General features: G+C 34.3%; 8 protein-coding genes across 14 annotated transcripts; 5 read left to right on the top strand and 3 right to left on the bottom strand.

The window, feature by feature from the left end:
- Positions 1 to 1827: 1827 nt before the first annotated feature.
- Positions 1828 to 10689, top strand: LOC108980328 (MADS-box protein JOINTLESS). Of its 2 annotated transcripts, none has more exons than XM_018951206.2 (9): positions 1828 to 1955; positions 2395 to 2656; positions 7692 to 7770; positions 9059 to 9123; positions 9217 to 9316; positions 9424 to 9465; positions 9686 to 9727; positions 9819 to 9976; positions 10454 to 10689. In XM_018951206.2, exons 2-9 carry the CDS (start codon positions 2475 to 2477, stop codon positions 10470 to 10472), a joined length of 687 nt encoding a protein of 228 aa, XP_018806751.1. In that variant the 5' UTR covers positions 1828 to 1955; positions 2395 to 2474; the 3' UTR covers positions 10473 to 10689. The 2 variants fall into 2 exon arrangements, with proteins under 2 accessions (XP_018806751.1, XP_035538670.1); XM_035682777.1 differs by lacking the exon at positions 1828 to 1955 and adding an exon at positions 2053 to 2254.
- A 10093-nt stretch (positions 10690 to 20782) lies between these two features.
- On the bottom strand, positions 20783 to 23744 carry LOC108980321 (very-long-chain (3R)-3-hydroxyacyl-CoA dehydratase PASTICCINO 2A-like). The gene is made up of 9 exons (XM_035682778.1): positions 23599 to 23744; positions 23392 to 23503; positions 23210 to 23228; positions 23028 to 23116; positions 22875 to 22928; positions 22252 to 22322; positions 22091 to 22172; positions 21308 to 21404; positions 20783 to 21203 (listed from the first exon to the last, which is right to left on the bottom strand). Exons 1-9 carry the CDS (start codon positions 23670 to 23672, stop codon positions 21133 to 21135), a joined length of 669 nt encoding a protein of 222 aa, XP_035538671.1. The 5' UTR covers positions 23673 to 23744; the 3' UTR covers positions 20783 to 21132.
- Positions 23745 to 26694: 2950 nt separating this feature from the next.
- On the top strand, positions 26695 to 32309 carry LOC108980320 (O-fucosyltransferase 31-like). Of its 2 annotated transcripts, none has more exons than XM_018951186.2 (10): positions 26695 to 27114; positions 27797 to 27859; positions 27944 to 28025; positions 28161 to 28234; positions 28511 to 28599; positions 28697 to 28900; positions 29804 to 30059; positions 30642 to 30869; positions 30966 to 31163; positions 31800 to 32309. In XM_018951186.2, the coding sequence occupies exons 1-10, from the start codon at positions 26971 to 26973 to the stop codon at positions 32007 to 32009; spliced, it is 1548 nt and encodes a 515-aa protein (XP_018806731.1). In that variant the 5' UTR covers positions 26695 to 26970; the 3' UTR covers positions 32010 to 32309. The 2 variants fall into 2 exon arrangements, with proteins under 2 accessions (XP_018806731.1, XP_018806732.1); XM_018951187.2 differs by having other exon boundaries at positions 26713 to 27114; positions 28164 to 28234.
- Positions 32310 to 34239: 1930 nt separating this feature from the next.
- LOC108980318 lies at positions 34240 to 38140 on the top strand. Its single transcript, XM_035695805.1, has 5 exons — positions 34240 to 34431; positions 34519 to 34677; positions 35090 to 36208; positions 36884 to 37309; positions 37673 to 38140. Exons 1-5 carry the CDS (start codon positions 34240 to 34242, stop codon positions 38138 to 38140), a joined length of 2364 nt encoding a protein of 787 aa, XP_035551698.1.
- A 3763-nt stretch (positions 38141 to 41903) lies between these two features.
- LOC108980329 lies at positions 41904 to 43615 on the bottom strand. The gene has a single exon (XM_035695358.1). It carries the CDS (start codon positions 43447 to 43449, stop codon positions 42076 to 42078), a length of 1374 nt encoding a protein of 457 aa, XP_035551251.1. The 5' UTR covers positions 43450 to 43615; the 3' UTR covers positions 41904 to 42075.
- A 2311-nt stretch (positions 43616 to 45926) lies between these two features.
- LOC108980322 (mechanosensitive ion channel protein 2, chloroplastic) lies at positions 45927 to 56225 on the bottom strand. Of its 4 annotated transcripts, none has more exons than XM_018951190.2 (14): positions 56099 to 56225; positions 55165 to 55447; positions 55021 to 55080; positions 54124 to 54287; positions 53659 to 53782; positions 53434 to 53531; positions 53204 to 53317; positions 52406 to 52466; positions 50987 to 51136; positions 50733 to 50843; positions 50348 to 50515; positions 50120 to 50233; positions 48963 to 49019; positions 45927 to 47216 (listed from the first exon to the last, which is right to left on the bottom strand). In XM_018951190.2, the coding sequence occupies exons 2-14, from the start codon at positions 55240 to 55242 to the stop codon at positions 46275 to 46277; spliced, it is 2241 nt and encodes a 746-aa protein (XP_018806735.1). In that variant the 5' UTR covers positions 55243 to 55447; positions 56099 to 56225; the 3' UTR covers positions 45927 to 46274. The 4 variants fall into 4 exon arrangements, with proteins under 4 accessions (XP_018806735.1, XP_018806736.1, XP_018806737.1 ...); XM_018951191.2 differs by having other exon boundaries at positions 55165 to 55468; positions 56099 to 56201; XM_018951192.2 differs by lacking the exon at positions 56099 to 56225 and adding an exon at positions 55784 to 56035.
- A 2262-nt stretch (positions 56226 to 58487) lies between these two features.
- Positions 58488 to 61029, top strand: LOC108980317 (magnesium-dependent phosphatase 1-like). The gene is made up of 4 exons (XM_018951182.2): positions 58488 to 58830; positions 60045 to 60216; positions 60332 to 60448; positions 60645 to 61029. The coding sequence occupies exons 1-4, from the start codon at positions 58718 to 58720 to the stop codon at positions 60819 to 60821; spliced, it is 579 nt and encodes a 192-aa protein (XP_018806727.1). The 5' UTR covers positions 58488 to 58717; the 3' UTR covers positions 60822 to 61029.
- A 5028-nt stretch (positions 61030 to 66057) lies between these two features.
- On the top strand, positions 66058 to 69537 carry LOC108980323. Of its 2 annotated transcripts, XM_018951194.2 has the most exons (3): positions 66058 to 66308; positions 67329 to 67911; positions 69057 to 69537. In XM_018951194.2, the coding sequence occupies exons 2-3, from the start codon at positions 67458 to 67460 to the stop codon at positions 69101 to 69103; spliced, it is 501 nt and encodes a 166-aa protein (XP_018806739.1). In that variant the 5' UTR covers positions 66058 to 66308; positions 67329 to 67457; the 3' UTR covers positions 69104 to 69537. The 2 variants fall into 2 exon arrangements, with proteins under 2 accessions (XP_018806739.1, XP_018806738.1); XM_018951193.2 differs by having other exon boundaries at positions 66058 to 67911.
- The last annotated feature ends 486 nt before the right edge of the window (positions 69538 to 70023 follow it).

Raw genomic sequence — 70023 nt, 5'->3', positions numbered from 1 at the left:
ATTTTTTATTCACTTTTAATCTCTAAATATCTTTTTTATTCACATTTAATCTCCAACCGTCTTGTAATAATAATGTAAGAATAAAATTAAATTATTAATCAACATATAATTATGATTAGTGTAATTATAAAATATGAAAAAAATAATATTATATTATTAGTTTGATGAATTCAATGGCTAATTCAATATGGAGTTATGGTTAGAAAAGTTTTAGATTTATAAAAATTATGTATTTTTCATCAAACTTTATAGATAACTAATACTAATACTATTAATGCCGAACACTGTTTGCACAGTCTACCTCCCCCGTTCCCGCTGCTGCTTCTCTTTCAAATTCGCCATTAATAAGAAAGAGAATAATTATGGTTTTAGAACGAAAAATGCTTTGTTCATAACAAGGGTTTGCCTCCATTTTTGACGATTAGAGTCATTAGAATCACCATTTTGAAAACATATTTTTCTACAAATAATGTGTTAGTGGGATTGTCGAGCTCTAAATAAATAAAAAAATATCACCAATTACCATAAAAAAAAGTTCTTTAACAAATAATATTATGAAGTTAGAAAAAATTTATTTATTATCATCATTTCAATATTTTTTTGTGACATTAAATAATAAATTTATAAGTAAAATATAATAAATAATTTTTAATATAAATTTAATACCACATTATAGGATGATAAAAATATGATAATAAAAAATTGATGAGTAACATCATCTAGTTAGGAAAAAGTTACAAAGTTAACATCTCTAAAAAAATAGTATTCTATTCTCAATTTGGTATGTAAAGCATAGAGCATACAATCCATATCATTGAATAATAATATTTAATTTAAAAGATTTATATTTTAAAACTTATTTTATAAATTAAATAATGATTTATAAAATGTGCTATACACACAAGCTCGATAATATAATTTCTCAACAAAACTTATAAGCTCAAAAATATAATTATCAAATTTGCATCTTAATAGGGTGCCGACCAGCAGTGATCGTGGGCGTTCCTTTTAGATAAAATTTATTTATTTTTAATTTTTTTAAAAAATTATCAATACATTTCTTTAATTAATTTTTTTTAAATTAAATATATAAACAGCCAATATAAAAGGCAAAATGAGGAGATATTACCAAATACGTCGTGGAGTTCACTATTGCTTTAATTGAGTAATTGAAGTCATTGCATCGGTCCCATCGCTTAAAGCAGTTTATGATTACACCTATTTCATTCAAATAATTAACCTATCATACAAATTAGCAGCTTCTTACCCTATTTATTTGTTATTATCCATGAAAGACGACAGAGATGGAAGGTACAAAATATGTCGAATGATAATGATAAGGTTAATATCTTTTTTATTATTTTTAATTTATATTTATTTTTTTATTTTACTTAATAATTAAGAAAATAATTATTAATAAAATTAAATATTTTTTTAATTTTTTCTTAATAATTAAGGATATTAAAAAATATTTAAAATAAAATAATAAGAAAATTAAAAATTTCAAATATATTATAAATAATAAATAAATAATAAAAAAGTAGTAACACTATACTATCCTTTGTTGAAGTTAGCTTTAATAATAATAATAATAATAATAATAAATAATAATTTTTATACTATTTTAGTATTTGGTCGACTGAGTTGGAGAGACGTTTGATACAACACACTACACATGATAGAGTGGGAAGTAATTGTTCTACAATTAATGATTTTTAAATGGTTCCCCTTGCATTATGACATTTATTAGAAAATTCCTTCCTAAATCTTAACCTTTTACAGCAACCAAAGCCAGAGCGGTGAATAAAAGCAAAGAGCTTGCTTCACCAGAAAAGGTACATTGTCTCCCTCCCTCTCTCCCTCTCTCTCTCTCTCTCTCAACCTTTCATTGGTGACTTTTCACAGCTTAGAACTCCTCCAAACCCAACAGCACCAATACCGACAACCCCAAACTGGTAAGTATAAGCGATAAAATTAACACACAAGAAATTCCAATACCATTCCACCTTATTCAGCACGTTCCATGTTCTGTTATTGGTTGGATTTTCTAGAAGTTCTGGCCTGTCTGGATCTGAGATGGGTCTCTGTCTCTTTTTTCATTTTTTTTTTTCTAACTAGGGTTTGTTCTAACTTTCTTGGGTAGATTTGGCAAAATGCCGCCATTTTTAACAGCGAACTAGTCCCTCTCTTAGCCTTTGCTTTTCCCTCACCCAAGCTCCATATATATATATAGCAACCGCCCTTGCCGTTTGTGGTGGGTTCTGCTGATTATATTCTGGTTTATTCGATGCCCTGGAACTAAAAGGACGATTATTGTTACATCTCTCTCTGTTTTTTCGCATATGTTTAAAAGATGAAGATTCTTACCGTAAGGCTCTCTTCTTGTCGATGTAGGTGAAACGAGGAGGGAGAGAGGAAGAAGAAGAAGAGCGAGACGAAGAAGAAGAAGAAGAAGAAGAAGAAGAAGATCAAAGATGGTGAGGGAGAAGATTCAGATCAAGAAGATTGATAACGCCACGGCTAGGCAAGTCACTTTCTCGAAGCGGCGAAGAGGGCTTTTCAAGAAAGCTGAGGAGCTATCTGTGCTTTGTGATGCTGATGTTGCTCTTATTATCTTTTCTTCTACTGGAAAGCTCTTCGAGTACTCCAGCTCAAGGTCTGTTTCTCTTCGTTATAGACACCCTTTCTATTTTATTTCCACTGTAAACTCAAGATATTCAGATCAGTTTGACACTTTAAGCTTGAACACGAATAATAGTTTTAGCTCCATCTGTCCGCTTTAAAGACTTCTTTTTTTTTGCTGAAATTCCTGAAGAAAAAAAAAAGAAGTAAGAAGAGCAGAAGACCCACGTAGATGTAAGTAATAAATCTGCAGAAAAATGGAAAGATATTAAAATATGGGGGTTGTGAACAGCCTGCAACTTGGATGTTGCAGTTGTTGGAATTCTCAATGGCGCGTCGACGTGTGAGAATGCGTAGAATCCAACAATACTTTTGTGATGGAGTGTTTGGACAGACTTTGAAACTATGTATTACAGCAGATATACTGAGTAGACTGCGTGCATATCAGAGTCGTGCTTGATCTTGTGAGATCATATTGCTTTTGCATCGTAATTTTTGCTTGAAACAGTCTAACTTATAAGTTGCGACTTACATGATGGGAATGTTGAGAGGGTTTCGTGAGATGTTTAGCATAGGAAAAAGGGCTTGCTCTTGTTAGCTGCAACTGATATATATGGGAAGTTTTGCGAGGCTTTCACAAAATATTTAGTCTAAAAAAAGAAGTCCAACTATATATATAGCATCCCCCCCACTACTCAAATATAGGGGACTTTCATGATTTTTGTGCCGTCAGGTACATGGCATTTTATACATGCGTGCTGCTTAGTTTAGTTGTTTTCTTTCATGAATTATTGTGTAGCCAGTTTGAATATTAATTAATGTTGTAATTATTATTTGTTTTTGATACGTTTTCATTGAGTCTTGGTTGCAAGTTGGTGGAGAGTATATCTTTCACATCGTTGGCATGATATGATTTGATTTGTAAAAAAAGTTAAATTAAATGGAAATTTTTATGTTGCCCTCCCAAATGTACCACTCAAAATTACCGCTAGTGCATGTGTCTTTTTATAATATTAAAAAATACGCACAAATGCATTAGCGGTAACTTTGAATGGTGCGTTTGGAAGGTCGACATAATAGGAGTGCCCAAATTAAATTCTCTTGCAAATCAAATCTTGTAATGCTAACATTGTGGAAGGTTTCACATTGGCTTATGAACGTAAATTTTCTTGCATCCCTCCTTGAGAAGGGCATGGATGCATATCTTGTTTGACAACGGGATAGAAGGATTTGAGAACTAGAGGAGTAATGTTGTTATGTCACGAAGATATAATGAAACAGGAAAGGCTAAGGCCTTGCTTCTTTTCACAGATGAGATATGATGAGTTGAGATTAAAATTAAAAGTTTAATAAAATATTATTATAATATTTTTTTTAATATTATTTTTGTTTTGAGATTTGAAAAATTTGAATTGTTTATTTTATTTTGTGTGAGAGTTTGAGAAAATTGTAATAATTAGATAAGATGAGTTGAGAGAAGTTGTCAAAACAAACGATGCCTAAATTATCCGTGAGAATATCAATAAATAAGTAAATGCAGGTGATGACTTGAAAAATAATTAGAAGACAGATAGTTAGGGTTGTTTGGATACAAGAAGCCTCTCAATTCATCTCATCTCATTATTATAACTTTTTCAAACGTGGCCACACAAAATACAATAAAATATAATTCAATTTTCTCAAATTTTAAAACAAAAATAATATTAAAAAATAACATTCTAACAATATTTTATTTAACTTTCATCTCATATCATCTCAACTCACTATCCAAGACTCCCCTTAGATCCAGTTTTTTCAAGTAAAAGATTAGTTAGGATCGTATGACTAATCTTATCTAAAATCATCTTCAAATTTGCCAAATGTACTTCAAAGAAATTCTATAGACTGCTAAAATCCTCATCTATGTATGGTCATGGTGAAATTTTTCCTATTACTCCGTGGGGGGTAATTCTAGCAACAAGTGATGATTTAACAGTATAACAATATTTTGCCAAAATGCCGACGGATAATAGATTAAATAAAAATCTGTCCATCAACACTCGCCTGTAATTAACATAAATTGTGATTTATAGATTTATGAAGAAGTAAAATCTTAAAAAAAAACCTAGTGTTTCATATTTCGTGTGTTCTTATAACCCTATCCTCAGACTCTCTTCCTTGTTGCAACGGTGTTGTTGCTGCTGTCAACACCACCCTCCCTTGTCATAGAACCCAAACACGACTATATTATCTGCGACTAGTTTGTAGCTACCTCAATTCTCGCTCTAAACCCTAGAAAATGTGGCCCAAGCATAGATGCTGTGCTATGAAAAACCAAAAACCCTAAGCTTCTCGCCCTACGTCTTCACCCTCACCAAGAACTCAAATCACTAATTCATCACTTGTGACTTCAATGTTGAAATCAACCAACCCTCCAGCCCTAGCTTTTGCAACATGGTTGTTCTTGAACAAGCGCTCTCCACCTCTACACTAAGCCAGAAAGGATTTGAGTAACAAGGTCATGCAATTGAGAGATGTATTGGTTTAGAATTTTAATGGCATTGATATGATTGTTAGATTTTCTAAGGAAAATGGGGATTTGTTTTACATTTGGTTGGATGTGTTTGCTTCCTTTCTTTTTATAAGTTAGTATGGTGGATATTTGGATTATTAGTAATTTGGTGGAGAAAAAACGTAGAATTATCTTGCCAAATCTTATGTTGTTGCATGGTTTGATGTATTGTTTGGTGTCCGAATCTTGTTTTAAGTTTTGTTTAATTCGATAGGAAATGATTAGAAGAAAAGAAAAATGATCGAGTTTTAACCCTCCGCCCGTGGGTTAAATATACTTGATATGCCATCCTTGGTTTGGTGTATTGTTTGGCATACAAATCTTGTTTAATTCCTTAGGAAATGATAACAAGAAAAGAAAATTGATCAACATATAACCCCTCCACCCATGGGTTAAATATACTTGATATGCCCTCCTTCAACGGGTAGATGGGGGCGTAACGTGACATATGACTTGTCCATATATAAGGCGAGTATTAAGGGTGTAAATTCAAATCGGAAAACCGGTTCGGAACCGGTTCTTGGAATGTGAAAACCGGCCGGTTCCGGTTTTTATATTTTTCGGCCCTGACCGGACCGGTTGATAAAAATATATATAAAAAAAATAATAATATTTGTATTATTGTATATATAAGTTTTATACAAAATATCATATATAAATATATATAAGTTTTATATATTATATATAATTATAAATTTTTATGTGAAATTTTTATCTATAATATATATAATTATATATATTCATATATGAAATAATCTTTGATTATAATTTATAAATTATTACATAAAATGTTAATACTAAATCACTAAAAGTTTATATCTAATGCTAATAGTCTAATATAGACTAATGACTATAGTTATACTTATAATTAATACTACAAGTTTTTATTAAAAGTTTATGACTAATACTAATATTAAATATATAGTTTATAACTAACACTAATATATAACTTATAACTATACCAATAGTCTAATATTAATACTATTATATAGTCTAATAGACTTTTTTAGTAAAAGTTAAAACGGATTTTTTTAATAAAAGTATAAAATAGATTTTTTTAAATCAGTTTTTTTTTTAATAAACATTTGTAATGACAAATTGTGAAACTTATATTTAAAAAAAATCGAAAAACCGGATTGGAAACCGGTAAAACCGGAAGTACCGGTTTATGAGGGTAACCGGTGCGTAATTGGTTTTGGAAAATACAAAACCGGTACATACCGGTTCGGTCTTAGATTTTATCTAAAATCGAACCGGTTACACCCCTAGCAATTCTAGATCAAAATTGAAAATTACAAAGGGGCTTCAAATGGCATGAGACATGAAAGAGGTGATAGTTATCTTTGTGGATATCTCTATATAGGAGTCATGAACTTTAAAAGACTGGTGGAATGGCTGGATATTGATAAAGGAAAGGTTGGTTTGTAGGAGTTCAGTGGTTAATATACTAAAGCAGCTTATCATACATATATCTCGATCATTGGTAATTAGAGCTAGCTAGGAGCTACGAATCTTGAACTATTCAGTGGCATGCTATCGTTCAAAGATTGTTGCTGCGCATCTTTCCCTTTTCCTCTTGGCCTTATAAATTTGTTTGTGGTCCAAAGAGCACTCGTGGCATTTCCTCATAGTTCATCCGTACATCCCCATGTTTAGCTAGGTCGATAGTCTGTTGTAGGGCATGGAATGGTTGGTCGTTCACATTTCCTAGACAAACGATACCCAAGTACTATGTGTGTATATATATTATATATATGTATATATATATATATATATGACAGACTTGTTTGCAACGACCTAATTGGACGTGGTGTCACAACTCACCACACTTAGTATATTATAATGCCTTGCTTTTTGGGTAATTAACTATATATTATGGTTCTTGTTTTAGTAATTAAGAGATGTATCCATAATATTATATGTGAAGTATATTATGGATGTTTTAGTGGAACTTATAACCAGTGTACGTAAGAGGATAACTTAACCAATACTATGATTCTTCTCATTCTATTGTGCCGATGTGATATTGTCTATTAACTGATTTATTGACTTTTATTTTTTAAAAGAGTACAGTTATATTCACAAAAGAATTACACAAAAATAATTTTACAAACTGATATGACTTCATCTGATTCGTTAGATCTATTTTATAATAAGTAATTATATAATCTAATGAATCACATCAAGTCACATCAATTTGTGGGATTATTTTTGTGTAATTTCTTTGTGGTTAGAATATTTCCTTTTTTAAAATAACACGTTCAAGGATTGATGGATAACGTCACATTATCATTTTATTATATGAGTTAGATAAGGGTATATAGCATAATGTATAATGTAGTATATATAGCATCATCACATTACATTATATTATATGCTATATAATGTAACTTTTATTGATGTATCCAACCTTTAATTAATTAATCAATTAATATGTGTGTGTAGAGAGAGAGAGAGAGAGAGAGAGAGAGTGTATTCTAACAATTAAGTGACTTTATAATTCTTTACCCTTTTGAAGCATTAAAGAAATACTCGAAAGACATCATTTGCACTCCAAGAACCTGGGGAAACTGGATCAACCATCTCTTGAGTTGCAGGTAAATAGTTGTTTTATTTCTATTTTATGCAAAAAAAAATTTCTTATCATACAAAATAGTTGAGAAAAATAACATTTCTCCAACTATTTTTTTTTCAGATTCCACCCAAATTATCGAATCGTCAAATTGCAATCCAAACTATCAAATTCCCCATTTTGCATCTCAAATTACATTTTCTAGAATATTGTGTAGCTGAGATTTTATAGAATGATAAAAGATAAAACGAAAAAAAAATTTACACCAAAATTTTCCATTAGGTTACACTGGTCACCATGAGGTAGCTTGTATCTTGGTAACCTGGTCTAGCCCACCATAGGTCGATGACCCGTAAGGGCCATGGGTTTCCACTGTCGGTCACCTTTTCTTTTTTTTTTTCATTTCTCTCATTTATTATTCTATTTTTACTTTTTACTCGTAATTAATCTTATATTTGTTAGTTTTGTTGTCTTTATTTTTATGATTGCTTCCTTTTTTATTATTTATTAACTAATTATTAATCTTGCTATGTTCTTTTGTTTTTTAATTATTTTATCCTAACTTAAGGTTACTTATCCGCTACTGGTTTATTTTAGTTTCCGTTTGGATAGTGAGTTGAGATAAAAGTTGAAAGTTGAATAAAATATTATTAGAATATTATTATTGTTTTGAGATTTGAAAATATTTAATTGTTTATTATATTTTGTGTAAGAATTTGATAAAATTGTAATGATGAGATGAGATGAGATGAGATAAACACCTTCACTATTCAAACGTGGCCTTAGTGAACTTGCTTGGGAAAATATATATAAGGTAACCTTATTTGTGAAGGATGCAAATTTAAAAAATGTTGTATTTTGGGTTGCAAATTGATGGTTCCGGTACTATAGGGTTAGGATATGATATAATTTTTTAAAAAACAAATATGTTGAAGTTTGAAAGGGAAAATTAATGAGGTTTTTTCAGATATTTGAAATGTAGTTTCTCTCCTGGTTGAACAAAACTATCCCATGCAACTGAAGATTCTGATCTTTTATTTTTTATATTTTTTTTAAAGCCCTTTGTCTATGGATGTGTTGGGAAATATCCATGAGCTATGCTTCTGAATTCAACGTTGTCGGTTATCCTCCCTCCCAACCCTTTGTTTCTAATATTCACCATCTTCGACCAAAATTCTGAAAAATACATAGTTGGCCCAAAATTGGAGACTAAATAAGTACCTTTAAGTTGCTGTTTTTGTTTTTTTTTTTAAAAAAAAAGAACTGAAATCCTAAAATATTGTACTAAAAGGATAATTAAATGTGTATTTTAGCTAGTAGAGAACAGCAACTACTCCAGATTGAGCAAGGAAATTGCAGAGAAAAGCCATCAACTGAGGTATATATAATATTGTCTTAAAAAACACGACTTGGGAATTACAGTTTGAACATGCATGCATGTTGCTCAGACACTGAATGCCTTGTAAAATAGGCAGATGAGAGGAGAGGAGCTTCAAGGATTAAATATCGAAGAACTGCAGCAGCTGGAGAAGTCACTTGAGGCTGGATTAAGCCGTGTTATCGAAAAAAAGGTGTATAGAGTATTTATTATTTCCTTTTCTTTCACCTTTTAAGTGCATTCAGGGGCTAATTGATTATAGCCTGTATTGGTATCTAATACAAACTCTTTCTGCATCAGGGTGAGAAGATTATGACAGAGATAAGCGACCTTCAAAAAAAGGTTAGAAACTATACGTTTAAATGATTATATATAAGTGAAAAATAGCTAATAATTTTCCAAGTACTTGATCTCATGTCAAGAGATAATCAAAAAATGATAAGTAGAATGTTTACAAATAGCGTAATTAAGGTGTAATTTAGATTATGGCAATTTCTTACTTCTCTTTTCATTCACCCTTGTTGCATCTTTGTTGCAAATTGGAATTTCATGAATCATGCAGGGAATGCAGCTGATGGAAGAGAACGAACGATTACGACTGCAAGTACGTTCTCTCTCTCTCTCTCTCCCCCTCTCTCTCTCTCCCCCCCCCCCTGTTTCTATGGTTGCTACTAATAGAATATGTTTGAGCGAAGGTGGCAGAGATATCTAATGGCCGAAGGCACATTGGTGCCGACTCAGAGAATGTAATTGCTGAAGAAGGTCAGTCATCAGAATCCGTCACAAATGTCTGCAACTCTACCGGTGCCCCTCCTCATGATTACGAGAGCTCCGACACCTCCCTCAAGCTAGGGTAAGTTTTGAACCCACCATAACAAGTTTTGGTTTTGAACTTAGCCTATTCATATTCAGACTTCATCTAGACAGCCTTCTGGAAATTTTGACCAGCTAATTACATTTTCTTTAATCACCAACTATACATTCCCGAGTGTATGCAGAAACGAGAAATTATATTCATCGTCTTTTAATCTGGTATCTTTTCATCGTACTAAATGATTGAAAAACTAACCGTTATCTTTTACAATCATATGATTCTTCATCAAGAAATGACGAAAAGATTAAAAGGACGACAAATATTATTTTCACGTGCTACATATTTCCAACAAGATTGATAGCTAGAGTTTGGTTGTGAACCTGACCACACTTGTTAGGAAATCATTTTGATTTCGAAAATGCTTTTCACCTGCATGCTCTCTATAAATAAATAAATAAATATTTTCCTTCCCCCACATACTCATTCTTCAATATGGATTCGTTCTTCATGTTGCAGGCTACCTTATGCTGGGTGAATGGGAAGTATTCTCGGATCAGGAGCTAATTAATTAAAGGAAAACAAAAATATCTCATGTATAGTTTGGGTCCATTTGAGATGTACTATTAATGGAATGTGAACTTGACTCATGCTGTGTTAGAGCCTAGCTAGCTAGAGGTACTTTGAATTTAAGTACCCTTTTTTAGTTGTTAGTCATGTTTTCTTATTAAAGCTTTAATATTGACTACATGGAATAGCCCCTCCCTAGCTTCTATTCCTTTCCTTGTCTTTTAATTTGGATTGCATATGGGTCCTCTCCTTCTGAAGGTTCGGGTGCTTATGCTTTGTCTTTGACAATGCTGGTTGTCTCTTAGACCTTGAGTCTGAAGATGTTTGGTGAAATGACAGAAGACACTACTTGATGTTGGGAATCTTTGAAGTTGACGGATGAAGAGCAAGAGCAAATTGTACTTTCGGAGGATGTAGTGTTCACAAATATAAGAGGCAAACATTGCCTTCTTTCTATAATTTTTAATGATAGAGCAGCAAATAGAGAAGCTTTTAAGACGACTATGGCCAAAGATTGGAACGCTGAGGGTTGGACCATCTTCAAGGAATTTGGTCTGAACAAATTTCTTTTGGAGTTTCAACTATACTCGGGCAAGAACGAGTTTGAAAGAGGTTTATCTGTTACTGAGGTGTAGTTCAAAGTAGAGCCATTTTGGATTCAAATTCACAATTTATTTACCTTTTGTAGGTATGATCAGGGAGATGGGTGTCAAAATTGGTTTTGCAGTGGTTAAGGTTCTTGATGTGCAGGTTGACAATGAAATGTATGGCTAGAGAAGCTTTTTAAGAACAAGAGTAGAAATTAATGTCACTAAGCCTCTGGCTCGAGTTCGTATCCTAAAGATTGGAGGCAAATAATGTTGGCTCACTTTCAAGTACGAGAGGCTTTCAAATTTTTGTTTTAAATGTGGTTTATTGAAGCATGACAATGGAAAGTGTTCAGAGCTGAATCGAGTTACTCAGTCTCAAGAGCAGTATGACCAATGGTTACGTGCAATTTCTTTTCCTCATATTTTGGCTTTGAAAAAATATGGTAGTTCCTTGGAGTTGACCCATCATGGCTCCCCTCGTCGATGGAATTCTGAGGAGGGTTGCAGCAGTCCTAGTTTTGAAAAGTCTTCATCTCCTGCGGAAAATGAGGCATCTATTATGGGGCAAACAAGTATCAATGGTGATGACACTAATCAACCTCATCATAAAGGAGAGACTAATAAAGAAAGGGAGGATGATTCAGTTGACTACAATCTTACCATTAACGAGGATCTCGAGAGGTGTATTTTCGCTATCAATACTTCTCAAGATCCTGGAAGACTTGCTATGGAAATTGAGGAGATCCCCACTAACTACGTTCCTAATACCAACTTGGTAAGTCTTCAATCCTTTGGTATTCCCTTTAACGTGGATGATAATTTTGTGAAAATTGATAATATCCCACTAAATGAACTCCTAAATTCAAAGAAGACTGCTTTTGCTCACACTTATGTCATGCATAATGAGTTGTCTAATTCTACTTCTGTTAAGAATTTGAATGGTAATACGTGGAATAAGAGAGCAAGAGAGGAATCTATTGCCCTTACAGATGTGACCAATAGATTTAGAGATCCTCATATATTGACGCACATTAAAAGACCTGTTAATGATGTGGAGAATCCAAGTATCAATAATGTCATTAGGAAATTAAAGAACAAGCTCAAACCTGGAAGAAGCCAGCCTCAAGCCATATTGGTGGAGACTGCTGAGCAGCCTCACTAATAGTTATGAATTGTTTGATTTGGAACTGCCGAGGGTTTGAGAATCCTCGGATAGTTTAAGGAGCTTCACTTTTTGGTGAAAATAAAGTCTCCCAACTTGATTTTTCTTGTAGAGACCAAGTGTGGTTGTGATAGAATAGAGGAGTAAAATTGGGTTTTGATTTCTTTTTTAGTATGGACTGTAGATGAAGAAGTGGGGGGTTGGCTTTCATGTGGAGATCTGCCGTTAATGTTGAAGTGGTGACATACACAAATCGGCATGTTTCTGCCATGCTTAAGCTTTCATCAGATGGGCCCCAATGGCAGATTACTAATTTTTATGACCATCACAAGACATTTAAGAGATCTAAGAGCTGGAACTTGCTTAAAGTCCTCAACCCTGTTGTGAATATCCATTGGCTTTGTTTTGGTGATTTCAACGAAATTACTTGCTAAAGGGAGAAGTTTGGGGCTTCCAGTTAGCCTTACAGGCATATAGAACTTTTCAGAGATACATTGGCCCATTGTGACCTTAATGACCTTGGATGTAGTGGAGATAAATTTACATGAGTTAACAACAGAGAGGGGAGACATTTCACAAAGGAAAGACTTGAGAGGACCTTTGGAAATATGGCATGGCTTAATATGTTTGAAGATCATTTAGTGTTGCATTTATCTGTCAATCAATCAGACCATATGCCTATTTTCATTCAGATAATGGACCAGGTACCAATACAGAAGAAAGAGAGGGCCTTTAGGTATGAATCAAACTGGAGTAACCAGAAGGAGTGTGAGGGCTTAATTAAAAATGCATGGAAAAACACAAGAAGTAAGCCTCATTCCTTACAAAGGGCTTTACAAGGCTTACACAATTGCCAAGAGGATCTGAAGTTTTGGAGCAGAAACATGCATAAGAATCAAGGGAAGCTTTTAAAATCCAAACTTGAGTTACTGAACTTTTTGCTAGAGACAAATGAGGGTAACCTAAATGACGACATTAAGTCTTTACATAAAGAGATAGACTCTATCATTGATGCAGAAAACTCTAAGTGGCAGCAAACGGCTAAACATGCATGATTAAAAGATGGGGATAGAAATGCCAAATATTTTCGTAAGTGTGCTAGCCAAAGGAGGAAGACCACCAACACAATCAGCAAGATCAAAATTGACTCAGGGTAGGAAATCATAGATCCACAAGAAGACAGCCATGTGTTTCAAAAAATTTTTAGGAGCTGTTTTCTACCACCAGTCCAGTTGACATTGAAGAATGCCTTGCTTCCATGACTCAGGTTGTCATTGAGGATATGAATTCCATCCTTACCAAGCCTTTTATGGCTGTAGAAGTGAAGGAGACCCTATTTAATATGAATCATTTAGGTTCTTCTAGGCCTGATGGATTTCCAGCAGTGTTCTTCCAAGAGCATTGGGAAAGAGTGGGAATAAGAGTGTGTGAGGCAGCCTTGAGGTGCTCAATGGAGGAAAGTGATCTGGGAAACTGAATGAGACTTTCATAGCCCTTATTCCCAAGAAGTCATCACCCTTTCAAGTAACTGATTTAAAGCCAATCAGCTTATGCAATGTTTTTTTATAAAATCATTGCCACAACTATGTCTAATAGGTTGAAGCTCATACTACTTGCCATTATTTCTCCAACTCAGACTGCTTTTGTACCAGGAAGACTCATAACAGACAACATAATTGTGGCTTTTGAATCTTTGCACTCCATGAATGCCAGATTAAAAGGAAGGGAGGGGTTTATGGCTCTTAATCTTGACATGAGTAAGGCCTATGATAGAATTGAGTGAGTTTTTTTGAGATAAGTCCTACAGAAATTAGTCTTTCCAACAGCTTGGATTGAACTCATCATGCAATGTGTCACCTCAATATCCTACTGTCTCATTATCATTGGGGTGCCTCAAGAATTTTTTTGTCCAACTCGAGGCATTAGGCAAGGGAATCCTCTTTCCTCATATGTTTTTATTCTATGCACAGAGGCTCTCAGTTGCCTTCTCAATAAGGCTAAGCAAACTGACCTTATCACAGGCTTTCTAATTAGAAGGAATCATTTGCACCTTAACAATTTTTTTTTTTTGTAGATGACTCACTTCAATTTTGCAAGACAAATTCAATTGAGTAGAGTTAGCTTTTCTCTCTTTTGGATTCTTATGAAAGAGCTTTAGGTCAAATATTTAACAAAAAGAAGACCTCCATATACTTCAGCAGGAATACCAAGGAAGATACAAGGGAGATAATTGCAAGTATAGCTGGGATAAGAGGCACTAGCTCTTATAAAAAATACTTGGGCCTCCCATCACTCATTGATAGATCTAGGGCACATTCTTTTAAAGGAATCCTAGACAAGGTGCAAACAAGACTGAACAATTGGAAGACTAAAATGCTTTCTTAAGCAAGAAAAGAAATCTTAATTAAAGCTATAATCCAGTCCATTCCCATGTATAGCATGGAGATTTTCAAGATGTCAAAGTAGTTGGTCCATGATCTCAATAAGCTAGTGAAGAACTATTGGTGGGGGCAGCAGGCTCAAGAACAAAAGATTCACTGGGTTCCCTGGCATCAGATGAGTAAATCTAAAAGGAGTGGTGGCTTGGGTCTAAGAGACCTTGAGAATTTTAAAACTACTTTATTGGCCAAGCGGTGCTAGAGAATCATTTCATCTCCAGACTCACTTGCTGCCAAGGTGCTTAAAGAGAAGTATTTCAAAAAAAGCTATTTTCTGGATGCAAAGGTTGGTCACAACTCCTCTTTACTGTGGCAGAGTTTCATGTCAGCTAAACCATTGTTCAAGGAGGGATTGGTTTGGAGAATCAATTGAGATATGAAATGACAAGTGGATTCCTCAGCAGTCCACTTTCAAGCCTCAAAGTACAATTAGATTCCTTCAAACATATACAAATGTTGCTGCTCTTATTGACAAGACCTCACATCAATGGAATCAGGCATTGGTTGAAGCAATTTTCACAAGGGAAGAAGTAGCTTTTATTAAGGAAATCCCTCTTAGCCCTTATCCTAAACCTGATAGACTGATTTGGAGATACACAACTTCAAGAGCATTTAGTGTTAAGAGTTCATACCACCTAAAACTAGAACTGGATGGCTTAAGGCTAGGTCAACCTTCTGAATCATCAAGAATAAAGGACTCTTGGACCAAGGTATGGCATTTGGGCATGCCAAATGCTGCTAAAACATTCTTGTGGAGGGCAATGCCCTTCCAACTAGAGCTAACCTGCAGAAGAGAAGGGTTCTTGAAGATGACACTTGCCCAATCTGCAAGCAGTATCCAGAAACAATTGAACATGCACTATGGGACTGCACATCAGCTTGAGATGTTTGGGGACAGTGTGAGGAAGATCCAAAATACTAGCCTTCAGTTTCAGAACTTTAGAGACCTAGTGGAGGGCCTTTTTGAGATTTTAGAGGATGAGGAGATGATGGAATTTGCCATAACCTCATGGAAGATTTGGAAGAGAAGGAATGATCTGGTTTTTAGGAATGCTTTTCTACATCCAAATGCTCTTATCCTATAAGCTAAGCAGCTGCATGAGGAAGTTATGCAGTTTCAACATTAAGCAAAGAAGACCTCCCCTAGCCTGAATGCACGTAACTCTTGGATAGCCCCTCCTCAAAGTAGATTGAAACTGAACTGGAATGCAACTCTTGAAAAGACTAATTGTAAGGTTGGAGTGGGTGTTGTAATTCGGATTGGGAAGGGAAGGTGAAGGCTACTATGAGAATGAAGCATGATTATTTCCTGATCCTTTGTTAGCCGAAGCTTTTGCAGCTCTACAAGCTTCTATCTTCTGCAAGTCACTAGGATGTCAGGATGTTATACTGGAAGGAGATTCACTACAAGTTGTTAACTGTTTTCAATCAAGTTTAGAGACATACTCCTATGTTGAAACACTGATCAATGACACAATAACTACTTTAGATTCCTTCACTTCATGGACTGTTAGGCATACTGTGAGAGCTAATAATTCTATAGCTCATGCCTTAAATAGAAATGCACTTAGCATTAGTGACTCTATCATTTCTTTGGATGTTATTCCTCAATGTATCCAAGCTTTAGTTTAAACTTTTATTCAATAAAGGATACTCTTTGCCTAAAAAAAAAAAATTGCATTGCATATAAAATCACCGCCTAGCTAGTCTTTAATTTGTTAGTTTGGAACATATTTTTGATTGAGCAATGTTATTTTTCATATCAAATACATGATTAATTGATGTGATGCCTTTAAGTATTTTTTATTAAGTAATTGATATACAAGTTTTGCAAATGTATCACGTGTGATTATTTAGCATGAAGAGTAGTTTTAATTATTTTGATCGGATTGATCCCGACCCTAACTTTTTTTTTTTTTTTTTTTTTTTTTCCCTGAACTATTATTTTTTTATTAAACACTCGGACTTTCAGAATAAATAATATTAGATATATACAACCTAAAATGAGTATGAGCCATTTGAAGTTTACAATGTTTGTCTAGGAGTTAGAAAAGTCGGCCTGATTTGATAGATAAGATGAGATGAAATTTATATAATTATTATAATTTTTTTAAACAATCATATAGAATATAATAAATAATTTAATTTTTTTTATATTTTAAAATAAAAAATAATATTTTATTTAACTTTTAATTTTTATTTCATCTTATAATAAAATAAAATAAGATAACCTTGACGGAAATAATTTCAAAGGTTGACAGGACTGGCAGGATTTTCTTTTAAATTATTGAAACTATGGACGCAAAAGATGTGGACGCAAAAGAAACATGAAAACAACTCATGATGACGCAGCTATTTGCTTTATTTTGGGCTATTTAATTTATTTATTTTATAGGAGATTTATTTATAATATATAAAAGATGGCTATATATTTTCATGCTAAAGTTTACATTCGACCCTCTGTATTAATAGCTATTTTCTCCAGCGCAATTATTTCCAGGAGTTTCCCTTTTGTCTGGACGTGGTGTAATTATTTGTAAATAGGGCTGAGTGTAGGACTCCTACAGTAGGAGGTTGATGTGTCACCCTACCATCAACATCCCATGATTTTTGACAAAACCTAGTGCATTGAATCGATATAACTCATACTATTTATCATACTTTCATTAACATTTCTCTTCTAAGAGCACTCTCATTGTAATAGTTAAATTAAAGTATATTTTTTATAAATATAAGATGAATTTAACTTTTAGTTATTCCATTTATATAAATTTCCACATTAGAATAGCTATTTTTTCATTATATGATAATAAAATAATATAAGATGAATTTAATTTTAACTATTCACATCAAATCTCCAAATTGAATTATCCATTTATTCATTATATAGTAATGAGTAATTAATAATTTTAAAAATTTTTTAATTTTTTTAATTATGAATTTATTTTATTTTATCATATTTTACTATTCATAATATTATATATTAATTTGTAATTGTATTCTAATTATATTTTTTTAATTGTCATTTAAAATGGAGAGAGAAATAATTAATATTAAAAGGAGAGAGAAAGAAATAATATAAAAAGGATTTGATGAATGAATAGTGTGTTCCAAATTTAGAAATTAGTTTGGATATTACTGTAGCTATATTCCAAATATAGCTAATTCAATATGAGCAATTTATTGACCTAATAGCTAAATTCTCATTGGATTTAACTTTTAGCTAATCCAATGAGAATGCTCTAATATATCTATATTAAATAATTTAAAACTTATTTACACCGGACCGATGGGAAGACCGATCGATTTCGATCTTTCCATTGTAAAATTTTTTATTTTCGATCTAGTCTTGAGATGGACCAAAAATACTTCTCACTGATCATGAGTTATGCATCTCTAAAGTCACATAGGGCGAGCCCCCTCAAGGTTCATCTGTAGAGGCTCTTGCGTCATTACATCTTATTTGTATTCTCGAGGCTCATCCTCAGAGCCCCCTTAACATCATGTAACAACTAAAAGCATGAGTAATTTTCACAATTAAAATTTCTTTTTTAAAATAAATCTCAATGCGAATTGTCCACAAGTCAATCTTAAGAATCTTGATAGTAATTGTTGGGTATAAAACTCACTACCAAGAGCCCATAAACTATAGTGCATGTAAATCATATAACAAGTGAATAAAGGAGAGACAAAAGTGACCTAACATGACATAAAATTGAAGGACTAAAGATTGGCAATGAAGTAACATATACAGAAAGAATAACAGCTAGAAAAAGGGAAGTGACATGTCCCGTTTAGATAGTAAAATTGTTTCATATTATCATTATAATTTTTTTAAATTATCACACAAAATATAATAAATAATTTAACTTTTTCAATTCTTAAAATAATAAAAATATTAAAAAATAATATTCTAACAATATTTTATTCAATTTTTAACTTTTATTTCAACTTATTTCATCTAAACTTACTATCTAAATGACAACTTAAGGTAAGGAGACAGCTGTATAGGGCAAGAGGCAACAAGATAGAGAAAGATACTTCAAAAATTATCTCGTTTGGATTTAGAGATGAGTTAAATAAAATATTATTTTTTAATATTATTATTATTTTAAGATTTGAAAAAATTGAATTATTTATTATATTTTATATAAAAATTTAAAAAAATTATAATAATGAGATGAGTTGAAATAAATTTTCGATACAAACCAGAAATAAGGCAACTTGCCGGATTTCATCTTCTCCAACCTCTTCAACTCTATTTTTAGCACTATAAAAAGATATTAAAATGAGGTTACGAGAGATAAAATCACTAAAAATAGTAGTAATCTTTCCCACAAAAATCCCGAAGTGTAAACTATAATGTTAAAGCACGTAAATTTTTGTATTCTCACATTCATTTTCTGCACTTTATTTTCATTTTAAACCATGAATAAACACTCGGATCAACGCACCACCGTTAAAGAACCACCGTGGTAACATTCATCATTAACGAAAAAACGCATCAATAACAGACACCTGTGATTCTCACACAGTACAGTACAGGTTAAAGGCATGCCAATTTATTGAATGAGTAGTGATAAACACAATACTTTTCATAATACAAATTATAAAATAAAAATATTTTTATAAAATAATATTAATTTTATAAGATATTTTATATAAATATTTTTTATTTTAAAATATTATTATATAAAATATTGTATAAAATATTATTTATCATTTTTCTTATTGAATCTACTTGAGCGGCTTTGGATTTATGATAGTCTTATCAAGATATTTCTTGTCGATGGGAGTTGTCTGATCAAAAGCTCTCTCTCTCTCTCTCTCTCTCCACCATCGTGGTCTTTAATGGCCATGAGGTTGGCAGCACGGTGTACTGAGGTTGAAACTGAAACATCACTGTTCTATCATCTATGCCTGAGTTGTCATTATATCCTCTTGGCATGTTGCCGTCGTAGCTTCATCCCAATAACTTTATCATCTTCTTGGCCTTTTCCTTAATCCAAGAAAACCCAGAAAAATGAAAATGAAAAATACTTTATCCTTTCAATTACTCTATTTTTACACAATGATCAGTGATCACAAATTGTCAAAAATATCTTACTGTTACCCATGACTTCACTTGCATTTTGTCTCCTCATTTATGGATTACTGTTAGATGAGTAAAAAATAAATATCTTATATATATATATATATATTTCGAACTTTACTGTAAAGTGATAATTGTAAATTTGTTAGATTTTGAAGAGGGAAAATGTAATGTTTTCAACAAAAATTGGTGATGCTAGAATTATAACCTTTTCAACAAGGCAAGAGTGAGCAGAACGGTCACGTGTTAGTTCCCAGTCTAACCGTACGTATTCTCTGGAATTACATGGTCCTCCACTGCTTAACAGTTCACCAAATATAGAAATTAATCTCTGGAATTACATGGTCCTCCACTGCTTAACAGTTCACCAAATATAGAAATTAACCAAATTCCCCCAATATCGATATTTAGTGTCCAGAGATATTAACACCACTTAAAAGAAGGTCCCGTTTGAATTTAAAGATAAGATAAATTGAGATAATTTATGAATAATAATAAAATTTATAAGTTAAAATTTGTGAATGATAGTGAAATTCTCCCAATCCAAACCGACTTTAAGGATACAGAAACGGTTTCATCTCATCTCATCTTATCTATCATTATGATTTTTTTAAATTTACACATAAAATATAATAAATAATTCAAAATTTTTAAATCTCAAATTAATAATAATATTTTATTCAACTTTCATCTAAAATCATCTAATCTTATCTCATTATTCAAACGGCACCGAGAAATTCACTCTTGTGAAGTTCCTTCTAAACTCTTTCGAGTTTTAAATCCGAGTCAAAAATATTTTCTTTTCAGATTGTGCGGAATATGAATTAGGTGTGAACTGGTCCCTGTTAACAATAGAGGTTTGGACATGCTTTTGCATTAATGGCTTGCTGCTGTGCTAGCAGCAGTTCAAACATCAATTTTCATTAAAAGAACAGACGTGGGACTGTCGTGGAACAAAGGCAAAAAACAGACACTACAGCCAGAAAGATGATGATATGTTTCTCGTCAATAAAAAAAATGGGGGAAATCACTTTCCTGCTTACCTATGGCAATGACATCCAACAAACTTTGTTACAAAATTATTGTCACTAAGCTATACTAATGTGTATTGAAATTTAAATGGGTAATGATAGACTTACAATATTTTTACCACCACTTTACTACTCTTAGTACAGCTTAGTGCAGCTTAGTGATATTTCTACTCTTTTTAAATTGAATAATGATACTTATTGTCACTAAGCTGTACTAATGTGTCTTGATATTTAAATTGAATAATGATAGCCTTACGACCTTTCCACAAAAATGTTTACATAAACAATAAGAATAAAGTTAACGTTGCTGCCATTCTACTCCCTTTTGGATTTTGAGAGAGCTCTCTTTCTCTGCCCAAGCATATAGCTGTACATGTGAGGACTGCCTGCAACATATCATGCTATTTTATCAATTATGGTGCTAACAAAATACTGACCAACTAGAAAAATGAGGTGTTATCTTTCAAAGAAGAAGAATGGTGAGTCATGCCTGGCACATAAATTCCGAGGACAACGATTGTGCCATAGAAGTAATCAAAAGCGAAGTTCCACTGGTTTGGCATCCTTATACAGTACTTTTCAGATGCCTACAAGCACCTCAGTTTGGTCAGTTAACTCATTTTTAACATTTAAGTTTCATATGTATTGCAAGCTATTTGTTGAAATGAAATGCTTTTCAAGCTTGGGGCAAACTACAAGATAATGAACAAAGTGCATTTCAAAGCATTGTGAGCAGAGAGAGGAAGATGAGTATTGGACAGTCACCTAACTTGGCTCCCACAGTAAAACTCATATTGACCAATTTTTTTTTTTCTTTTGTATATCACCTTTTGAAAACGAATGACAGAGATGATGGATTCAGCATATAAACCAGTTCAATGCTTTTACCAAGAGATTGAGAAAAAAATTCATGAAATTGTTATCTCTGTAGAATCTAGTATGCAGATCTAAAGGCTAAGAGATTGCTTTCTAGAGTCTGAATTTGAGCAATTCTTTCATTAATGACCTGAAGATAGGGCCAGAGAGAGAGTGTGAGATGAAATAAAAACAATAAACAGTTGTGGCAATTTTACATCAAGAGAAACTTCCTAGCTCCACGAAAATAATGATGCAAGGAAAGCATTTGGACACTTGGCCAATATGCTACTAACAAAGCTCCACTATTGCAACTTCAATTTAATATACACAACAACACACCAATTTTAAATTTTCTGTAGACATCAGGTGATCAGTTACAGATTAAGTCTTGATTCAGCATCATTAAAATTCTTACCTTGATGTAAGGCAGGGCAACATATATTAGACCAACTTCACTAGCGATACCAGTCGGATACAACAACAAAAAGGTGCTATACCTGCATTGCACGTATAATTTTAATGGGGGAAAACCCATCATTCTTGTTCCAACCAGTGGGCACAAATCACAGTTTATACCTGAGCCACAAGAGCCATGAAGGTGCAAAACCAAGCGCCTCCTTCATCCCAAAGAAAGAATACCGAATAATCTGTAGTAACAAAATATTGGCTCAAAAATGACTTCTCGTATTCTTTTCCAAACCATATTTTTTTCTTGGATGAATTCTTTTCTACCCTATGTTCTGCAATAAAAATAAATCAACATGATTATAACTGATATCAGGCTCCAGGACATTTTGAGGATCGAAAATAAAATCCCCGGTTCTTTAATCTATTCTGGTACATGAAGAGTACCTTGAAGCACAATAGGGTTGACATCTCACATGTCCACTAAATCTTAAGCTAGGAACTGCATTTTTAACTTCTATTCAAATTTAATCATTGCAATTGATTCTCCATGGATTCAAGATGTTACTTCAAACTCTAAATTTTTAGAAGTACCTAAAGAAATCCAAATGACCAAATTTAGAAATACACACTCACAGGGCTAGGTTCAGTAATTTTTTCGTACACATGGTTTGCATGCAGTGTTCACTGTTTACCACATAATCACTCATTTAACATCAATACAGAACAAAATACGAAGCGAAAATGCAGTTGATGTATATAGCAAGTAAAACTGAAAATCATGCAATACTTGCCTCGGTGATGGACCAGCTGATCACCAGGGAGGTCACAAGTATGTGACTCTGAGTCTGCCAATCATGAGCCCCATCCGTCACAGAAAGATTTAGAAATGAAATGAACAATAATTTTATAGTTGGGTATTACGTAAGAATAGCTTTGGTCGAGACCTGAGGGAAACTCCACAAGATACCCCACGTCAAATACAACCTGGAACCAATCTGTGGCAGTGTTGCTGATATCGGAGATCTCACCAGGCCTTTGTATTAATTAAGAACACAGAATTATTAATTCTGTTTCAAAACAAAACCTTTTCTTTTTCTAAATTACGGAGAAAAAAAAAATTACTCACCCACTAGACCATGAATAATCTGTTAGACAAAGGAAAAGAAAATATTAGAAAAAGAAACAGAAAAAAAAATTAGAACCGAACAGATCTGAGACTTCGATCTGATTTGGGGGGGTTTAAGAAATAATTTCGCAGGAAACATTTATCCATAGAAGACTGGAAAAAAGAGATGGAGGTATTCCTACCTCCAAGAGGGCGGCGGTTTGAGCGAGCTGGAGCGTGCGTTGGACCGCGTCGTAAACGTGTTCATGGCCGGACTCCCTGAGTGTCTGGACAGCAAGGTACAAGACTTTAAGCCTGAAATAGATAATGGGTAGAGAATGAATTTCTTCGGGCATTGTGAATAAAAGGGTGGAAGGATCACATCCAGACAGATGTGATTGTTGGCATACCATCCGAAGAGGACGGTCCAATTGTAAAGAGTGAGGTACAGGCGTCTGAGGAGCAACAAAAACTGAGCAGCCATTGGGGGGAGAGAGAGAGAGAGAGAGAGGGGTAGTTTAGGCTAAAAAGCCTATAGAGAGGCAAGTTTTTTTTTGTTAATTGTGCGTTTGGAACTCAAACCACTCTCAACTCATCTCAACTCATCATTACAATTTTTTTAAATTTCAACATAAAATATAATAAATAATTCAATTTTTTCAAATTCTAAAATAATAATAATATTAAAAAATAATATTCTAACAATATTTTATCATCTTAACTCAACTCAACTCAACTCACTTCAACATTCAAACACAACCTTAAAACGTAGGAATGGAGAGATGGGGGTTGAAGAATTTAATAGGTGTAGGTGAAGTACCCAACCAGAATTCTCATAAAGACAGAGAGAGAGAGAGAGAGAGATTACAGAGAGGAGGAGAGAGTCTGGGACTCAGGCCCCTGGGAATGTCTTTAATTTTCTCTCAACTACCAACCCACAACCGTATAATTACTGAATGCCGACCGAGTACGCAGAGGGTACCATTGGAGGTTTTGACTGCTGGTCATGTCCAACTTCATCTTGTCGCTGGGGCGAGGCGATGAGTATTAGATGGTTTATAAATGGAATAAAATATTATTTTTTAATATTATTATTATTTTAAAATTTAAAAAATTAAATTATTTATTAATTTTATATAAAAATTTTAAAAAAATTATAATAATAAAATAAAATATTTTCGTTACGCTATGTTTGGGTAGCCAACATATCTCAATATTTTTTAAGTATTCTCGTACTATTAAAAATACTTCATATGCCAAACGCAACCATCTTCGTATCAAAGTTTTTTAAAAAATCATTATAATATTTATCATTATTATATATAAATAAAAATAAAAATTAATAATATTTATCACTATTATATATAAATAAAATCATTATAATATTTATCATTATTATATATAAATAAAAAATAAAATCACTATAATATTTATTACTATTATATATAAATAAAAAATAACATTATTATAATATTTATCACTATTATATATATAAAAATAAAATCATTATAATATTTATCACTATTATATATAAATTAAAAATAAAATCATTATAATATTTATCATTATTATATATAAAAATAAAATAAAATCACAATAATATTTATGGGACCTACACATTTTTCAACTATCTATCCAAAAGTCAACAACTCAACATACTTCACTCATCCAAATAATTCAAAATACTATCAATGGAACTCATAAATTTACTCTAATCTCTACTCATAACTATTCACAAATATTCTCAACATTTCTCAGATATTCTCACTATCCAAACCTAACTTTAAACTGTTTCATGTCTGATCACTCTAGCCGGTTTTACATTATCATCTCGGACTCCGAGTCTTTTATTAGAATCATTCAACCGATCTCGTATTTTATTAGGAGGAGATTGTGGGGGTAAGACTTATGATTTGAATTTTTCATTTCGTTTGCTTTTATAAATGAGATCAAGTTAAGTGAATTGAGATAAAAATTAAAAATTAAATAAAATATTGTTAGAATATATAATTTTTAATATTATTTTTATTTTAAAATTTTAAAAAATTAAATTATTTATTTTTTATGATAATTTAAAAAAATTATAATGATTAAATTAGATGATATGATATGATATGAAAATAATTGTAAAAACAAACGTGTTACAAGCCATTGGTTAGGAAAAGCTATAAAATGATCTGACACTGACCATAATATTTTTATTGAAAAATAAAAAAAGATATTTAAATCCAATTAGTAACATTATGCACATGCCAATTACCATTCTATTGTTCTATGATGGAATGAGTTTAAAACTTTAAATAATAGATCAAGAATTAAGTAAATACACCTCATAAAATACTTTTAATTAAAACTTTGAGATGATCTTCACATGTCTTTGTCTTGTGTGACAAAGCATTACAAAAGATCCCTTGCCATGTGACTTCTAAGATATTGCACATAATTAAATATTTCTTTTTGTCCTTATTCTAAAATCTAGAATGAGGTAGATATATAAAGTATATCTTATATATAATATTTGAGGGAGCAAATCCATAAAATTGAGTAGAAGCATCCTTAAGCGATCCTACTATTTTTATTTGCCTGGTTGAATAATTATTATATATTACTGAAAGAGGCCCTGTACTACATATATATTGAGTAGACGAACTCTTTTTTTTTTTTTTTTTCTCAACATATATATCGCGTAGGGTTGGTGAATAGAGTTTTTTTTTTTTTACCGAATACAAATGCGTGATACTCTCGTGAATATCTAATAATTTTATGGACACCATTAAAAACGGTGGGCTACTTCACTAGGATACGTTTGAATTTGAAGATAATTTAAAATGAATAATTTAAAATGAATTGAGATGAATTGTAAATAGTAATGAGATGAGTTGTGAATAGTAATGAGATTTATGAGTTAAATTTGTTAAATAGTAATAAATAGTAATGAGATAAGTTGAGATGAACTGAGATGAGTTTCGAATCTAATCGTCTGCTTAGATATCTCTTTCACGTGGATCCTTATACGTTACCTGTTTTACGTGGGATCACGACTGGTGATGTCGCCATGACAAATGGTACTCAAAAAGTGGGCAAATGTAGGGCGAGATGACGGAATCCAATTTGATAAACCACAAGTAGTTCATCTTCCAACACAATGGCTCTGTGCGAGTGCGGCCAAACAAGTTAACGTTAATGTCCGAATCGCCCGCCAGGAGGGAGTGAACGGAGGGATGGAGGGAGGGAGGCCCATTCATCATGCATCTCACCGATCCTATATTAAACTTTGCGAACTGTAGTGTCGGTGCTCACATAAAAGGTAGAAATGAATCCAATAAAGTCCGAAACCCACTCCAACGGTCCTTTTTATCTTTCCGCGAATCTTTTGCTACCAAAAGAAAGAGAGAAAACACCCTGTGACTTCGTAAAACTCACAGGAAAACACAGCACTGTCGGATTCCTTTTTTTTTATTTTTCTCTTTTACTAAAACAGCATAAATCCTTCTTCCATCCATCACTTCCTTTGTTCCATACAAACGACACGCAACCCCTCTCATAATGCATTTGGTGGAAGAGGCCACGTGTCTGTCAAGCTTTACTCTCTCTCTCTCTCCCCTTCTTCACAAGCTGTAGACAGACAGACGCTGAGGTTACATAAGTAGCTATTAATGCCCTTACAGCTCTGATCCGTTCTCTTTCTCCATTCATTTTTTGTGGAGTGGGCTTTAGGGTTTTTACACTGAAGCAAAGAAAACCCAGTTTCTGATCTGATCTTAGTCAGAAACCGATTGGGGATGGTGAGGCTTCAGTACCGGCCTCATAGAGGAGGAGGAGGAGGAGGAGGAGGAGCACTGGCTGGGCTTTTGGTGCTGCTCTTTCCGGTGTTCTTGCCCAGTTTGTTCAGCCCTTTAGGCCATGCTTCGCCTTCCATGTTCTCGGTAATATTCGCATTATTTACTTGGAATCATCTTCCTTCCTACTTCACTAAATGGGTCAATGGATGTTTCCCGGAAAAAGGCTTTTTTTTTTTTTTTTCTTTCTTTTTGTTGGAGTCTCTTTTTCTTGTAAAAAAATGAGATCGAATATTCTGGGTTTTTTGGTTGGCCATCTTTGGTCATTTGTAATGTTTTGGAGAAGTATTAACGAATAAAGAAAAGGACGGCTTGGATCGATTAAATTTTGGATGAATAAGGTTACTTTAAGCTGATTAGGTTGAAATAGGTTATACACTAGGGTCAATTTTGGTAGGAACTTATGCTAACTTTAAAACGTTGACTATGAAGTGTTTGGTTTTCTTGAGTTGAATCAGTTGATTTTACTCCGATTGCCAACCAGTTGAGCATTAACCTTAGATTCCAAAAGTGACCTTATCTCTCGGAGATAAAGTAGGAATTAATTATATTACAGTTTGTGGGTGTAGCACGATGATGGAACGAATATTCACAAAAAAACACATAAATAAAGATAAAAATGGAAGTGAAACGGGTATGTGGTTTGTAATGATCCGCTTGTTCTAAACCTGGTTCCATTTACATGAATTTTATCTTTTGGGGGGCCTAAATTTACAGTTGAATATATTTATAAAAAGAAAAACATTAAATCACAGTATGACATTTACAGGAATGGAATGCTCCAAAACCGAGGCATTTTCGTCTTCTCAAGAGTGCTTTACAAAGCGAAACTGTAAGAGAGCAGCAAACATCTTTTTTGAATGAAGTTTTAGTTCTCTGAGTAAAATTCTCTTCATGATAAATGTTTTTTTATCAGACAAATGCACAGCAGTCAGATCTCTGGATTCCTCTGGCCAACCAAGGATTGAGACCTTGTGTTGAATCAACAAAAACCCCTTGTAAGTGATGAGAAATCAGGCTAACAATAAAAGAATTCTGCTTTATCTTAAACCTACTGTATGCTACATTAAGTATTGATATTTATTAATCATGATCAAGCATTTACTTTTAGTGGATTGACACTTTATTTTTAGCAGCATTACCTGAGAAATCTCAAGGATACATTCAGGTATTTCTTGATGGAGGATTGAACCAGCAGAGAATGGGGGTAGGTACCTAACTATTCTAAATGTGAATGTCAATAGATGATCAGAATATTTGGATCTTGAATAGCAATCATTTCCCTGATAAAAGCTTAAGTAACTTGTCTGTTTTGCACACTTAGGCGTTGCTCTTATATATGTACCGTATACTTGGGCTCTTGCCTACTCTTTTGATCATTATAAATTTGTTTACCGATTAAAAAAAAGTAACTTGTCTGTTTCAAGAAGTACTGTCAGTAGCTCAAGTCTTTTGTTTGTTTGTTTGTTTTTTCCCCTTAAAGATATGTGATGCAGTTGCTGTTGCTAAAATACTGAATGCCACACTGGTGATCCCACATCTTGAAGTGAATCCTGTTTGGCAAGATTCAAGGTAGCTGCAGGATCTGTATTTACAAAGGCTGTGTTTTGCCTATTTCTTTATCCCTTGGGGCTTTGTACTGAAGTTGCATGTTTATATTCCTTTGCAGCTCATTCATGGATATATTTGATGTGGATCATTTTATCGATACATTGAAGGATGATATTTCTATTGTGAAAGAGCTGCCGTATGAGTTCTTCTGGAGCACAAGGGAGTACTATGCTACGGCAATCCGAACTACAAGGATTAAGACAGCACCAGTTCATGCTTCAGCTAACTGGTATCTAGAGAATGTGCTGCCTGTACTACAAAGGTTGGTTGCTTCTCAAGTCTTTTATTAGATATAAGGCAAAATCTTTTTTCAAATGTATAGTCCAAAGGTAATAGAAGTATGATTTAAATGGCTAATTAAAGCCTAAAAGATAATATTTTTTTCGCATAAACCACAATTTAATGGTGAACTGAGATGCATTCTTTCAATGGAAGATCTAGAATGTTGTGATTGTTATATACATACAAGAAAGCTTAAGAAGTAAGCAGAAATAGACTATGAGATATAAACACATGGGGATAAATGGATTTGAACTGTTTGAGATTACTGTGTTCCAAATTTCTTCATGCTTATTCATAGAACAGACTATCTTAGATAGGCCATGTCTAGTTGTGTTGTGTACATGTGGAGGCATAGCTATTAATTTACATTGCCCAAAAGTTATAGTTCCAATATGCGACTGAATGACAAGGTGCGTGGCTTTTAAATTAGTATTTTTATGTCTCGGTGTAACATTTACATAGAATGAATGGCCTTCAGAATTACCTAGAATTTTCTAGTTCTTAGATATCTCGTACACTTGAACGCCATTCAGTGGAATCTCTAATGCAAATTACTTGAACATTTTAGCACATATTTGATTGATAATCTTAGATGATTGCTACTTGTTAGTTTATGTGTATGAAGTAACTTCCTACATTAAGAATGGAAGAAGGTTGCCTGCTTTTTTTTCTGTGGATGCTCCTGGAGCTCTTGTTTATATATTTTTTCTGGCTATGTCATTACATCAAAAAGGAGCCAAGGGGATGCTGCCAAATAGTTTATTGATTTGTACCCTTCAACGCCTTAAAATTGCTTAGGGATTGGCTTATAGGTTTTTATGGAATTGGTTTGGTCTCTTAATCTGTGTGTTGTCTGAGATTTGAAATGTGTTTGGATGGTCAGTTATGGAATTGCTGCGATTGCCCCATTCTCTCATCGTCTGGCTTTTGACAACTTACCTGTGGACATTCAACGGCTACGTTGTAAAGTTAACTTCCAAGCTTTAGTTTTTGTTCCTCATGTTAGAGCACTTGGTGATGCTCTTGTCAGCCGCCTCCGCTATCCTTCTAGCAAAAGGGGAGCACTTGGCACCAACTATCTCCAGGAGAGCACAGAAGGGGCAGGGAAGTTTGCGGTGCTACATCTTCGGTTTGATAAAGTATGCCCATTTCTACATACCATGCACATATATTGTATCCCTGCCTTTTGAGAATTTTCTAAGACTCTAGTCTGAAGGTTTGGGCGACAACATATTTGGCATTATTGTGAAGGGTAACTTGCTCAATTTACTTCAGTAAGCATGGGTTTCCTGACTAGTCACTTTATGTTTTAGCCTGCTCTATTTTCAAGATACCTAACAAGTCATCTCTCTTGTAAACCACGTGTACTGTCCACCTTCCAGTGTCCATACCTATGGCAGGCATGAAGTCGCTTGGATAGGTGTGTCCTAATCATGTGCAGTTACAAAAAAATGATAACTACATACTGTTCAAGCTATCACACCACAACATTTTATGCTTTTTGTGACAGCCAAAATGTGATGTCAAACATCTGAGACAATCAGAATATCATTGGACATGTAGATCTTTGAGCTCGTAAAGTCATTGAGTGGTTGTTTTATTTTGAGGAATCCCATGCCCTCTGTTTTCTGATACTTGGGACTGTCAAAATTCTGTGTTTATGTCTAAAGGTTTTGCTACACAATTCCAGGTGCTCATTCATTAACCTTGTCATTGTGCAGGATATGGCAGCTCATTCAGCCTGTGATTTTGGTGGGGGCAAAGCTGAGAAACTGGCTCTAGCCAAGTATAGGCAAACGATCTGGCAGGGAAGGGTTCTTAACTCCCAGTTCACCGATGAAGAGTTGAGAAATCAAGGGCGTTGCCCATTGACACCGGAAGAGATTGGATTGCTTCTCGCAGCTTTGGGCTTTGACAACAGTACTCGGTTATATCTTGCCTCCCACAAGGTTTGTTATGTCTCAACTTGTGTTATTTATTATGGAGAATTGACATTTACTTTTTTGCTCCCAGAGTTTGATCTGTAAAATTGTTATGTTTCTCAGGTGTATGGTGGAGAAGCTAGGATTTCAACTTTACGAACACTGTTTCCACTAATGGAAGGCAAAAAGAGTCTAGCTTCTGCAGTGGAACGCTCCCAGATCAAAGGAAAGGCATCCTTGTTAGCCGCAGTTGATTACTATGTTAGCATGCATAGCGACATCTTTATATCTGCTTCTCCAGGAAATATGCACAATGCATTGGTAAGTTTTCTACGTAGTAGCATCATGGATCTAAACATGAATTTCAATTTGATGGAGGTTATGCTTCTTCCTCTGTTCTTGATCAACTTAAAAGTTGTGGCCCGTCCACATCAGATCAGTTGGGAAATTTAATGAAATGGTCACGAGAACTAATGAGCACCTTTCTTTTTTCTTTAATTTTGGATATTTTTTTCCGTTCTAATTTGAGGAAAAAGAGACGAATGTTTCGATAATGGGAAACTCTACAAACTACACCCTCATCTTACTCCTTTCCAACTATGATGAGGTGGCATGGCTCATCAACCTTTTTTTCCTTTTTTTTAAAAAAAAAAAAATGAAAGGAAGATGAAAGTGGGATAAGAGTGTGGTTTGTAGCATTACTCTTCGAAAATACAGCTTTTTTCAATCGTTGACTAATATGGAAAAAGAAATTGCTCGAGCTAACTTAACTACCTTAAAAATGAAGAAACCTCTGTAAGAATGAAAGTTACGCGCTCTCAAGGGTTCTTTTCCTATAATTTATTGACTTATTCTAGAGGTGGAGATTATTTTTTCCAAAACTTTTATGTGCAACATATTCATATGCAGTATTCTGCAGATTCCATCAAATTTTGACAAATTTTGTGATGTCAACAGGTGGGACATAGAACTTACGAGAACCTGAAGACTATTAGGCCGAACATGGCATTATTGGGCCAACTCTTCCTAAATAAAAGCATTGTTTGGTCAGATTTCCAGCAGGCAGTGATAGAAGGGCATGAAACCAGACAAGGGCAGATCAGAGTTAGAAAACCAAAGCAGTCCATATACACATATCCTGCTCCTGATTGCATGTGCAATGCTTGAAGTTATTTATCTAGTCAAGGATTTGAGGCTGCTATCTGTATCACATGATTTGGTACTTCCACTATTGTTTGTGTCTACTTACTGGCTTGTATATTGGTAAAATAAGTCACAATCCCATATCTCAAAATTCATAGTCCTGACTCCTGTTCATGTAACGATCCAAGTAAATCTTTGAGGTATTTAATGAGGATGGGAGGGGTGATGTTAATGATGGATTTGTAATCATCAATTCCTTCTGAATGATTAAGTTAAATTGACAGTACTTCTAATTATGGTGCAAGATTATAATTTCTTGGTTTACAATTTTGGTTCATCTACAAAAGCAGTATATAAGCCCTAAATTGTCACTTTTCATATTTGTTATTGAGTATTATACCCATCTAGAGATCTTTGACCTTTCTCCTTTGCTTGACCGAGATAGCTGGAAAGTAACGAACATAAAACTCTGTTGATTTCTTGAAGTGGAAATCCTAAGAGTTATATATATATAGAGAGAGAGAGAGAGAGAGAGAGAGAGAGAGTTTAGGCTTCAAACACTTGTGTTATGATCTTGAGAGTTAAAAATTTAACCAAATTAGTATCTAAGTCCTAATATTTTTTGATCAATAGTTGGGTCTTTAACTATTGGTATCAGAGCAGGGATTACGACACTGGTTTAAGTCACAGAGAGAGCGACCTATATGTTGGATTAAAATGTATTAGTACTTTGTATAAGCATAATGTTAAGTCATTGAGTGAAGCCGCAAAAAAAAAAGAAGGGCTACCACTTGGTTAGTGTCAATAGAGTGGGCAGCCGTAGACATCAGATTGGAAAACGTGGTGGAATGTTATGATTAAAATTTTAACTAAATTAGTATACAACAGTCCTAGAACTTTTGGATCAATAATTGGGTCTTTAACATAGTAGCAAATTCTGGAAGTTTTCGGTGGTTCTCTCTGTGGTGGTTCCCCCCCTCTCAACGGGCCGTAATTGGAATCAGAGCAAGAAATCGATTTGGAACCATCTCCCTAATCTTTACAAGTATTTTCATGAACTTTCATTAATCTCTATAAGTGGTAGGAACCCTTCTCCTTAAACTTTTATGTTGTTGGTATTTTTCATTAATTTGATATTTTCAAGTCCGTATTTTCAGATTCATGTATTTTTAGTCCTTGATTGATAACAGAACTAATGAAAAGAGATATTTCAAGAGTTGGTAGAAAGAGAGTGAAAATCTACGAGGGACTAAGTTTGCATGTGTTGAGGTTTTTTTCATGGCAGCCGCCGATGGTCACAAGGCCGTTTCGGTGGCCGTTTCTCGTCTGCGTTCATTTTCAAATATGGTACTGGACTCCCCGCAACCTCTTCCTGAGGTGTCGGTGCCTTTTAGGGCTCATAAGACTATGAAGGGGGAAGTGTGTGTCATTTTTTCAAATGATGAATTGGATAGATCTGCTGCTCCTTTTCAATTCTCGTTGGTATTGAAATTCTTACGTCAAAGGCCATCTTTAGATGCAATTCGGTCATTTATTCGGTCCAGATGGGGACTGCTTAAGCAACCCGTGGTTTCGGTAATGAATAGACCAAGGAATGTTTTTATCTGGATGACTTCGGAGGAGGATTTTGTAAAAGCGTTTGTGAGAGAAGCCTGTGATATTGATGGGATTCAATACCGAGCCTTTCACTGGAATATGAAATTTCAAGAGGATAAGGAACCTATGTGTGTTCCTGTGTGAATTTTTTTGCCAGGTCTGCCGCCGAATTTTTTCCATGGATTTTTTTTACATAGTATCACGACCCCTATTGGAAGGTTCCTTAAGAGAGACAATCCTACAAAATGCGCTACTCGAACGGATGGAACAAGAGTTTGTATTGAGATGGATGTTTCTAAGGAGCTGTTGAAGGCTTTGTGGATTGGCACCCCAAGAAACCCTCAGAGTTTTTATCAGTAGATCGAGTATGAAACATTACCTGCATATTGCATGTGTTGCCGTGTGCAAGGTCATAATGCGAGAACGTGTAAATGGGTGGGCAAGAGACGGGAGGTGGATTTGAATTTGAAGAAGGAGGGTACTAAATCAGACCAGTTGTGGGTGCGAAAGGAACAATCTAGGGGTCAAGTTGAAGTCGGTTTGTTAAAAGAGGGGTTGAGTAGGGAGGAGGATGTGTTGCCAAGGGAGCATGAGAAAACCATAGAGGCGGAAAAACAATTTGTGGATGCTGCTAGTACGATAAAGAGAAAAAGAAAAAATGGCAGACCCGGTAATATGCGAGGGAGAGCTTAGTGCACATGAAGTGGAGATTCCACCCATTTTGGTGGATCATAGCAAGAACGTGGATATGGTGGTGAATAGTTTGAAAGAACAATTGCATGATGATGTTCATGAGGGGATTGAGGCACAAAGTCATGATCGAGATACAACTATGGTGAGGTTTCTGCGAGTAATCCAATGCTGGAGGTTGGTGTACCTTTTAGCCAAACCCAGGATTTAAATCTACAAGGTTTGGATAAGATGGGGTTGGTTGTAGGAATGCAAGATTGTGTGGGTGATGGACTGCAGAATAAACATAGCTACGCTAATCAGGAGAAGGGAGATGCTGTTTTATGGGAGAATGTTTCCGGAGGTGGAAGTATGCTCAAATACTGAATCAAATGGAATGTTGGAACATTTGGCTAAGGAGAGACAGGTATGTTCGGATTCAGAGTGGCATCAAGAGGAAAAAAGGAGGGATAAAGGAATTACATTGAGAGGTTCTTCTCAGGTTAAAAGCAAACCATGCTTCTTATATTTTTTGGAATGCTCGGGGTATTGGCACTTCGAGTCAACGTTTAAAGAAATTAGTGTTAAAGTTTCAGCCAAAAGTCTTTGTTGTTGCAGAACCTATGGTGGATCAATCTCGAATCCTGTTATGGAAAGAAAGATTTAAATTTGATGAGTGTTGTTCAAATGTTGCTGATGGGAGAAAATTATGGATTTTATGGAATCATGATGCAGAGTTGAGAGTTGATAATATGGGTGATCAATTTATTTATGTTATGGTTAAAGAAAATTCAAAAGAGGTGTTATTTACTTTTGTTTATTCCAAATGTTACTATCAGGAGCGGATGAGATTATGGAGTAGTTTGATGGATATGAGCTCTCAGCAGAGGCCTTGGGTTGTATTGGGTGATTTTAACATCATTCGAAATAACAATAAAAGATGTGGGGGAAGGCTGAGGCCTGCGGTGGCTATGGATGATTTTAACAATTGTATTGATGCTTGCAGGGTTTCTGAGTTGCAATCTTGCAGACAAAAGTTTTCTTGGTGCAATGGTCAATCGGATCTTCGTAGAAGTTGGGCGAGATTAGATCGTGGGTTAATAAATGCTCTTGGTTTTGATCATTTTTCGGATGCTCATTTGAAATACCTCTTCAGATCGTGCTCAGACCATGCCCCTATGGTATTATCTTTGACGAGGCCGTTGGTGAATTATGGATATCCTTCGTTTAAATTTCAACAGATGTGGGTCACACATGACAGATTTTTGGAGTGTGTTTCCCAAGCCTGGAGCGGGGAGGTTGTAGCAGACTCTGCCATGGTTATCCTCATGATTAAGCTTAAGAGACTAAAAGTGGCGTTGAGAAATTGGAATAAAAATGTTTTTGGCAGAACGGAGGTGCGTATTGAGAATTTAGAAGAACGGATTAAGGGCTTGGAGAGGGATTTACAGGAGGGTTTTTCGGAGGACATTGAGGCTGATTTAGTTGCCTCACAGGTTGAACTCTATGCATGGTTGGAGTGTGAAGAGCAAAGGATTTCATATCATATAAAGCAGGGCTGGTTGAAGAAGGGAGAGGCATCTTCATCATTTTTTCGGAATATGAGTAGACGGAAGAGGCAACAGGTGCAAGAAATGAAGCTGCCGGATGGATCTGTTCTCTCGTCACCAAAGGCAGTCCATAATGGGGCTATCTTATATTTTCATAATTTTTTGGCTGCTGGTCATAGACACCCGTTGCCTTCTTTGGAGAGTTTGGTGCAGCAGGTCATTCAACAAGAAGACAATGATGTTTTATGTAGTATCCCGACTTCAAAGGAAGTTTATGATGCAATTGTCTCTATTCCGATTGAGAGTAGCCCAGGTCCAGACGGGTTTGGTTCGGGATTTTATCGAGCATGTTGGCATATTATAGGTGGGGAAGTTGTGGATGCTGTAGTTGAATTCTTTAGTGGTATGGTCTTTCCTCTCTTTTATACAGCTTCTTATTTGGTGTTAATTCTAAAAGTAGAAAATCCTGCAAGCTTTGATAAGTTCAGACCTATAAGCTTGTGTTCTGTTTTCTACAAAGTGTGCTCTAAGATCCTGACCACTTGACTATCTCCTTTATTATGGAAGATTATCTCTCCTGAGCAAGGTGTTTGTATTCCGGGTATAAACATTTTTGAAAATATCAGCTTATCGCAAGAAATGATTCATGGCATTAATAAAAAATGTTATGGAGGGAATGTGCTGCTGAAAATTGATATGGCCAAGGCATATGATAGTGTTGATTGGGAGTTTATATTGCAGGTTTTGAGATCTTGTGGTTTCTCAGAATTTTTTTTTCAACTTATTAGAATTTGTATTACTACACCTTGGTACTCTGTTGTTATGAATGGTCTCCCAAAAGGTTTCTTTAAAGGTGGGAGAGGCCTGCGACAAGGTGATCCTTTGTTGCCATATTTATTTATCCTGGTGGAAGAAGTTTTAACTCGGATGTTAAAAAGAGAAGTTGAGCTAGGGAAGATTATTCCTTTTTCTCAGCCTCGTGGTACGCTAATTATATCTCATCTCTTTTATGTTGATGATATTGTTTTGTTCTCTAATGGGAGAAAAGTCTCGCTATGTTCTATTTCTAAAGGTTTGCAACAGTATGAAGAGTGTTCCGGTCAAGTGGTGAACAACAGGAAGTCATCGATGGTTTTCTCTAAGCATATTACGGAAGGTCGAAGGCGTAGTTTACTTCGTATTACAGGGTTTTCAGAAGGGAATTTTCCTTTTACTTATTTGGGAGTTCCTATTGTATCGGGTGGACTGCTTAGTGCTAATTTTGAGGAGATTATTAATAAGGTTCGGAAACGACTAGAAGGGTGGAAAACTAGATTGTTATCTAATGGGACTCAGTTACTCTTACTCAAACATGTGCTCCAAAGTTTACCGATTCATTGTCTCTCTATGCTAAATACTCCTAAAAGTGTGATTGGGAAAATTGAAAGGCTTATGAGCACTTTCTTTTGGGGCACAAAGGATGGAAAGCCAAAAAGGAAATGGAAGGCGTGGGGTTCTATATGCAAGTCGGTAATGGAGGGGGGGTTAGGTTTTCGTAATTTGCTTGATGTGCAGGAGTCACTTCATATGAAATTGGTTTGGAATTTATTACAAGGATCTTCTCTATGGTCTTCATTTTTTCTTAGTAAATATGTTAGGGGGAAGCACATTTCGTTGGTTGACCCGAATAAAGGCTAAAAGTTTTGGAAGATGCTAATGAGATGTTTGCCGAAGGTTTCTAGAAATTCTCAATGAAAAGTGTTGGATGGAGATGTTTTCTTCTACAGAGATAACTGGTCTAGTAATGGGCCTCTCTGTGTGCATCACCATATTAGTGAGTTTCTAGACTTAAATTTGAAGGATTGTAAATCGGACTGTGGCTGGAATGTTCAGTTTTTTGCTAGACTGGTGGGTATGGAGAAAGCTGAGGAGATTGTAGATAAATTGGGTTATATTAAACCTGGTAAGGATTTGTTGATCTGGTTGGAAAATCCGAATGGACAGTTTTCTACGCATAGTGCATGGCAATGTATTCGAACAAAAACTCCTGAGTTTCCTTGGACGAAATGGGTTTGGAATACTGTTATTCCAAAGAAGATGTTAGTTACTATGTGGAAGGCAATGCATGAGTGCCTGGCTGTGGATGATCAAATCTCTAAACTGGGCATTCCAACGGTTTCTAGATGTGATTGCTGCTCTTTTGGAGGCTATGAGGACTTGAATCACGTGCTAGCCACTGGAGAGTTTGGAGAAAAAATATGGAATATATACTCGGTGCAGGTGGGAATGCCAAATATGGTTGGGAGGAGATGGAGAGATAGAGTGGAATGCTGGCATCGTCGTGCGAGAAGCTCGTCTTAGACTGGTCAGTTGCTAGGCATTCTTCCGACAGTAATTGTTTGGAGGTTATGGTGGAGGAGGTGCAAGGCGAGAATGGAAGGGATATACGAATCAGTGACTATCATGTGGTGCTCGATCAAGCGTTGGCTTTCATGGGTTGCAGTTAGACTCAAGAATTCAAGAACTATGTCGCGAAGAGATGAAGAGGTCCTTCGATGTCTGCAACTTCCAGTCAATACAACGAGAGTGATGGTATATAAACAGGTGAGTTGGACAAGGTCGAAGATTGGGAATTATAAGCTAAATGTGGATGAAAGTTCATTTGGTAACCCAGGCCCATCTGGTGTTGGTGGTGTAATCAGAAATGATAATGGCGACTTTGTGTGTGGTTTTGTAAATTATATTGGGAATAAATCTAATAATGCGGCAGAAGTGTTGGGGCTGCTATATGGTCTCTGTAATGTTTGTTCTTTGGGTTTAAGAGATGTGGAAATTGAAATGGACTCAATGTTGGTAATTCAATGGTTGAAGTCTAAACGACGTGGTTTGTGGTATTTGGAGGATTATTCCATTAACCATTCTTATAGAGAGACAAATTCAACAACAGATGGTTTGGCCCGTAGTGGTGCAAAGGGTGGCAATGGTTTGTAGTTTTCACTCTTGGAACTTCCTTTGTTTATAAAAGGTATAATAAGATTAGAAAATGAGGGTTTTCCTTATATTAGAATTACTCGTCAATAAGGTTGGGTTTTTTTTTATTGGTAGGTTTTGTTTTCTGATATGTTTGTATAGTTGTTTGTCTAAGGTTATATTCGTTTTGCGCTTGGGTTTTGGTTTTTAGTAATTAATGTTTCTCCTAGGTATGAAGTTGTTACCACGGTATTCCTTTGCCATAAGTAGAAATTTTTTTAATAAACTCGGGGAAGGGTCGCTATTGGACAGGTGGCCCGGACTCTTAAAAAAAACAAAAAAAACGAGCTTAAATGATGTATATATTTTATTCGATTAAATTCTCAAATGTTTGTTTGTTTTTTTTTTTTTTTTAAAAAACTTGAGTTAGATAATCCAATCAATGAATGATAACCAGTTGGAAGGACAGAATGGTAATAGCAATGCATGTCCTTGGCACGCGAGGATGCTGAATTATTATAATTTGACAGGCTGTCTAATAATAAAATGGAGGAATACACTAGTTTCACAGAGGATTTCCTCCACCGAATTGTTTTTAATTTTTTTTTACTTAATAATTAAGTAAGTGTTTTTAAATGAATATGTGATTTTTTTTTATTTTTAAAAAATATTTAAATAGTTTTAAAAAATGGTGAAAGAAAAAGTAAAAAAAAAAAAAATTATTTATTTGTAGAGAATTTCAGTAAAAACCATCTGTGGACGTAGCAACGTCCTAAAATGAAATAGGCTAGCATTACCGATAAATACTTTATCTTATCTTTTAAAATATATCATTAATTTTTTTTTATAGATTAATTTTTACAATATATCATACATCATTTTATCTATTTTTTCATATTATTTAAATATTATATTTTTAATATTTTTATTCATTTTAAATATTTTCTTTAACTATCAATGATATTCTCATATCTTTTGATATTTGCAATATCTCTCCGTACAATATTATATAATTATGTTCTATTTTAAATTAATCTAAATTTATAAGTTAAACAAAAATATAAATTAATTTAAAAAATAAAAAGAATAGATTATATAATAAAAATATAATCAAAGTACAGAAATTGTAAACTTTTTAGAGAGATTAATTAAGCACTGCGGCTTTGGATGGTTCAAAGAACATAATTATGCAGCAACCGGAAGAAAAATCAGCAACAGAGAAGAGAAATTAATTTAAAATGTTTATAGTTATTAACCGTTACCTTCACATGTAAAGGGAGTACTGTAGTAATGTGTCAAAAATAAAGATTAAATATAAGATCATTTAGAGGGCACTTTTAAATAAATTTCTTTATATATTTTTTTTTAAAATTGTATTTTACAGCATCATTTGGAGTGCTGTTAGCTCATACAGTCCGGCTTCTGTATGTTTAAGCAGTCGGACATGTCAGCAGACACTCGTTGAAACCTCTATGACTTGTAGTTTTGGGTCAGATAGCAAAGGGATTTGCTTGGCTGAGGCTAGCACCATATGCTTAGCTATCTTTGCAATTTGCATAAGGGAAATTTAAGAGGTAAAAACTTGAATACAATCATTTCACTTCTTTTTTTTTTTTTTAACATAAAATAACTATTTTGATCAATTACATCAATAAAATATACAAAAAGTACACAAAAAATACTATATCTAGCACAATTTGAAAGGAAGATAGTAATGTTAGATATTGTTATAAGTTGTATAAATATTATAATTAGTTTTTTAAAATGGTTGATTATTAAAATATTAATTTTTCATACAAATTTTATACTTACTCACTACGCTTACGCATTAAGGTAAATATTATGTATTAGAAAGGTCAAAAACCAAGAGCCAAGTCTAACACAAGTCTTGTCCAAAATTTTCGTTATAATTGAGGGTTTTTTTTTTTTTTGTTGGGAAACCCTTCCAACGCAGGGCCCTTCAAATCCGTCCTTACAGAATAAACTCTGGTCCCGTGCACCGCACCCACAGATTGGCTACTGTCTGGAATTAATTTGTTGGCACTTACTGATATCCTTGGATGAGCAAGAGCTTCTACACATAACAAAAATTCAGGAAGTCACTTTCGAAAACTAAATATTGCAATTGCCTTTCTTACAGAATCTTGGAGGAACGGTAAAGCTCAGGTACTACTCTTTACTAAATTCATCTGCAGATGAAAAGGAAGAAAAAGTATGTAACGTTAGTACTCTTTAGTAAAAGTCTACACTGTTTGTTGTGAGCAAGCCGATTGGGGTAACACTGCTCTGCAAAAGATACTAAAAAATGTAATGAAAATCATCAAATGAAACTTACACCTTCAGGCCACTATAAACTTAACAGAGTTCCAACTTCCAAACCAGTGGAGGATCTGAATTCCGGCCCTTTAAACAACAAAAGCATAGAGAACTAAGCGATAGCTTTCTGGGTTATAATAAAGCTGCAGGAATAGGTGCTACATTATACGACAAGCAACTAACTGAAGCCGTGCCCTACCTACCAAACAACAAGCCCTTACATTCCAATAGACCAAACCTATTAACCACACTTATTCCAGCTGACAATCTGAGTCTTCAACAAAACTTTCCCGGATTAGACTAAACATATAATGCCATGTAATTAGTACAATTCTGAAGTACTCGTTATTTGCCATGGCTCGAGCATCTAAGGCCCTACGTTGCTCCGCAGAGAAAGAATCCTCCAGAAAGCGATTCAAAATATCTGCCCCCCCCCCAAATGCAAGTTCACCACATCTCATTACAAAAGAAAGCTATAATTAACAAACGAGAAGTGTTATAGACACAAAGAAATTACCCACAAAATGAAACGACTTCATATAATATGTTATATCTACTTTATAATAAAAGTAGTTTTATAATCTAATGTACCACATCAAGCTACGTTAGTTTGTGAGTTTACTTTTGTGAGATTTCTTTGTACCTAAAATGTTTCTTTTAGCAAAAAGGTCATGTTCGAAAAATGGCCAGAGCATAAGCATCAGCGATCGTTGTAAGAGAGGTACATAAGGTCTGCTGTGTAGATAAAAGGTTCGACTCAAGTTTGACTTAGCTTCTATTCCTTGCATGTTGTGCACAATGTAGATTGATTAAACTAAACGCAGCTGCAGCAAAAATCTGGCATTAAATTCTTTCGGTTACATCTCTTAGAAAATGTTACAACTTGAAAACTATATATACTGTCTTTTGGCAACATTCAATAGTTTCTATTCCTATTGGCAACATATGAAGTCAATCTGAACTCATGGTCTTTTGGAAAGGCCCAAAGTATTCAATGATCTCATAAGTAGTCAAAATCTTAAATCAATGGGGAACCCTTGAAATTCTATCTTGCCTTGGTGCGCTCTAATCACATCAGGAACCTCATTCTGATACTTTTCCACTAACTTCTCGACGAATGTTTTCTCAGTCATTTTAAACGTATGAAGTATGCTAGTATCTTCCTCAATCAACCCCTTAGACATCAAAAGTTGCAGAACTGAGCACCTCGGAATTATCCGCTTCTCCAGGCTAAGCAGTAGAAGATTCGGATTCTTGGATATCATCGAAGGCTTCATCTTCAGATTGTTCACAAAGAACCCCATCACTTTCATGATCTTCTTCTCTGAAGTAATCATACACATTGGTTGCTGCTTGAATGCTGAATCAATTTCATCCTTTGACAAACCAAAACTTCTTAAAGCTTCCACCTTTTTCTCCCACAGTGCTTCACTCATCACTGCCATTGAACGGATGGCTAGAACAAATAGTAGATTATTGGGATCAAAACCCAATTTCATAACCTCATTAACAATCTTACTAAATCGATAAGTCCTCACAAGCAGCGATCTTGGTTGAATCAAAAAGATCTTAACAACTAATGAATTGGGAACACCATGGCTTAGCAATATTGATATGTTGGCCTGTAACACCCTTTCCACATTAATTTCAATCAACGAGAAGCATGCCTTTAACGCCTTTAAAACATTCTCGTCAGTGCCAAGAATCCGCCTAAGCTCTTGAACACAAGGAATGAGTTGGTTTTCGAGACTCCTTTCTAAAATATAGGGCTCTGCGGATAAAAGCTTTGCAATTTCGAGGTATGAAAAGCCCAAAGATTTAAAAAACTCAAACTTTGGCTTAAGGATCTTCTGTGTATTGAGTACATACAATGTCGGACGCTTCATGGTCAAAGTCGATATTTGCTCGTCACTGAAACCATGTGCTCTAAAAAACTCAACCACAGTGTATGCATCACTCTGAAGCACACGTGGATCTTTGCTGAGCATTTTGGCGAGGCTAGCGCCAGAAAACCCTAAGGATTTAAACAGCTCGATGTTGGGCCTAAGGGTTTTGCCTAAATCAGCCGAAAGCAACAAGGGACGACTACTAATTAAGTGTCCGATTTGGTTCTGCGTCAAACCGTGAGTTCTCAACAGGTCCAGAACGAAATTGGGATTCTCTATGTTCTCAATGTTGAGCTTCTTGGAAGCTGAAGCAGCTAACTCCAAGGACAGCCCACACGAGTTTCGGAGGAAGGAAACAGTAAGAGATTTTGGGTCTGTGATATTAGGGAGTTCTGAGATGGGTCTGAGAGATGAAGTTGAGAACAAGTAGCCATGACATATTGGTGAAGCTCTGCGCCTTAATTGTTGGGGCAGCTTTATGCAGATTAGACGAAACATTTGATTTGATTGCGGAAAAGGCTGAATCAATGGTTACCTGGATTGATTTTTAAGATGGAATGTGCCGCTATTAAGCTGATTGGAGCTCCGGCCTCTGTCACACGCCCAGAGAGAGAAGCACGAAGGAAGCGGGACTTTCAGAAGAGATTCGAGCGATTGAAGTGCCCTAGGTGGCCAGGGGCTGTGAGTTAAGTGCATCGTTTCAACGGGAGTCATGGACCAGGCCGTGAGCCTTGTTGAGAGGTGTTGGGTTATTTTAAGTAGAAAATAAGGCCCATTTGCAGTAGGGAGTTAAGGCCTTGAGGCCCTTTTATCTTTTATTATCATGTGGTTTCCGATATTGAAACATGTCGTTTTAGCTGTGATCTTCTAGAAGGAATTTAGTTTGTCAGAGCGTTAGTATTGGATTGGCTATCTTATTTTTTAAATTTTAACTAATATGTAACTTTTTCACCTTTAACTAATCATTCAAAACTTGAAGTCTATATTAGATTAGTCATCACACTCTCTATAATAACTTCCGACAAATCATATTCATTTTTATTTTTACAATCTAACAATTTATAATATAATAATCTCATATATATATAGATAGTAAAATCTCATATGAATAAAAATATTATATCTATAATATAATAATTTTAAAAAATACTTTTAGACTTGCTATAGTTCTTTTCATATTTGAAAAGAAGAATGGATTTATTGTAGCTTATAGTTTGGATGAAAACAATTTAGCTAATTCAATGTGGAGTAAATATGGATGATGTTTGTTAAATTTGAAGATGAAAAGGTATTTGGCTAATCCAATGCCAATGTTCTTACGTCTGCTGTGTCGGACCAATTTGATCTTAGAAAAATTATATACATAAGTTTATATTTCTGCACACCACTTAAAAATATATGAATTTATTTTTTTGTCTTCATATTTTATAAAATATGAAATATTAAGATAAAAGAATAAAATCACATATTTTTTAAGTGGTGTATAGAATGTAAAACTTATATATAGCATAACTCTTGATCATACGAGAAGTTAGTTATTCCTTCTCTGCATTCTCTCTCTTTTTTCTTTCTCTATTCTATCAATGGAGATTCTCACCCTCTAAGTGAGCAAAATATCAATTACAGACCACCATTTTACAGATAAAAAGCTACACATTGAGTACTGTAGTGTTACAGCCTCCTCCTCCTCCTCCTCACTTTCTCTCTGTCTGTGGTTTCAGAGCAGGGTGAGTGCAATAACGCACCGTCCGACAGGGTACGAATCTAAAAAATGAATTTGCTAAGCCTGTGTTTTCAGCTGGAGGGCCACCACAGAACACCCCAAACTCCAAAGGCACACCGATCCGTTGCGCTGTTCTGTCCGGACAAATGATTTTATAAAATCTCTGTATATATCTATGATTTTTCTTCGATTATTTTCATGAGTCATGCCTAAATCCAGCAAGCGAAAAATTATATTTTCAATCCTACTTTTAACGCTCATTGCATTGTTAATGTGAATATTTTTTTTATTTTTTAAAATTATAATAAATCCCGTAATAAGTTGGAATGCGAAGATTATCGTTTAGTTACGCAATTTAAATGAAATGAGATGAAATATTTTGTTAAAAGTTAAATAAAATATTGTTATAATATAATTTTTTAATATAATTTTTATTTTAGAATTTGAAAAGTTAAATTATTTATTATATTTTGTATGAGAGTTTAAAAAATTTGTAATGATTAGATTAAATAAGATGAAATAATTTAATTTTGTGTAACCAAATCAACTATTAATTTTCTCATAATGTATTTGTAGGAAACAAATTAATTTCTATTGAATTTTTGCCTAAGCTCAATTTACATATAATCGTAAAGTACGTAAATATTATGCAATCACTTTAAAAAATAGTAAAATCTATTATTAAAAAATTAATTTTTTTCATATAAATCTTATTTATTTACTTTTTTTTTAAATAATTACACGATAATTATGTAACTCACAGTTATAAATATATTTTCTCCTATCAATATTATGTAACTCACAGTTATAAATATATTTTCTCCTATCAATATTATGTTTTATTCCTGTGAATTTGATCGTTGCATCAAACCTAACAGGTTTTGAAATGACTCTCGTTAGTAGCAACTAGCAAGGCCTATGCCCCCTCCCCCCAAAAAAGTAAATAAAAATACCAAAATAAAATGATTAGGAATACTGCTGGTGGTGATCGCACACAAGGATGCGACGGATTTGTAGTAAAGGAGAGATCAATGAGAGACCAGTTTTAAGCTAAAATAAACAAATGCACTTCTTAGCTTTGTAGAATTTTGTAGAATAGAAATGATAATTACAATTATAAATGCGTAAACGTCGTGCAATCATTTTGAAAAAAATAAATAAATATAAAACTCAATTAAAAATAAACTAATTTTTTAATAGTAAATTCTATTTTTTTTCAAAACAACTGCACAACGCTTGGATACTTCATGACTGTACGTAACATTACTCTTTGTGAAATTTAGAGCCTAAGCTTTACACATTAAAAAATGTAACAATTATAAACTCTATATTTTCTATGAGCAAAAGCAGGGCAAGATTTGTGTTTGATGTAACACCATTCAAATCTGGCAGAATGGTGTACATTTTTGTTTGATGTATTATTGTTAAATTTTCACGGAAGAATGGTACAATAGATCACAGAAAGATTAGTGAAGAAAGTTGGAAAAGGAATGTACGGCGTATATCAGCTTGAAAAAAGACAGCTTTGATGTACTGGAGAAGAGTTAGGAGGAGCTGGAGCAAGGAACTTGGACATCTTCATCAATCAACCTAATCTATATCACTGATTGCCAGATGTTGAACTCGGAGTGGTTGGAACCTGACCATCTTTCTTATCCTTCTCGGGAGTAGGAGACCCGTTGCCATTCCGGCTTGCAGCCATTTCCTTTCCTTCTGCCTGACTTGAAGGGGAAACCATTCCCTCATCTATAGGAAGGGTTCTTTTTGAGCCCTCCAAAGCAACACCAAGTACTATGTTATCTTCCAATCTAGGCCTTGGCATCGTTGGCATTCTCTCACTTTCCTGTCTAGACTGAGTGGCTGTAAATCCGCCTGCTTTCTCAACGCTGCTTTCTGGTGAGGAAACTGATGGATTGTTGAACTTCTGCGTGATATTCCCAAAACTGTCACTCTTAGGTTGTTTTCCATTGGATACCTTTTGAGTTGAATTATCAGCTACTGAAGCTACCCCTTTGGGGTCGGAGAAGGGCATTTCTGCTACCTTAGAATCTGTCTTGGAGATGGATTTTGATGTCGGCTTCACTATTGTGTGCTCACCCCCTTTTGGATCCGACACAGATGCTGCTGCAGCCTTGGGGTCCTCCTTTGTATCAGGGTTTGGCGTCTCTCCAATCTTGGCATCTGCCTTAGCATTTGAAGGCGGGGTTTCCCTGGCCTTGTAGTCAGAAACTGATGTTGCTCCAACCTTAGCGTCACCCTTGTCAGGTACAGGTCGTCCACTGGACTTACCATCTTGTTCTCCAGATGCACGAGCCGAACGATTTTGAGTTCTCGTCTTCTCTTCTCCATTAATTCTATAAGACGGTTCAATCATTAGCAATGGACGGTTGGATGCCACCCCATCACGGCTATATATTGTCTCTGCAAATGGTATATTTTCCAAATCTGTGTCACTATATACTTTCTGCACTGTACGGATTGGTGTGGCAAGGCGAGCCCGGTGATGGCTGATGACTCTAAGAAGATCCAATAGTATAGCTTCCTGTTTTGCCAAAGTCAAACTTAAAATGACTACAATGCTCTAAAAATAATTTTCCATCAGTTGCATTCTCTCAAAAGCTATTTTGCTGGAAAAAAGAGAGTAAAGCTTGGAATCTAACAAACATAGGCAGAAACGGTGAAGTAATATCTACCAAAACAAGACCTAAACAATTCCTTCCAAATAGAGACCTCATGAAGCATTCTTATGACTCACAAACATTAACGGGAACTGACTGTAGAATGAAATGCCAAGAAAAATAAAAGACAGTAGAATGAACTGACCAATGGACATGATGGGTGCACGGTATTGGATATAGCAACTAACAAGATCACAATAACCAAATGACAAACCATGAAAGATCACAGGGTGTGGATATGTATGCATGTTAATCTGGCTTCTCATTCCATGAGTACTAAGAGTTTGTAGGCGTCACAGACCACAGTAAAAATATTGAGTGAAGTCAATAAATTGATTGATTTGGAAGAATATTGATTTTTTTTTAAAAAGAAAACAAGGTGGACACGTGGCAATTTGTGATTGGGCCACATGCTTTCCATTAATGTTGATGGATGGAAAAATTGATGGAGGGACCTATTTCTAAATAATTGAAACCACATGGTGTTATTCCTGAAAAAAGAGTATAGGGAGCCAATCCTAAGTCAGGTATGGCAAAAGAGTTGACGGTGTTATTCTGAAGTTCAATCAGATGAATGAACCCTCCTAGTTTATTTAATCATCAAAGAGGTGTTTCTTTATTTCTAAGCACCATAGCTTTTGTCTTTTAAAAGAATAAAAAAAAAAGAATTTATAATAAAAAACAGTTTTATTGTTAAAAAATAAGAAATTAAAAGTTAAAAAAAAAACTAAGGACAGCCGCCAGTGGTGGCTACCACTCCAGCCACCACCAGTGGCCAGAAACAGCCACTATGGGAGCCACCCGGGGGCGGTGCCCTGGCCTGTGGCAGTTTTTAATTCTTTTAAACATGTCTTTCCTGTTAATGTTGATGGACGGCAAAACTGATGGAGGGACCTATATCTAAATAGCTGAAACAACGAGGTGTTATTCCTAAATAAAAATAGCACAAGGAGCTAATCCTAAGTTGGGTATATAGTACAAGGGGCGTATAACCAAATTTACCAAAAAAAAAAAAAAAAAGTGAAAATTCTTAACCATCACACCCTGGTTTCCATGGTGTGCAGTAACCATAAAAGTGTAATTACGCAAATTTTTAAAAGCTACATCTCCCTCCATCGGTGTGTTCAGCTTTGGATGGATTTGTGGCTTAAAGAATTACTCATCCGTCCTCGTTTCATTTTATCCCTACTCCTTTTATCCTCCCACCAAACCACGGAACAGCTCTCCAGCACCCCTTGCTTTTTTTCTATTTAACAAACATTATGATTGGATATTCACTGATACCAAAGAAGACACCCTTAAGTTTATTTAATAATTCTTATCCAAAAGTTACGCTTCATTTACAATTCTTCAATTTTCTCTTGACCCACAAGTATGATATATTATGTGAAGATGCCCCAAGCCACTCTTAATAGGCAACATTAAATATTGAACCATGCCACATAAGAATAAAAAATAAACTCATACACCTGGCAAAGCTTTTTGAACTCTAATGTGAGGACATCTTGTGACGCCCACCAAATACCACTATGCACTAAAGTCAAAATGAAATCCTACAAAGCAGACCAAATGCACTATAGGTTAAAAAGTACTGGTGAAAAGTCTCTTACCTTAACACACAGATACTCTTCATAATGTGAAGTCTTCACAAAACAGGAAATCAAGATCTGTAAATATGCAAACAAAAATCAAGTGTCAAATTGAGAAATATATGTGCATAAAGCTGATACAAGAGCATTGTGCACTAGAGCATTTTAATAGTAAAAAAAATTACTGGCATATCTTTTTACTAATAAATCTTAATTGGTCGATCTTATAATACAGCTTGTTCACCATTAAGTGTAATATACAGTTGTAATACTAAACATGGAAGCAGCATGAGAAATGAGAATATACCAATATCATAAATTTGGAAAGGGAATCACATGGAAAAACCTTAGGCTCCATTTATTTCAGAGCAAAATATTTTCCAGCAAGTGTTTTTTGTGTTTTCCTGTGTTTGGTTCAACTCCCACACACTGTCAGTACAACCTCCTTCTCAAACCAGCACCCCACGATGCCACCATCACCCCCTCCCACACTCCTCCGTAGTGTCGCTAGTCACTTCAGGGCTCTCCTTGTCAATCCCACCACCGCTACTACCACCACTGTCTTTCAACTTTGTGTGGGTTTTAATTATTTTAATGAAGATTTTAATTTTATGATAAGTAACTTTTCCTGAAAGTATACTTGACTAAAAACAGTTTTTCCAAGAACAATGACAACATTCTTTTGTCAAAACAAGTGGAATATTAATAAACAAAAATGAAAAAAAAAATCACAACTATCTAAATATTAAAAAGTATAATATGTAAAACTAGGATTATAATCTGAAAAAAATATATAATTATAATCTATTGATAAATATTTTCATTCATTCAAGAAAGTCTTGAGGTTTCTCTCAGATTTTTGTTTTCCTGCCCTCGATTCACATCACAATCTAATGGTTACAGCATGACTTCAAAATTCACTAATAACAACAAAGAAAGAAAAAGAGGAAAGGGGGGTGTAGATAGAATATGGATACTAATTAAAAAAAAACGGAAGAAGATAGAATATGGATGCCCTCCGCTTATTTTTAATCGACTTAAAAAATCATTTTAAATCTATCCAAAGAATTCAATTATTGTGTTAGTATTATAGAAATGATGACTCAGATGACAATAGAGAGTTAAAAAAAAAAAAAGAGACATAAAACTGTAAGATAATTTAGCTGTTCAGCACTTACCAAAAGAGCCTGGCTTTCATGATTAACATTGTCCAGAAACACTCTTCTGTGCAACCTCTGCTGCTCGACTTGAGGATTCTTGGCCAATACTTTGCGCATGTCGGCGACAATATTCTGCACAGAGGTCGACAAACTGACTAATAAGAGAGACAATCAAATAAATATTTAATGGTGGAAAATGAGCAGCTATCACATATGAAAGGATGGATAATCTGGATTACTCCTCACGTTGATCTTATTGACATCTAAGTGACTAATGGCTAGGTGTGTTTTGATACGCCAATGAGTTTTTTGACTGAGATTCCTCACAACATTCACTGTGAACTTATGGTTCGGAATGTGAACTGCTTCACGATCTTCGCCTCTCACAATTGTTGGTGACCACCAACCCACGTGCTGTAGGAAAAAAAAAAAATCAAACTTGAGAAACCCTCTGAATAAAATATGCTGTTTCAATTCACAGAAGTAACCCATGTTAATGCACTTAATTATGTGTAGTCATTACTAATGGGGAAAACATCAAAATCTGTACATAGATATGATATTTTATCATTTGTCCTTTTCTTGTAGCCATTTGTTCTTTTGAGTACACGTTTGGTGTTCAGATACAAACCTCAACAGTACCAGAAACTTCATAGCCTTCAATCTTTGTTTGAATCCATTCGTTCACGACAAAAGGCCGAGTTGCATGTATCATAGCACTTGAAAGGAAATTTGTGAATATCTAGATAAAGTATAAAAAAAAAAAAACAAATCATAATTTGCAAGTAGGTTATTACAGATTACTAATGATAATACTTGTAAAAAAAAAAGATTACTAATGATAATAAATATTATAAAGCAAAAAGTCAGTGATTAGAGTTGCACCTCACGACCGGCAAGAGTCAACAAGACGGTCCCGAGGCCTCCAGCAGTCAACCATTTCTGTGTAGAAAAACCCAGCAACTCCATGAACAAGGAAACAGCTGCAACCCATACTGCAGAGTATACAGCTTTTCCTGCAAATTGGAATCCCATCTGCCCAAAGAGAAGGTAATTTTAATTCTAGAATACTTTCCTGTGTACTTGGGCTATGCTTAATTACGTGGTTTTAATAAATTTCTTACTCATAAAAAAAATATTTAATTCTAGAATATGCATTTCCATTAGTAAGTCTAAACAAATAATTATAATATAGAAAACAATTATATTTATTATAAAGATACTAACAATATAGACATCAATTATATTTATTATATTTTGTATGGAATGCCGCTCTTGGGAAGATCTTGACCACATACACTATGAGGAAGAGGGGATGTATAGTGATGGATTGGTGTTATATGTGTAAAAAAAATGGAGAATCTGTGGATCATCTCTTACTGTATTGTGAGGTAACAAGGGTGTTGTGGGATGAGATCTTTCAAAGGTTGATGTTGCTTGGGTTATGCCTTTGAGGGTGGTGGATTTGTTGGGTTGTTGGAGGAAGATGCAAGGTTTTCATCAAGTGGCAGCAGTGTGGAAGATGATCCCGTTGTGTATCATGTGGTTTATTTGGTTGGAAAGGAATGCGCGTTGCTTTGAAGACAAGGAACACACAATGGCGGAGCTGAAATTTTTTTTTCTCCACACTTCACTGCTTTGGTTTTCCGCTATTGTACTAAATGGGGACAGTGTTCATTATTTCTTGTCTTTAATTTATCACTCTTAAAATGTATTTTAAGTGTTCTTCTGTATACTTCTTGTGTACATGGGATATACCTATTTCATTCATATCAATAATATTTATCTCTTACTTATAAAAAAAAAATAGACATCAATTACAAATTGATAATCAATTATCTTATGGCCTTGAAGATCTGAAATTAAAATATTTCAGACTTGATTATGGTCTGTGTGATGAACAGTGCTAACAGAGTCAAACAATTTTAAGCATAGATTAATTGATCACATAGCACCTAAGGTGCAGTTAAGTGAATGCACTGCACATATGTCATTACCATTTCTACAGAAAATTGCTAAAAATTTGTGTCTCATCCATATATCATAGGAAAATAATTAAAAAAACATTTCCATAATACTCTCATATGACACCAACTAGAAGTAGAACTTTAAAAACATAAAGGTCAACTCAAATAGCCACAAAAAACAGAGAAACAATACAGGAAATGGTAGCATAGAGTTTGGATGCATAATCAAATTTTATTGGTTGATTCTTGAAGTTCTTACAGTATAACACTGCATCATTACCCCATCTAATTACATGATCTGAGCAAGATGTGTTTACAATGAAGCCTTGACACTTACATTTCTTGTGTCACTAGAGTCATTAGTCTCAATGAAGAATTTCTGTGCTTGCTGAATCACGCTGCACAAAAAGCAACATAAAATTGCATTTAATTATGATAAAAACTGTTTAAACACCCTAACTGGGAAAACATAATCCATATTACCTGAAGCATTAATGATTGGTGGCTCCAATTAAGCAGCAACGACAAACAAATAAAAAACTAGTAGCAGAATTTGATGTTACTTAAAATAAGTAGAAAGATTTCAACCAAACAGAAAGAGATGATATGCAAACTGGTTCAACATAATATATATAGCTCCAGTGAAGCAGCAATGACAAACAAATAGTGGTTGAGATTGATGCAACTTAAAAATAAGAAGAAAGACCTCTACTAGAAGGAAGGCGAGATATGAAATCTGCATCGCCAATTATATATTTGGCTTCAATGAAGCAACAATGACAAATAATTATTTTGATAAAAGAACAATGACAAACAAATGGTGGCAGCATCCTTTTAGAAATAAGTGGAAAGATCTCTACTAAAAAGAAAGTAAGGATATGCGAAATGCTTCCCCATTACATATTTCAAGTAATGGTAATTTCAAGTCACCGCTCAACCATGTAAATCCCAAAACCCCTCCTACAGCTCTGTGTTTTTAGTGTGTTGTTGAGTGGCAACTCATCAAGGTTTTCAAATACTATACATATACACATATACTGCATATAGGGGTGTGTGTGTGTGTGTATAGATAGATAGATAGATAGATAGATAGAAAATGGATGTATGTATGCATGCAGATAGAAAACAGACTCACCTTGACAAACAAAAGGCAAAGGCCAGCACAGTCGACAACGATCTTACAAAATTCAAAAGGCGTTGCTTAACAATCTGGCTAGCTTCAGTAGATAGAACTACTGGATCCATTGCTCTGAAAGAAACAGAACTGTTATCAGTGAATTTAGAAAATATATTTAACAGTAAAGGATAAGAATCTAAAACTATTCTAGTTCAACAACGAAATGACTAGTGCTCTGATAGATTTACCTGCAAATTAATGTTGCTCCAGTCCATAGCAGCAAAGGTTGAAGATATGAGGTCATGATATTATACGTTCTACTCTTTTTCCAACTACTATCATTTTTCTGCAGCATAGATTAAAAAGTTTACTTACATAAACAGTGCATCATCTCAATTTGGAAACAGAAAACAAACATAAATTGTTCCATGATAAATGACATGAAAATGAAAACCTAAATTTAGAGCACATACATGAAGAAGAATGTTCCTGCTCTGACACAAAAGTGGCCCAATACCCCATACAGCAAAAATAATAATACCAACTGCTGGAACCAACTTAATTACAAGAGGACTCCCTTCTAGAACATTATACGACCTGCATAATGCAAAAAAATAAATGGTTACTAGATTTCTTCATATTATAGCAGATGATATTATCTTTTAAAATGCATTCGACACTTAAAAATAAGATCACAGTCAAACTCAATATCCATCTAGTTGTTCATACTTTCACTCATATTTTTGAATAGTTTCTTTTATGTCCACATAATCGCAAGAAGTCCAAATATCTTTTTATACTTGATGGAAATCTAAAGATAAAAGACATCAAATAATGAAATCAACAGGTCCTCATATATAAATAATTATATGAGGAACTGTTGATTTCATTATTCATATATAATTATTATTTAAAGGTAATCGATTGTACAAAATTACCTAGTCAATGCCATGGCAGCTGTTTTAATATTAGGGAGCTGAAATGGTAGGCCTGGCCTTAGAAAAGAATGGCACTTAAAAGCCTTGCATCTTTTAGGTAAAGAATGCATTGGCCTGTATGCAGTGTTCGAAGGGCAAAAGCTCCAACATAGCTGTTGCTGAAACTGTAATAGAAAAGAAATACTCAAAGTCACACTACATACAGTTTCATCGATGCCAATAGCATCACTTAGAAGTATATATCTAGGAAACGCTTTAAGGGTGGAAACCCAACAACTAGCACAGAACAGAATCAGAATTTCAAATTTAGTATGACAAAATCTACTTAATTTCATCCTTTGAAATAAGAATTTGGGTTTCCTTGAAGATAACATATATCAAGCCAGACAGAATAGCAGTGATGTAACAAAGTAACAGAGTACAATCCAAACTAATTAATTCATCATCTAGGTGCTAAAACACACATTATTGGTCATTAACCCTTAAAAGAAAATAAATCCAGGTGCCATGAATAAATCAGATATTATAAGAACAGCAAGAGCACTGTTAACAATTGAAATGATGAAATGGAAAAAGCAATTTGAGTGGGAATACGGTAAAAAAAGTTTTAATATTTAGAAAAGAATAGCATATAATGTTAGCATATGATCACAATGGCAGTAAGCAATTAGTCTCAAACATTTCCAGAATAAGCACGAATAAAATCAAGCGCCTAACAACTTAACATGTAGTAGATGCATAACAGATGTCGAATGCCTATCGTTTGTTCATATTTTAGATGAACACTTCAAAATGAGCATCTACATGCTTCAACATTCTTCATGTTTCATTTAGGGGAAAACAATCTTGGAAGGAGAAAAAAGAGTGGATCCAAAGTTCTAAACCAGAAAAACATACCGACACACGCGATGAAAGAGTAGCACTCAACAAATGCAACTTGCCTCTCCCGGTTACACTCTGTAAAGTTTAAACAAACAATAAAACATAAGAATTTTAAAAAATGCTGAACACAAAAGGGAAAAAATGAAAAAAAAAAAGTACCCTGTATTGTTTACTGCACCCCCGGTTCCTGCAGAGTCCCCATTCATGGGACAAGTGCAAAGAACCAGCAAGAGCCATTATTGGATTGGAAATTATAGGTCAAGGCACGGGCTAGTAGCCTAGATCATAAGCTACTTGGTTCCTGCTAGACTCTAGACCACAAATTGATACTGATCAAGGCTCTGTAATCCAGATAGACTTCGAGGACTTCACAACCCAAGAACCCGATATAGCAAATCCACGCTTTCAGTCAGCATCAAAAGGTCAAAGACTATGAGCCCATCTGCACACCAAACAATGCCAACTAAATTTACGTTCATCAACCCATTAACGGAAATAGTCAAAGAATCAGGGTAGCATAAATTGTCCTAAAAAATAAGGAAACAACACATTTATTGCATCAATCAGGAATTAAGACACTACATCTTTTTAGGAAAAAAGATGAACAACAACAATAAGAAAATGTGATCTGCCCATATAAAATGAGTGAGCTATGGTGAAAAGCAAATTAAAAAACAAAGTATAGATAGTTTCCATAACTCGCTGATATATATATACCACCGCCAAGCCTAACATGCACTTTTAAAACCCTAAAAAATATAAATTCCTGAGAGCTCACCTTTCAAGCATACCAACATAGAAGACATTAAAACTCCACAATTTGATAAAAAAAAAAAAAGTCCCCATATTGCACGAATCTTAATCCTCAAAAATTAAAAAAAAAAAACACAATTTCAAATCAAAATTCCGAAGGAAAAGCATAAATAGCATGAAATGGGAGCCAAAAATATCGGCTTCATGCTCATAAAACGTAGAGGTCAGAAAATCCCTGGGTTTAAAGTTGGCACAATTTGAAAAAAAAAAAAAATGAAAGCTGTTAACAGTTTCCCTATTCTATGAACAGTACAAAATTTATAAAATTCCGGAGAATTACCTCGCGACGAGGAAAAATCAGAAAAATTACAGGCTTCCTGTGGCGGCCCCTCCCTCAATTTCGAGACCGATTCTTTGAGAAATTATTGTAGAAAACGAAATGGAAAAATGGTTTTGTGGTGGATATAGAGGCGCAAGGAAAGGGTGCTCCCCGAATCATATGTTGTTTAAGCCCCACGTGGCGCTCTTGATGGGCCCATTATTGATTGGGAATATATATGTTGCTTCCGCGCTGTAGCTGACAATGAATTTGGACCGCTGTTTATTTTGGACCACATTCTTTTTTCGTCACGTTATATCTTTTGTATTATATTCTATTCGCATAAATTTTTTATTTTATTTGACTTTGAGTTTTGCAGTCATATTCTATTTTATTATCCGAAAAGATTATTCTTATCTTATTTATTATTCTAAATTTTATAACTTGTAAAAAAAAATCATCATACTTTATAAAAAAACTCTTACACCGTATAAAAAAATTATAAATATTAAATGTGAAAGTAAATAATGATTAACGAGTAAAATTCCTCTTTATTACCCATATAATAAGAAAATAATCAAATATGAACACTAATGAACTCAATCGTGCTGATAAATTTTATAAGCTGGTTATTAACGAATCAAATATATAGTTAGACGTGGGAAGAATTCTAAAAAATCTAAATTGTTGGTAAGAGTGAACAATAATCCGATGGAAAAAAATTGTCAAATTCTAGAATCGACTGAAATCGATGGAGAATCAACCAGTCGACGATTTAAATCGAGAAAAATCGATGTCGGTCGGTTCAATTATGTTTTGAATCATGTTCAAAATCAAAAGACTGATCAAATATGTATATTTATATTTTTTATATAAAACGACATCATTTAACTTAAGTAATTTAAACAAAATTGTTTTATTACTATGCAGTTAGAAAAAAATAAAAATAATATTGTTTTATCACTATGCAGTTAAATCGAGGACCTCAATCATTAATTCCCTCCCTCCCCCCCCCCCCAACTCTTGCCTCATTTTACTGTTTTACTCTTACTCCGTCGTTGTCACTCCGTCATTGATATAATTGGAGGTCCATTGAAATCTTATAGAGAGTAAGAATTTTTCATTTTCAAATAATATGAGATTTCATACACTACATATCATTATCCTTATCATATGGAGTGTCACAAAGGAAGTTGTGTCGATCACTCATTAGTAGAGCTGTAAATAATTCGGTCTGGACCAACAAAACTGACCAAATTAAAATTTTCAATCCAAACTGAATCAAACTGAAATTTTAGATCTGAACCGATCTGACCGAATTTTGGAACGGATTGTCTTGGTCCTAAAATATGTGGACCGATGAAATTCGGTCCAGTCCTAGGGTCTTCAAATTTTGGATCGGACTGGACAGAATCAGATCTAAACCCTATATATATATATTTTAATATATTATTTTTATATAGTAATTATATAAGTTAATGATGTAATTTTTATCTAATTTATTATCATTGACCATATAAAATATATAAAAAATATGCTCTCAATTAATAATTCACTTAATTTTAATTTAGTACTTTAATTAATTTTTTTATTAATTTATTTTAAAAAATGAAAAAAATAATAAAATAAATGGTCGGACCGAACGAATCAACCGGATTGGACATGACTAGTAGCTAGGGGTGTAAATTGGTTCGGTTCAATCTGATCCGATAATTTTTTGTTTATCATTTTCTTCAAATCAGATCAGATTGAACATTTATAAGCATCGAATTAAATTGGAAGTTATCATCAGTATCACTTTATAATAAAAAAATTCATAAATTGACATGGTTTTATATAATATATTATATCTATTTTATAATAAAATAATTTTACAATTTAACTTAATATATCAAATTACTTTAATTTATAAATTTTTTTTTATAAAAAAAAATTATGCTTCAATATTTCTCTTCAAAAAATACTCCCCGCTAAAATTGAGTCAAAAAATACTCCCCGCTAAAATTGAGTTAAATACTCACGTGGCCATTTGTCAGTGTCACGTCGGATTTGTAAATACTCGAAAAAGCTGAATATATCTGTTCCGTAATGCTTTGGGGATTGTAAAGTTCTCGGAAATGTCGAGTATAATTACATAAAAATTAAAATAAATAGTCACACGCATAATTATTTGAATAATGATAAAATTATTATTCTATTATTATTTATTTATTATTTAAATTATATTTAATTTTTTTTTTAAATTTTAATTTTATTTAATGATTAAAAAAATGAATATTAAAAAAATTATATATATTTTTTTAATTTTTTCTTAATAATTAAGAATGGTAAAAAAATACTTAAAAATAATAATAAAAAATAAAAAAATTTAAAATATATTTAAATAGTAGGTGAGTACTAACCTATCACTGCCCAATTTATTTTTCTAGACGCGTTATGGGTAGACGTATTACCCAATTAACGTAAGTTGCGCTGAAGTTCTGAGACCGCCGTACTGATCAGAGGTTGCGTGTATTGAAAAAGAACGTGAAACGACGACCATTCCCACGTCTTACATACTCAATTCGATCCAAAGTAGGTGCATGCAATCCGTTCACGGGAGCTGTGGCGACCTGCAAGATATTGACGAAAGACCTTGCTATGGAGGAAGACGATAAGGTGAAGAACGAGGCACTGCAGATAATCAATCTCCACCAAAATCTTCCTCGCCTAGTTGTCTTCGATCTCGATCATACTTTCTGGCCTTTCTATTGGTATATTATATATGCAAATCACTGCATACTCACTCCCTCTCTATTTTCCTTTTTTCTTTTTTCTATCGTCCTTTGTTTTGGTAAAAATTCATGCAGCTTTGACTTTAGATCATGACTATTATCATAATTCATAGTGGGTTTGTAAGAACAATGAATGGGTTCTATTTTTGCATCGAGAGTGTTGGTTTTTTACTGCAGGAGTATATGCATATGACAAATGAAATGATGGTTGCAATTGTGCGAATGCAAACGTCTTATAATCATTTTGAAAATAGTGAATGATCCACGTGAACAAAATAAATCTTTTAATAGTAAATTTTATTCTTTTTCAAAACGATTATACAATACTTACAAACTCATATCCGATATGCCATATAATTAAAATTGCTTACCTAAACACTAATTTTAACTGACATCGCATTCTATTATAGCAAAGGAGTACCACGTGTCTGTAAGACTACCTAATAATTACTTGTTTAGTTTGTGAACTTTGTGGTCATCCTATTGATTGGAGAGCAAGAGTGAAATCAAATCGTTGTTCACTGGGTTATGGGAAGCATGATTGTCTTTTTCCTCAAAAGAGCCTGCACTTTTTTCTTCCTAAAATACTGCACTGACTCGATTAATCTATTAAAAGCTGAAAATTTGTGTTGTGGTTCCATATCTACCATGTTTTAGTTCTTCTCTATTAGAGCCTTGGTTGTAGTACGGTGTTCAGGTGACTCAACAAATGATCATAATGTACAAGAATATCAAGAAATATATACTATGCACGGAAAATGGCTGACTATGATGTATTGTCAACATTTGTTGTGGTAGTATATTGACTATGTTATGGAACCTATATTCTACATATTGTACTGTAACGCCCAAATGGAAGGCTCAAATCACTGGCCTGGACTAGTCAATAATACAACTGGAGCCTCATTGGAACATTATAAAGAGCAATAACTTCTCATTCTCAAATAATGTGGAATCTCATACACTATCTACCCTTATCCTTATCATATGAGGTATCACATGTAGACAGTGCTCAATTTCCTGCAAAATTGAAAATGTGAAGTGGTCTTGAGGCTAAACAACTTTCGTGGTTAATTGATAAACTATCTTTCACCAAATCTATATTATACAAACAAATGCAGTGCTTGATTTCTTGCTAAATTGCAAAGGTGACCTGATTATTGATGCTAACAACTTTCATGGTAAATCAACAGTGAGTGCTGCTATGAGGATGACGAGCCATATCTGTATCCACAGGCCAGGGGCATATTCTATGCACTTAAGGATAGTGGAATGAACGTGGCTATTGCTTCTAGATCGCCAACTCCTGATATAGCCAAAAAATTTCTAGATAAATTGGGTATCCAATCCATGTTTGTGGCCCTGGTGAGCCTCAATGAAGCATTTTCTTCACCTCTTTTCAATTTCTGGATGTTAAGGAAAAAGTATTAAGAAGGTTTTTCCATTCTCTCTTCTAAAGAATATAATGGATATTATGCAGGAAATTTTTGCCAGTCAGACTCACAAAACAGATCATTTCCAAAGAATTCAAAGAAGTACCGGGGTACCTTTCACTTCAATGCTCTTCTTTGATGATGAAGATAGGAATATTCAAGCGGTAATATTGCCCCTTGCCTGCCATTTCAGTTTTTGAAACTGTTTACCATGTTTCTTCCTTAAGCATGCGAAGCATTAGGTTCATAGAAATCTTTAGAGCATCTCATACATCTCAAGTAACTATCCAGAAAAATGTTGGTGTCTCTAGTTAGGCGAACCTTCAACAAATAGTTTGAATTCTACAATGGCATTGATAGGTATCAAAAATGGGCGTAACAAGCATATTGGTCGGCGATGGGGTAAACCTTGGAGTTTTGAGGCATGGACTATCAGAATTTTCTCAGATGTCAGGGACTCAAAATCATCTAGCAGGGGCAAGCAGAATTGAATCTCCCTCTGGTGTGGAGTCATGTATGGCCTTGAAAGTGGAATGATGCTTAGTATTTCAAATGTGATTGTTGTAGTTTTTTTACTCAAACCATCAAATGTACTGCAACTTTGTGATACACGTTGTATTGCACATTATTTATCTATACCATCAAATAACCATTTCATAACTACACCACATTCGTCTGATGACCTATTGGGGTATATTTATTTGCTAATAAAACAATTGAATAAGATACATGTTCGCAATTTAAATATTGTGATAGTGTGTATAGCTTTTGTGTGCATGTGTTGTTTACTAGCATGACAGTATTTCTGAGCCAATGGAATTCTTTTAGGAATCATGGTGTTATTATGGTCTATTGTCAATGGTTGACCTGATTTCTAGTTTGCAGGAAATCCCCTCTCCTGTCTCTTGTTATTTCCTAAGGGATGCTTTTTTGTTCTTTATGACAATTTTTCTGCGCCCAGAATAAGTAAGAAGAGTTATTCTATATTTTGCAGAAATGTATGCTAAAGTGTCTAACACTGTGAAAACAGAAATAGATTTTGCGTCCTGGCACTCTGCAGAAGCATTCTTAAACAGTATCTGGAATTCAGAAACTATAGTTTCCAGATGCTTTCTTAGCTTTCTTCATGAGTTAGGGCTTGGTTGCACTGATTTCGTTAAGCAATGTAGAACTCTCCTGCTCCCAGTCATTACCGACCTTCAACTGATTGTGTAGCTTTTCATGTGCTTCTACTAGATGTGTAAATTGCTCCCTTTTCCATTTTATCTAGAAAAAGTCTTGATAGCAGCCACTGTTTTGCTGCGTTCAAATTGCACATATTACGTGTCACACAAGCAGCCATTGATAATATAGAGATGAGAGAGAGAGCAGAGATGAGAGAGAGAGATGTTGATGAGAGAGAGTCCAAGATGAGAGACAGAGTCAGAGATGATAGAGAAAGTCAGAGATGAGAGAGAGAGTCGGAGATGAGAGAGAGACGGTATGAGAGAGAGAGTCCGAGATGAGAGAGAGAGACTGAGATGAGAGATAGATGAGATGAGAGAGAGACGGTATGAGAGAAAGGGGAACTTGGGAAGGTCTGGTGCAAAATGAAAAAAAAAACTAAAAGAGCATAAGCAACCACGTAGTGTGTGCAATGTGTGCACAGCTACAATAGCTGCTCTGTAGCAATACTCTTTTATCTAATCTTCAAGCTTCCTTGTCTCCTACATTGAGCAACATATCATCTCTTTTCTCTCAGTTCTTTTGATGCTTTAGCTCTTTTCTCCTACTAATACACTAATAGTCACTTCTTTAATTAGTAGGTAAATGAAAAAAAAGTAAAAAAAATAAATAAATGCATGAGCGGTCAAAATGAGGAAACAAAATAGGGCGACATAGTAGCATTATTCCATATTATACCCATAACTGAGATAATATGGCATATCCCACCGTTAAAACTGAAATAGATTTGAAATGGGAAAGCAAGCTTAGCGTCATTAGCTTTACCTTTGTTTTCCATTTATGGTCTTAAAAAAGGCAGAAATGTTGACATACTAAATTTTTTCCTCCACTAATTGACTCTTTTTACTCAAAATTCCTGAGGGTCCAAACATTTAACCTAAAATTCTAAGTCCAACACCGCATTCTCTGTTTGGCTCTGCAGTTATTAGGTGCATGGGATGATCTAAAGAACACTTATTTATTTATTGGAGGAGTTATCTTTTTTACTTTACTTTCTCAATATAAGAAGAAAAAGGAAGAAAAGAAAATGGACGTGTTTGGATACCAAGAAAGAAGGTTGCAAGGTAGGTTGATATATTTAAATTGCTTGCAAAAAGTTACTCTTTTTTCTGTTGTATAAAAACTATGGTCAATAGTGGACCAGAATGCATAGGATACTATGGTGATATCATGAGATATGCTGGGACGATCCGAGGAGGGGAATGATTATCCACATTTTAAAAGCAAAAAATAAAAAACACTCACACACACACAATTGAATAAGAGTTGCTGCTACTTTTAGTCCTAGTTTTATATTCTATTTATTAGATTATATTAAAACCGTTTTAAGCGGCTTCTCCTTAGTATCTCAAGCCTGCTCCTTACTTCATCCACCGTCTAATAGAGTCAAACTTTTGACTCTAGATGCCGCTTTTTTATTTTTTATTTTATATTACTTTTGCTTGTTTTGGAATGATTGTTGGAGACTCTCACTTCATTGAATCTTGTATCGTTATAACCATTTAGTTAATTTATGTTATGCTTATATTTGAGAAAAAATTCTTTTTTTGAATGAGAGTTGATTTCATTTGAAATGACAATTTTTTTTTTTTGAAGTAACAGAAAAAGCCAAAATGGGTAAAAGAAAAATAAAAAGGAGAAAGTATAAATATAGTGTTTATTTCCTCTAAAAGCAATCTAACAAAAGCATAACTAAAGAGAAATAGATTTGAGACATGATAGAGAGAGAGAGAGAGATTCCCAAAAGGATATGAAAAAGAGCAAAGTGAAAAAGAAAGAAGAAAGAAGAAAGAAGAAGAAGAATGCTGAATTTTTTGGCACCTCGGAGTTTTTCCACATTCAGTGTGTGGTATATCTCAACACCAATCTCACCCCCTTCAACCCCATTCTCATCTTCCATGTTCTTCAAGTATGAGTTATTCTTTGGAGATGGAATAATGTCCAGTCCCATATACAATTCTTGTTTTATAACATTTTTTTTCCTAAGCGAAAGAGGAGGTGGGGGCGACTAGTATAACAATCCTCCCTGGGCGTGACTATTGAAGCCCCTCCTCGTTGCAGAATATTCGATTTGAGCCATAGCTACTGTCTCAAGGGCGAGTCCGCCACCACAGTACCACCAAAGTATCCAGTTGGTCCAAAGCTCATCACATGGCCCAAAGGTCAGACTTTATTATTATTAGTGGTTTCAACTTACGTCATAACTCGAACTCCTAATCTCGAAGTCATGAAATACCAACTCGTACCAACTGGACTACCACCTTAGTAGTTCTTGTTTTATAATTTATGTGTAAAATGGGAATTTGGTTATATAAAATTTGAATTTTAAATTAGATAAAAGACTTGACATTAAAAAAAGTTAATATCTTTTACGCAGTGACATTGCCATAAACTTTGTTGTAAAAGATATTGTATTTAAGATGACCAAAGATTTTTTTTTTACAATAAGCTCTGTGTGTGTGTTTTTAGCTGGACAAAAGTCTTTTGAAATGAGCACTAAATTAACTCCACTAATGCATGCGTCCCTTTCTTTAAATTGCAAAGAAAGTGACCAAAAAAAAGTTATCCACTAGCATTGATTCTATAATAGTACGGACGCGGAAAGTAAAAAGAAATAGAGGTTTACACCTAAGGTTCGTTACGATTGAGAAATGAGATCAAATGAATTAAAATCATTTATGAATAATAGTGATATTTATGAATTGAGAAAATTTTTAAAAATTTTAGATGTTTAGATTGAAAGTGAGATAAAATGGTTTTAAATTGTTAGATAATTGATAGATGTGGATCCCATGAATAATCACATAGTATTTGTAATGATTTTATTTTATTTATTATAAATAAGTTATAATAATTTTTTAAATTACATACCCAATTTTTTTATAATATAATTCATAATAATATTTTAATATGATAAAATTTTTATAAAATCAAATTATATAAAAAAAATATCAAATAAAAATATATTTTATTTACAACATTTTAAAATTTTATGAAATATTTATAAAATCATTTTATTTTATATTTTTATTATTATAAACATAAAATATATTTTATTTTATTTTTTGAAAGTTTCATTTTATTTTTTGCTAGGAAAGCTGAATAGAATCAATTCCTTCTGAAAAGTACTGACCGTTTGCCCTTGTTTGTCGTTTTCGAAAAGTAAATTAAAATCTGATGAGAAAACTTGTTTTGACCGTTTGGTTAAGAGATGAGTTGTCTGTACGGTGTGAGATGAGATCTCACTCCTAAATCCAAACCAGGGCTTAATGTCAGCACAAAAGTGTCACCCATTTAAGTTCTAACATTTTTAGTACTGTAATATGGATCCCACTACTAATTATAATCTTGGAATTGAGCTAAAGATTGCTAGATTATGAGTATAATGACTACCTAGACCAACCAATGTAGAAGTGATCAAGAGTGTCGTGATTTAAGGGTTATGTCAAAATGTTAGTTTCCAGAGAAATATTATTCATCATCTTAATTCTTGTCATTTTCAATCACATTTGTTGACGTATTATGCTTTATATGATTTCAAATGTCTATGTCTTAAATGAACAGTTTCTTAAGACGTGTCACATTATCAAATATAATTTCTATACAATTTAGAATGAAGAATAACATTACTTTAATGTCATTATCTAAGTTTTAACGTTTAGTACTTTAATATGAATTCCACTACTATTTATAATCTTGGAATTGAGCTAAAGTTGGGGGGCTAGATTATGAATATGATGATTACCAAACAAATCTATGCCAAAGGTGACAAAGGAGAGTCATGATAGGGTGAAGATAAAAGCAAGGGGATTGACCATGAAAGGTTGAAGGAGCACATGCATTAGTGGAAGTATGTTAATGAATAATGATCGACTTAAAAGTAAGGTAAGGGAAGTGATCATCGAGAAAATTTGGTCCAAAATATGAGAGATTTTGCAATATAAACATTTAATTATTATTATTTTTCTTTGGTGCATGATACTTTATAATATCAATTAAATACATTTAATTTTATTAAAAAATTTATGTGTAGTTATTTTTACATATTTTTTTTATAATTTATTAATATAATTAATTATTCTATTTTTTTAATATAAAATAATTATTTTAATCAATCATATTAATAAAATATATAAAAATAACATAATTTACCAAGAGCAAGACAAAAGCTCGGGGGTAGACTTCAATAATTCAACACTTTATTTAATATTTATTTTATTTTCGTTGGGGTCCAAAAGGAGGATTTTACTTGAACCTCACATACACGCAATGATTGGGCATGGAAATAGCCACGCCAGCAAATTTTGACGGTAGTGATTCCCACTTGCGACCGAATCAACGTCTGATATTTGTTCATTCATTTTAATAATAAATTAATAAATAAAAAAAGTAACTGCTGTTCAATGATTGGTTCTGTGGCTCATCATTAGGCAGAGCAAGGACAAATCTGGGCCGTTGGCTTCGTCTTCCACAAAACATAAAAAGAGAAATCAAAATAAAATAAAATACGCCAAAACGGAGTCTTTAAAATGTACGGGAAAGGAAGACCCTTTCTGCTAGTTGGTTTTGCAGTGTAGAGAGAGAGAGAGAGGGGAGGGAGGGAGAGAGGAAGAAGGAGAAGAGGGAGGAAGATAGAGCGAGAGAGAAAGAGAGTTTTTCAGGGTTTCGAGCCCTTCTTTTTTGGTTTTTGTGATCTATCTGATCTTTCATTTTTTTAACTCTCTCGGGCCAACTGCCAAGTTTTGGCTTCTGCTTTGTGATCTTACCGTCTGATTTTGCCAAAAGTTTTGGTTTCCGGTGGTAAGTTCGGATTTATCCGGTGAGGGGTCTCGTTGCTCCGGTGTTATGGGGGGATTGGTTGACCATTTGACACTTTGGAATCACGGTTTTGTCCTCAAAGTCGTCTTTTGAAGTCTTTATACTTGGAACCTTCCTTTTTCTTCTGTTCTTAGAAAATTACTCCTTTCATTTATGGCTGAAAGACGACCAACACCTGGTATTTGGTTGTTCTTGGACTGTACCATCACATGTTGATTGAAATTTTGGGCTTTTTTCCCTATAAATTGTGTCTTTTACTGTGAAATGAAGTAAAATTGTAAAATTACTCGTTCCAAGATTTCGGCGTCATATTCTTTCGTTCATCAAAGTATTTCTTCCTTTTTTGGAGCAAGGTGATTCTGTAGAAAATTTTTTGCCGACTTGATTGAAAAGGGTCACGATATAGGCCAAATTCAGTGGACTGGCTTTTTTGTATTTGTGCTTTTCATGCGGCTCTTCAATTATGGGAAATGCCAACTTTTCGCCCATTTAATTCTGCTTTGATTTCGAGGAGCTTTGGCTTTTCTAAATTAATGATCGATATTAATGGGTGTGTTGGATTGAATTGAACTGTATTGAGGAATCCGATCATTGCTTAATATAGTGGTCACTGCATCAGGCAGGCAGGCAGGCACCACTTCCGATTCTCAAGTCTCTGTGGCTTCGCCTTCATTTCCCACAAAATTTTGCCATAAAAGAGAACTCAGTTGATTCATCAAAATTCTTTGGTTTCTAGCGAGACTTGAATTTAGCTAGCTGTTGTTTTTTCCCCCTTTGTGCTTTTCAATATGACTGTTAAATTCTGATGAAAATACTGTGATCTAAAGGGAAAAGAGGGAAACTCTTGCACCTATTTTATCATGATTCTAGTCTTGTGAAGCTTTGGTTTTTCTATATGAGATTGATGGGCTTGTTGGATTGATCTGAGTTATTTCTTTCTTTGTTTAATCTATCTATATTGAGGAATTTGATCGTTGCCTAACGTAGTGGTTACTGCAACAGGCAGGCATCACTTCCGATTATTTTTGCTCCCATTTGTCTGTGGCTTCCTCTTCATTTTTCCACAAAACTTTCCCACCGAAGAGCTCTTAAAAAACGTTTTACCTTTCTAGCGATTCCTGGGTTCGAACTATGGCTGTCTCTTTCACTCGTTTTTCGTGGCGGTTATGGTCCGGGAAAGAGAAAGAGCCCGTCTCAAATGGGTCTTCCCTGAATTCTTCATTTGAATGGGGGTTTGGTCTGAGGGAACCTGAGACCGTAAAGTTTCCTTCTGTGAAGGGGACCAAGATAACCGCCCCTCATAGGAAGGTTAAGAGGAAATGGCAGAGTAGGGAACAGAGAAGAATTGACAGGGAGTTTGACGCGGAGGTGGTGCCATCTGATGGTGTCTGTCTGTCAGGATCTGAATCCGATGACCCAGACTGGTCCATCGGATGGTTTGAGCCTCATGGACCTGGTTTTGAGAGTGATGATGGTTTAGCTGTGCTGGTTCCAAGCTATAGACCGGGTTGCAAGAAGGTAATGGAGGGCTCAAGTAACCATCTTTTCAGTGCCATCAAGAACCTCTCACATGAGTTTTCTCCTGGTAAGAGTCATTGATTTTACCTTTTCTTCCATTCATTTTGTTATGCTTGTATGGTGTACTAATCTGAACTCCAATAAGAGTTTCAAATTTCCCCCTCCCCTGTTTTTAGTAGCACATTTCCACTCATTTGAAAATTTTATTTTAATATCATCAAAACTCATGTCCAAGGAGCAGTGAGATGTATCACCGGTATGCACACAACGGGGGTAGAGCAACACGTATTACTAGAAGTTGGACATTACACAATTCACTTAATGGTGCTTTTGGGTGTTTCAACTCCAAATTGTTTCTTTGGAGCATATTTAACATTTAGATTTGGTGTTTTTATACTGTTTTTCACAGCACTTAGCTTGTAATTTGGTTCATCTCCATATACTCCTGTGTACTTGGGCCTTGCTTATGTGTATTAATAAATTCTTCTTATTTACAAAAAATAAAAATAAAAATAAAAACATTTAGTTTTGGATTTGGACAGAAACCGAACAAGCTTTTAAGCTTTTCAAAATCTTGGATTTAAAATTATGGTTTATTTGAAATCCAAATCCAAATCCAAATTCAACTTCAAATCCAAATCTAAACTCTTCCATCCAAACATAACTTTAGTGCAATCTTGCAGCTCCTTATAGGGCTATAGATTAGAGCTTTACTTAAAGTGGTTATCTGCCCTGTTTAAGCTCTCTACATGTCCTGGACAGAGCTGTTTAGCCATGGACAGATGTAATGAGATGATTAAATTTGTAAAGCTTTCCAAATTCTAATGCATGTTACCTATTTAATTTTTTTTTATTGGCACCGGGTGTCCAAGAACAGCGTCTTAACTAATCCCGGGGGTGAATGTTACCTATTTAATTGTTGTTAAATCTGTTTAAAGATGTCATATTTTATGTTTTCACTTGTTGAATGATCTTAATTTTAACTGATTTGGGTTCTTGGAAAGCTCCCATTTAAATGAACATACTTGACATTTGGCTTTATTGCTTGAAAGCCTGTTTTACGATTTGTTGATGTTGATCCTTGTTTTCCCATCTAAACTTTTTCTTGAATAGCATATTCGAATTGTTGAAATCTGATTGCATTGCATTGATGAATATATGCCCCATGTCATCCATGCTCAGTTTGTCACTGCAATTTTATTGATTATGCAGAGGGCATGGCAAAGTTGCTTTCTTCTCTTCAGAACTTTGAGATCTAGAAGTGGATGATCATTTTCAGAATGCCTCTTTTTACAGTACTAAAACTGTGAAAAAAATAAAAGATCTGTTAGGCTTTACATTAGCATACTGAGTAGGAGTGCAGAGGATTAACGCCCAGATGAACTTGAGTGCAGAGGATTAATGCCCAATTGAACTTGACTGTAAATTATCCAGTTAAGCAAACAGGAGAACCATGTAGTTCAGACTGAGAAAAAGACACTTTCCGGCGCATGTCATGTTCTGTTGTTCATGCTTCCATGTGAATATGAGAGTATGCCTATACTTAAGCTTACTAGTAATGTAAATAATTCTGGTCCTTTCTTTGTCAATCAAGGCCCAGACTGTTTATATCTCATTGCTTCCTCTTTTTGTATATGATGGTGTTATTTGTTATTTTCTCATTAATATTCCTATTTCATTGTTATTTTTCCAACCTTAAAGCATTGTTTTGTCAGTCCCTTGAAGTGCCTTTTTCTTCATTGAACCCCAAATTTGGAACCCTACCAACCTTGTGGGATGGAGGGAAGTGCCATCTGGCCAATGGCCTGTTAGCATGCGATTTTACATAAGAAGACTGGACACATTTTTTTCATTTCACTTGAAATGGATGGCATCTATCTAGTGTAAAACCGAGTTATTTAGTGTAATCACTTGAAATTATTAAATTACTCATGTTTTATAATAAATAGATGGATAAAAAAACCTGCATCTGCATCCATCTTGATTTTCTTATTGCCTGCCTAATGCCTTCAAGACAAACACACACACACACCAAGAAAGGCTGAACTGTTTGACCCTTGCTCTTAGTGTGATGAAAGTTGTGCATATTTGACTGTTTGACAATCTGTTGTCCTGTCTCATCTCGAAGTTTGGTGCACAAGCTGCTGGTGGTGGAAACAATTTGTCATTCCCCTGTTTT

This window comes from Juglans regia, chromosome 11 (genome assembly GCF_001411555.2).
Source record: "Juglans regia cultivar Chandler chromosome 11, Walnut 2.0, whole genome shotgun sequence".
Taxonomy (NCBI): Eukaryota; Viridiplantae; Streptophyta; class Magnoliopsida; order Fagales; family Juglandaceae; genus Juglans; species Juglans regia.
Note: the sequence above shows the minus strand (reverse complement) of the source record. Positions and strands in the feature narration are given on the sequence as shown.

Bases quoted from the DNA above. Each gene is read 5' to 3' on its own strand.
- LOC108980317 (XM_018951182.2), top strand. From the start codon at position 58,718: ATGGAGGAAGACGATAAGGTGAAGAACGAGGCACTGCAGATAATCAAT. The intron at 58,831-60,044 runs GTATATTATATA...GTAAATCAACAG, and splicing joins ACTTTCTGGCCTTTCTATTG to TGAGTGCTGCTATGAGGATG. The intron at 60,449-60,644 runs GTAATATTGCCC...TGGCATTGATAG, and splicing joins AAGATAGGAATATTCAAGCG to GTATCAAAAATGGGCGTAAC.
- LOC108980329 (XM_035695358.1), bottom strand. From the start codon at position 43,449: ATGTTTCGTCTAATCTGCATAAAGCTGCCCCAACAATTAAGGCGCAGA.
- LOC108980323 (XM_018951194.2), top strand. From the start codon at position 67,458: ATGGCTGTCTCTTTCACTCGTTTTTCGTGGCGGTTATGGTCCGGGAAA. The intron at 67,912-69,056 runs GTAAGAGTCATT...TTGATTATGCAG, and splicing joins CTCACATGAGTTTTCTCCTG to AGGGCATGGCAAAGTTGCTT.
- LOC108980318 (XM_035695805.1), top strand. From the start codon at position 34,240: ATGGCAGACCCGGTAATATGCGAGGGAGAGCTTAGTGCACATGAAGTG. The intron at 34,432-34,518 runs GTAATCCAATGC...GGTTGGTTGTAG, and splicing joins CTATGGTGAGGTTTCTGCGA to GAATGCAAGATTGTGTGGGT. The intron at 34,678-35,089 runs GTATGTTCGGAT...TGTTACTATCAG, and splicing joins ATTTGGCTAAGGAGAGACAG to GAGCGGATGAGATTATGGAG.
- LOC108980322 (XM_018951190.2), bottom strand. From the start codon at position 55,242: ATGGCTCTTGCTGGTTCTTTGCACTTGTCCCATGAATGGGGACTCTGC. The intron at 55,081-55,164 runs GTACTTTTTTTT...TAAACTTTACAG, and splicing joins GGTGCAGTAAACAATACAGG to AGTGTAACCGGGAGAGGCAA. The intron at 50,516-50,732 runs GTTTGTATCTGA...TTTTTCCTACAG, and splicing joins AAGTTTCTGGTACTGTTGAG to CACGTGGGTTGGTGGTCACC.
- LOC108980320 (XM_018951186.2), top strand. From the start codon at position 26,971: ATGGTGAGGCTTCAGTACCGGCCTCATAGAGGAGGAGGAGGAGGAGGA. The intron at 27,115-27,796 runs GTAATATTCGCA...TGACATTTACAG, and splicing joins CTTCGCCTTCCATGTTCTCG to GAATGGAATGCTCCAAAACC. The intron at 28,901-29,803 runs GTTGGTTGCTTC...TTGGATGGTCAG, and splicing joins GTGCTGCCTGTACTACAAAG to TTATGGAATTGCTGCGATTG.
- LOC108980328 (XM_018951206.2), top strand. From the start codon at position 2,475: ATGGTGAGGGAGAAGATTCAGATCAAGAAGATTGATAACGCCACGGCT. The intron at 7,771-9,058 runs GTAAATAGTTGT...TGTGTATTTTAG, and splicing joins AACCATCTCTTGAGTTGCAG to CTAGTAGAGAACAGCAACTA. The intron at 9,728-9,818 runs GTACGTTCTCTC...GTTTGAGCGAAG, and splicing joins ACGAACGATTACGACTGCAA to GTGGCAGAGATATCTAATGG.
- LOC108980321 (XM_035682778.1), bottom strand. From the start codon at position 23,672: ATGGCTGCTCAGTTTTTGTTGCTCCTCAGACGCCTGTACCTCACTCTT. The intron at 22,173-22,251 runs GTATAAACTGTG...CGTGCAATGCAG, and splicing joins TCATGGCTCTTGTGGCTCAG to GTATAGCACCTTTTTGTTGT. The intron at 21,405-22,090 runs GTAAGAATTTTA...AGGTGCTTGTAG, and splicing joins TTGCCCTGCCTTACATCAAG to GCATCTGAAAAGTACTGTAT.